General features: G+C 45.3%; 2 protein-coding genes across 2 annotated transcripts; both read right to left on the bottom strand.

The window, feature by feature from the left end:
- Positions 1 to 8,696: 8,696 nt before the first annotated feature.
- Positions 8,697 to 13,305, bottom strand: GINS4 (GINS complex subunit 4). The gene is made up of 7 exons (XM_030538569.1): positions 13,175 to 13,305; positions 12,903 to 12,989; positions 12,017 to 12,130; positions 11,397 to 11,494; positions 10,431 to 10,519; positions 9,811 to 9,901; positions 8,697 to 9,522 (listed from the first exon to the last, which is right to left on the bottom strand). The coding sequence occupies exons 1-7, from the start codon at positions 13,268 to 13,270 to the stop codon at positions 9,426 to 9,428; spliced, it is 672 nt and encodes a 223-aa protein (XP_030394429.1). The 5' UTR covers positions 13,271 to 13,305; the 3' UTR covers positions 8,697 to 9,425.
- Positions 13,306 to 16,663: 3,358 nt separating this feature from the next.
- GOLGA7 (golgin A7) lies at positions 16,664 to 32,853 on the bottom strand. Its single transcript, XM_030538085.1, has 6 exons — positions 32,768 to 32,853; positions 32,209 to 32,341; positions 28,929 to 29,081; positions 23,330 to 23,431; positions 22,012 to 22,075; positions 16,664 to 18,015 (listed from the first exon to the last, which is right to left on the bottom strand). Exons 2-5 carry the CDS (start codon positions 32,317 to 32,319, stop codon positions 22,028 to 22,030), a joined length of 414 nt encoding a protein of 137 aa, XP_030393945.1. The 5' UTR covers positions 32,320 to 32,341; positions 32,768 to 32,853; the 3' UTR covers positions 16,664 to 18,015; positions 22,012 to 22,027.
- Between the last annotated feature and the right edge of the window lie 35,730 nt (positions 32,854 to 68,583).

Raw genomic sequence — 68,583 nt, 5'->3', positions numbered from 1 at the left:
TTCCGGAACTCCGTTCGGGTTGATGGAGTTCCGGAATCGATGTAAGCGCGCTCGGGGATCGATACATCGCGTCCAGACTAGACGCGATATATCGATCCCCGAGCAATCGATTTTAACCCGCCGATGCCGCGGGTTAGTCTGGACGAGGGCTAAGAGAGGTTGGTCCAATAAAAGATGTTACCTTCCCCACTTTGTCTCTCTAATGTCCTGGGACCGACATGGCTACAACTGCACTGCTCTTCATGCTGAAGTATTGTGTCACTATTACGTTATGCTCCTCTTTTGTGGTATCCCCTTGTTTTTTTGATGTATACACCAGATGCAATCTCTTTGGGACTGTTACGGGTCTGTAGAGCACCCAGGACTGTGGGGCCTTGGTCCATGACTAAGGCTCCCTAGGTGCTACACTACAATACAAAATAATAACCTGGCAGCCACTTCTCTACACTAGCACACTGCTCCAGGTGATTCTCTACACCAGCACTCTGCTGCCAACTCAGGAGTTTAATCACTAGTCTTACACTACTTGGTGTTTCTTTAAAGCCCCAGCTGCTGGAGTCATGGGAGAATCTCAGTGGTGGTGGGGTGGCTGCATTGGTGGGGAAATTTTCCTTGAAGCCTGATTCTCCAGTGCCAGCACCTAGGACCATCATTTACGCCTGTGCAACATTTCACACCCATCTCACTCAGTGAGAATGACAATGCAATGGGGCCAGAGCTGGAGCATCAGGCCGTAAGTTAGGGGCTTTGGCAGTGGATCTAGCAAGAAGGCACCAACCTTCCTGCCCCTGTAGTGGCATGTAGTCAGGGAAGAAAGTAGGGCTCCTTGGTGTGGAGTACAGAGCATCAGAAGGTGCATACTCCTGGGGTCAGCAGGCAAGACGCCAGGTGAACACTGGTGGCTTTGCCAGCACAGTGACGTCAGGCACAAATTGCCAGCAACAGGTTACGGCACAGACCTGGCCTGTCATCCTGCTGCTCTGAGAAAGAAGCAATATGGACACAGCTACATGCACCTGACTCTTTTATACATGACTAAAAGCCACCAACAGGCAGCCTGGGCTGCAGGAGCTGGGATGGGCAGCACTGCCCTCTATGCACCCAGTCCAAGTTACACTCCACAAGGCCTCAAGGTGTGGGGAGCGGGGGGAGCGCAAGGCCCTGTAGTGAGGGTGGGGAAGGTATATGGGCAGGCACTAGTCATGCTGCTGTCCATTGCCAGCTGCAGAGGGAGAGAGTAATTGGGACATCACAGCTGCAGAGAATAGGGCAGCAGCCAGGGAAGAGTTGCTCTGCTGAGTACCTGGAGCTCTACGCCCTGCCAGCCACAGCCTCTGCAAACACCTGGGGTTTACTCATTAGACATTGCCTCCCAGGGGCTTGCAGAGTTCAGGGCTTTCCTGCAGCTGTGGGTAAACAAAGGAAAAGAGACTGATAAGGGGGGGTCAGGGCCAGTGGGCTAGGGAAGGAGCGCATGCTATGTGCTCCCCAATGATCACGCAGATCCCCGCACAGGGAGAAAGAGCTTGACAGTGTCCTTGACTGATAACAGGGATCCAGCTACACCTCTCCATGTGCTAGCAGCATGCCCAAAGCTGCTGATACAGGGCAGCGCCTGGCCTTTCCAAACGCTGTGCCCTGGCACTGTCCAAACACTTGGGCTGTTCCTTGCAGAGAATTGTTCTCCCTAACAGGCTGGTTCTCCATCAGCCTGAGCAGGCTGCTGGCACAGCAGGATCAGGGTGCCCAGCTAGCTGTGGCAGATGTGGATCCCAAAGCACAGGAACTCAGGCCCACTTTGGCGGTTGTACTTAGGGACTCTAACATTAGCAGCAATGCTTCCTCCTTCTGGGATCTTCTGATGCCAACCCCCACAAGGCCTCAGCAGCTGCTGGACGTGGCTGCTCTGCTTCCTGCAGCTAAGATTGGTGTATGAGTGAGGAGCCAGACACCCCCTGAAGAGGGAGCTGCAGCCCAAAGCCCCAAAGATGCAGCTGAGTCACAGCTCCTGGGAGTAGGACAGCAGGCTCCTTCTCAGAAGCCCAGAGGACTCTCTCTCTGACATTTTCCCCACACATCTCAGAGCACAAGGAAATAATTCAGGGCCCACCTCTGAGCAAAAATAACATGTCCAGGATACCCAGAGGATGATATGGAATGCAACACCTCACACAGGTGTAATGTTCCATGGGGGCTAGGGTGATGGGGAAGGAGCACTGGCCTCCAGCACATCCTGCCCTGCCCACAGGAGCTTACATGCTAGTCAGAGCAACAGCACTCGGGACATCTGGTCTGACTCAAGTGTGGAGCCCATCCCAGCCAAGAAGCCCGAGTTCACACCCTATCCAGAACTCCAGCGGTATGCAGCAGGGGTTGTGGCCGTCTGCAGCTGGGCTTCAGCAAGGGATGGCAGCAGAAAGACACTAGTGTAAGGTGAGACTCCGGTGGCAGGTTTCCCAAGCCATGCCTGCCTGTCATTCTGCTCCTGTGACTGGGAAGTGGCTCATGGGAGTAACTCCCTGGAGATATGTGGCCTGTCTAAAAGCTGTGCTGTGTTCGCGCACTGGACGGAGTACAGTGCTTGCACGTCTGCACACGTAGCTCCCACTCCACACACATCTGTTACTTTTTGGCAGTGACTAAGCCAATAGCTTGGGTCAGCAAACTTGCTTTCTCCGAATCACCCTTTCATCACATCCCCTGTGGCTGTCATTTCCTGCCCCTTGCTTTAGTGACAGGCAGATCACCACCATTGGGCATTTCCCCTCCCTCTGCGGCCCACTTCCTGCGGGGAAGGGATGTGGCTCAGACTGAAGGCTGCGGAAATCAATGCCCTACCGGTGTCCCATCTCACCCTCCTGCTCTGGATTACGAACTCATCACACAGACAAACCAGAGAGCTTGAGCCACCTTGAGCAGCAGGAGCAAGGTTTGAGAGCCCTAGCCCCCTGCATCACCGTACCTGGGATGCTCATTTCCAGGCCCTGCTTTCTCCTCCAGTGCTCAGCTTAACATAAGAACAGCCATACTGGCTCTGATCAAAAGTCCCGGTATCCTGTCTTCTGATAATGGCCAGTGCCAGGTGCCCCAGAGGGAATGAAAAGAACAAGGAATCATCCAGTGATCCATCCCATCGCCCGTTCCCAGCTTCTGGCACACAGAGGGTAGGGACACCATCCCTGCCAATCCTGGCTAATAGCCATTGATGGACCTATCCTCCATGAATTTATCTAGTTCTTTTTTGAACCCTGGCATAGTCTTGGCCTTCGCAACATCCTCTGGCAGAGTTCTACAGACTGTCTGTGCATTGTGTGATAAAATATTTCCTTTTGTTTTAAACCTGCTGCCTATTAATTTCATTGGGTGACCCCTAGTTCTTGCGTTATGAGTAAGTAATACTTCCTTATTTACTTTCTCCAAATCAGTCATGAGTTTATAGACCTCAATCATATCCCCTCTTAGTAATTTCTTTTCCAAGCTGAAAAGTCCCGGTCTTATTAATCTAGCCTCATATGGCAGCTGTCCTATACCCCTAAGCATTTCTGTTGCCCTTTTCTGAACCTTTTCCAATTCCAATACATCTTTTTTGAGATGGGGTGACCACATCTGCACGCAGTATTCAAGGTGTGGGCGTACCATGGATTTATATGGAGGCAATATATTTTCTATCCTATTGTCTATCCCTTTCTTAATGATTCCCAACATTCTCTTCGCTTTTTTGACTGTTGCTGCACATTGAGCGGATGTTACCATACTGTGGCCTGGGATTGGATGGGAAACTAAGGAGGCTCCCTGCTGGCCTCCAGTGCAAGGGCAGCAACAGAGCATTGACTAACTTGTCCCCTCTGAAAGCACTTGGCAAACATTCATTAATGGAAAAAACCGTTAACACCTCTTCTCTGTCCAGTGGGGAAACCGCAGCACAGAACAGGGTAGTGACTTGCCCAAGACCGCACACACTAAGTAAATCAGAGGCAGAGCAGGGCAAAGAGCTGCAGGGCCAGATTTGTAAATGTTTTTACACACCTAAAGTTACAAACAGGCAGCTGGTGGGATTTCAGAACTGCCTAAGTGCACTAGGCACCTGCCTTGTTCATCTCAGTGGGACTTAGGCAGGGCATGTGCCTAGGTCAGGGGGTAGGCAAACGTTTTGGCCCGAGGGCCACATCTGGGAACAGAAATCATATGGGGGGCCATGAATGCTCACAAAATTGGGGTTGAGGTGTGGGAAGGGGTGAGGGCTCTGGTTGGAGGTGCGGACTCCGGGCTAGGGCCAGAAATGAAGAGTAAAGGGTGCGGAAAGGGGCTCCAGACTGGCATGGTGGTGTGGGGTGCAGGGGGGTGTGGGCTCTGGGGTGGGGCTGGGGATAAGAGTTTGGGATGTAGGAGCGTGTTCTGGGCTGGAACTGAGGGGTTCAGAGGGGAATTGGGGCTGGGGCAGGAGTTGGGGAAGGGGTGCAGGCTCTGGGGTGCGGATGAGGTTCGAGGTGAAGGAGGGTGCTCTGGGCTGGGATTGAGGGGTTTGGAGGGCAGGAGGGGGATCAGGGCTGAGGCTGGGGCATAGGAGGAGGCTCAAGGGTGCTGGCTCCAGCTGGTGCTTACCTCAAGCAACTCCCAGAAGCAGCGGCATGTCCCTTTTCCGGCTCCTACGCGCAGGCACCACCCCTGCAGCTCCCATTGACCATGGTTCCCAGCCAATGGGAGCTGTGGGGGTGGTGCTTGGGGCAGGGGCAGAGTGCAGAGCGGAATGCCCTGGCTGCCCCTTTGCATAGGAGCTAGAGGGGGGCCATGCCACTGTTTCCGCGAGCCCCGATCCTGCTCCCTGGCTCGAGCATCAGAGGGGTGACATGCCACTGTTTCCGGAGCCGCATCGAGCGGCCCTCCAACCCCGCTCCCTGGCTGGAGCACCGGAGCGGAGCAAGCCCCGGAACCCACTCCCCAATGGGAGCTCGATGGCTGGATCTGGCCTGAGGGCCATAGTTTGCCTACCCCGGCCTAGTTCTTTTGAAAAAATCCCAGTAGGTGCCTCTCTGCATCTTCAAATCTGGCCCCATGTCCTGGCTCTTGGCACCCTGCTCCAACCACTCACTCACCATCCTCTGCCTGCAGCCCGGGGCAGTGCTGTCCTGTGGTTATCACGGAGCATTCGTGGGGAGGGACGGAGGGTGTTTCTATGACACACAGATGATGCCACAGGTGCTGCATTTCCAAAGGCAGAAAGGGCTGAGGGCAACGAGCTCCGGAATGCCACTGGTGGAAAGATCCAGCTTCTCTCTCCTACCTGGGACAGCAGGAGTGACTTCCCTCTGCTCTCTTCTCCCACCCTGCTCAGACTTTGCAGCTCTAAAGCAGCTGCCTGGACAACTACTTGATTAAACAGAATAAGGTGAAGGAGAAAGGGGTCTAGTGAAAACGTGCTACAGAGAAAAACCCCAGCAAGTCTCTCCCACAGTATCTATTTCTCCAGTGGAAACAACAGTGATTTGTCCGGGAGCTGAAGAGCCAATGGGAGGATTCTCATAGTGGTTGTCTGTGGGGGCAGGGCATAGACCAGACCCCCACCATGGGAACTGTAGCCATCAGCTTTTGGTGCCATTTCTTTAGGATCATCAGGAATAGTAACATACAAAAGCCAGTAGGAGAACACTTCAATCTCCCTGGACATTCTATAATGGATTTAAAACTAGCTATACTTGAAAAAACCTTCACAAACAGACTTCAAAGAGAAACTGCAGAACTAAAATTCATTTGCAAATTTAACGCCATTAATTTGGGCTTGAATAGGGACTGGGAGTGGCTGGCTGGCTGACTGACTACAAAAGCAACTTTCATCATCTACATCCACCCTGACTGAACTGGCCCTGTCAACACTGGTTCTCCATGTGTGCAGTAACTCCCTTCTCTTCACGTGTCAGTATAACAGTGCCTGCATCTGTAATCTTCACTCCATGCATCTGAAGAAGTGGGTTTTTACCCAGGAAAGCTTATGCCCAAATAAATCTGTTAGTCTTTAAGGACTCCTCACTTCTTTAGGATTAAACCCAGATTCCTCTTCACGTTTGTGTCTAATGAATCTTCTTTACATAAATGGATTCATTAGGGATGCTCTAAACCACAGCACACGTAGAGCTGCTCACCTTGCATTGTACGGCACACATGCCATCCCTATGCCTCCTGCTGCACAGGGGGGCTGAGCTGCTCCCTCACCTCCCAGAGAGCACGTGTAGGGGAGGCCAGGCCCTTTGATGATTGCAGGCCTGTGCCCTTGGATACACCCAATAGACCCATGGCCATGGCAGGGGGCAGAGAGCCCTGGACGTTACTCGGGTGGTTCCCACATACACAGAAGAGGCATGTGAAAACCAGCAAGGAAGGAGGAGCTTTTCTTCTCTATCCAACAGGGACAAAGAAATTAAATGCCTGACCCAATGATCCCTCCAGCCCAGTATCCCAACTCTGGCAATGGTCAGACAGAGGAAGACACAGAAATCCTGCCATGGGTTGGCGTGGCATAACATCTTCCTAGGAGAATTTCTTCCTAGCCCCGGCAGGTAGCTTGTGCGTCCTGAAGCATGTGGCTTTAGATTCCTTCCACATCACATTTGCTGTCGCTATTCTTATTTTTCACCTTATTAGAATCCCACTAAGCTCTAAGGGGAGAGCTGGAGAAAGGAGAACCAGGAAAGGGGATTTGGTCTCATTCCCTGGCAGGACTCTATTGCAAAGTTGTTCTGGGAAAGCCACTCCCTGTCCAGAGCACCAGTCACTGCAGGCAGAAAGCCCAGTTAACAGGAAGGCCACAGGGACTCCCTGGAGCCACTTAGAAATTTCTCCCAAAGCCCTCCTGACCTGCAGTCACCAGCTGATCAGGCAAGGCCCTCTCTGTGCACATACAAAGGGTGGCAGGGAGTGGGGAGATAATGTATTTGCATTAGAGTTCATTGGCTGAACCTGTTGGAGTGGCCTTGGGTTTGGAGGTTAGCTGTGCACCTCCCTCTCCTCTCCCTGAAGCAAATCAGTGCAGACAGAAGCTAAGAGAAGTGTGACCCCCACACTGGACACTACCAGAAGCAATGGCTCCAAAGCAAAGTCATACGGGATTTCAAGAGCTAGAATGCCAACCACCAACTCCTCTGCACAACTGTATTTGCTCTGGCAGTGGCACAGCACAGGGAGACAAAGCCTGGGGCAGCTGTGCCATAATCACCACCTGAGCCAGGCTCTCAGACACAACTGAAACCTGCAGACGTCACTGAGATTCTGGCACAAACACTCACTGTCATGGGGACCACACTTCCTGTCTGCAAAGCTAGCGTCTTTGCTGCAGCATCTGACCTGTAGAGAAGCCTGTAGCCACAGGAATTACTACACTGTAATTAAAAAACCGAGGAGTCCTTGTGGCACCTTAGAGACTAACAAATTTATTTGAGCAGAAGCTTTTGTGGGCTAGAACCCACTTCATCAGATGTATGAAGTAAAAGATACAGGAGCAGGTATAAATACATGAAAGGATGTGGGTTGCTTTACCAAGTGTTAAGTCAGTCTAACGAGATAAATCAATTAACAGAAGGATACCAAGGGAGGAGAAATAACGTTGGAAGTGGTAAGAGAGTGGCCCATTACAGATAGTTGACAAGGTGTGAGTAACAGTACGGAGAAATTAGTATTGGGGAAATTACGTTTAGATTTTTTAAGGACCCAACCACTTCCAGCCTTTATTCAGGCCTAAGCTGATGGTATCTAGTTTGCAAATGAATTCCAGTTCTGCAGCTTCACCTTGGAGTAATTGTGGCCACTCCACACTGTGAGCTGTGTATGCTGCTTTAGCAGATAGCCTGCCTGTCCCCACAGGAGGAGCTTCCCAGGGTGCTGTCTGCGCTGCAGGGAGCAATGTCCAGTCCAACACCCAGGCCATTCAGCACCCCATTCACCTAATGAGGTACTAACGTCAAAGCTTCCTTTCCCCATTAATACCATCAAGCTGGGAAACAAGCCAGCAGCCCTTTCACACTGTGCTGAGGTAACTTGGTATTTAGCACATTCTGAACATTAAGCTATTGTTCCTCAGCCCCCACACAGAAGGGTCTGCCCAGCACTCTCTCCACTCTCAGCTTTCAGTCACTCCCACTTCTACTATTTGCAATGCTCTGTGCTTTTTGGCTGAATGGATCATCTCATAAAATATCAGGGTTGGAAGGGACCTCAGGTGGTCATCTAGTCCAACCTCCTGCTCAAAGCAGGACCAATCCCCAGCTAAATCATCCCAGCCAGGGCTTTGTCAAGCCGGACCTTAAAAACCTCTAAGGAAGGAGATTCCACCACCTCTCTACACCTGGCAAAGGGCAGTGCTAAAGTGGAGGTGGGCAGGTCACAAGGGGGCACAGACCTGGCAACCAACATTTCATCAAGCCAGGATGCCAGTCTTACTAAGGTGCCGCTCCCAGAGTTTGACACAGACCACGGTAAGCACTGGTGCCCCTGTGCTTTACTCCCAAGAGGAGGTACTTGTACAGACCTGGAGACTGGAATGCTCGTCGGTGAAAAACTGAGCGGCCCATGGCCGGGCCATGCTGGACGCAGTCTGGAGCGCAGGCTGTCGGCTCTCAGGAAGAGCCACTGATTGTTTAATGGGTGCTACGAATACACCAAAGTGAATCAAAATTGCTGTCAGGGACGCAGATGATACCTCCTCCTCATTGAGAGCTAGAGCCAGAGATACGCCACTGGTTTATTTGTGCTCTTTCAGGCCGATCATTCTACTGGCCATCCATGGCCTGTAAGAGCTCCACAGCTCCTGCAGGTTCCAAACATGACCAGCCCCACCTCAGGCCATTCCGGGCTAGTACCTGCTGCAAACCCACACAAGCACTCATCCATTGTCTAATCCCCTCCCCACACAACATTTTAGCATCTCGCCTAACCTAGCTGCACAGGAGGCTTGTATAGGATCTTGGGCAGTGGGTAGCGGTGCCCTTTTATGCACACATGGAGAATTTGCAGTTGTCTTTATAATGTACCTCTCTCACACTGGCACATCCTCCTCCAACAGTCACTAACTCATTGCAATACCCAGAGCATAAGCATGGCAATGGTGCCACCTGCTGTCTCCACAACAGAGCAGCAGCTTTGTAGAGGCCACAGCTGGGTGGAAGATCTGGCTCAGCTTTCTGTGTCCTCGTTCCCCAGATAGGGGCACTTGCGGATGTCACCTTTCTCTGGCTGTTTGTCTTCCTGTCCTCAGGCTACAGAAAAACTGAGTTGCTGGGTCCCCGAGCTGGGGGCAGGATGGGTATTTACAACTGTCCACAACTGTTGTGCGTCCATGCGCTGACTGGCACAGCGACGCTCTCAGGTGGTCTTGTGCACAGCACTCGCCCCCCAGACTGCAGGGCCTCCTGCCTGGCCCCTTTAAGTCTTGTGGTGTCTTAAATTAGCTGAACTGCTCCCGAGGCCACCAGGGGGGCAATGGTTTTGTATCTGATCAGATGCTGTGAGCCCTCCTCCAGGTCAATCACGTATTCCCTGAAGGGGAAAGAGAGACAGGTTTAGATGGAAGAGCTCAGATTGAGAGGAGAGATGTGCTGCATTCTCCTGGGGCTCCTGCTTACTTTTCAGGGTTGTAGCAGCAACGTGACCAGATTAGGCAAGGAGGAGTGCTACTCCATCCAGCCCACCCATCCACCGCTGGACAGGCAACTCACAGAGACACCCCCTGCACTCTCCGCAGCGGGAAGTTGAGCAGAGTACAGTCAGGATGGCATTTCTAAGGCATGCATGTATCAGTGCACAGAAAAGCAATAGGCCACTTACCTCTGCTCATCGGTCTCTGGCTCCACCAATATGTTTTCCTGCCTCTCCTGCACCCTCAGGAATACAAAGGAGTCCAGGTTGGGTTTGGGAACTGCAAGGAAAGTGACACACTCAGAGCCCTGACCCTGGCTCAAGTGATTGAGCACAGGGCACTTTGTGCTGCACAAGCCACTCCTGTGAACAGTCTCTGCTCCTCTCCAGGACCTTCACGAAGAGCTGGAATGCTCATGAGGACACAGTGCAATGCTGGTCAATAGCACCAGCAACGGGGGCATCACAGGCGACTGGCCAACCCCAAATGCACCAGCCAATACATATTTGAGACGGTAGGAAAGTCTGAATACAGAGACCTGTGTGAATAGCTTGGTGACCCCCTTGTCTCTCCCCAGAGGGCGATTCTAGGAGAGGGCCATGTGAATATATCCAGACCACCTAAAGGGCCAGCAGCGTGGAAACAGCCGTGCTCGGACACCTGCTTCTTCTAAGCACTCACTGGAGCTCTAGCGCTTACACTACTTGCTCTCCAGGACTTCAGGTTACTCCAGGGCTCATCCAGGATGTGTCCCCAGGGAACCTATGCTAGAATTCTATTGCCTGTGCTGCAGTCGGGCTTCCCTTACCCAGTCTCAGGAGATCCACTTTCTGCAGGTTGGGAGGCATGTGTTTCAGGGCCACGTTTTTCAGGTAGGTTTCTGTGTTCGCCATGTACCTGAAACAAACAGCCCTTATTGTCTGTCAGATCATGGCAAAAGCTGCTGTGCCAGAACTGATTCCAGGTGCCAGCAAGACATGCTGAACCCACAAGCACAATGGGAACACAGCAGCAGCGGCTTGGTCTGGAGGAGCAGAAGCTGAAATTAAGGCTTCTCTGCTCCAGCAGAACAGCGCACGCAAATCCTTCAGTACCCAAGGGCACAGCCTATCTCCATGGGAAGGTGACACAAAAGGCAGTGAGGCTCTTCCCACCAGCAGGATTCGGGCAGCAGAGGGAACTTTTCTGTGATAAGCAGGAATGAGTCCTGTGGCACCTTATACACTAACAGACGTTTTGGAGCATGAGCTTTCGTGGGTGAATACCCACTTCGTTGGATGCATGTAGTGGCATAGTTTTCTGGCATAGTTTAGGATGGCTGAAGTGAGATCTCCTGGGCCAATGGCCTGCCACAAACTGCCAGCAGAGGGCCGCATAGAGACGGGAGAGGAAGCTGTGCAGCAGGAAAAGGCTCCTGTCATGAATCTGAAATGCACATGAAAGGAGGCAAGTAGCTAGACACCAAGACTGATGGAGGCTGAGCAGGGATCTTTTTTCAACCCCTTCCCAGACTGTTAGGAGCACTCAGGGCCAAGCCTCTAGTTTCACTGCAGACCCAACAGAGAGCGAGGGACTTGTCAGCTGGTCACTACGGGACAAGGTTTTCCAACCAAGATGCCACGGCCAAGTTTGCCAAGGGAAGATCTACACATGTGAAGCATAGGCTCAAAGGGAGAGCAGGAGTGCATACAACCCCAGTTCTCCAGGCCTTGATCTAGCCTGCAGAGTAGACCTGGCTCACTCCGCTGCCCAGCCTCCTTCCACACCTACTCACTCTTTAGCAAAGGCAAACTCCTCTGGAGAGAGGATGGAAGGCTCTCCTTCCGCTCGGGACTTCTCCTTCTCCAGGATATGGGGGAAAAATTTCTCAATCTGCCAGGGGAAGAAAAACCCCAAAGAAGTATCAGCAGGGATTGAAACAGAGAGCTCCATCATCATCAGCTCCTAGCATTCTCCCTCTCCAAATTCAGTCTTCTATAACCAGAGGGAATCTGTCACTGCGGATTGGTGAGGTGTAGAGGTGGCGCATCTGCTTTGGGATTAGTTCCTGACCCGCGCAGGGCTGTCTGTGCCTGAAAGGCGGGATGGCAATGGAGTTTCCAGGAGGAAGATGGCACTTTGCTGACCCTCCATAGGTAATTAACTTGCTCACCGCATCACTGTGACACCCCCACCCCGCAAGTCACTGTGATACCCAGAACAAGATGCTGTGCTTGACACCAATGAGGACTGGATTCCCCAGGTGAACCTTGGTCACTCTAACTAAATATGTCAAGGGACCGTAACTCAGAGCCCTGGGCCAAAGCAATATGCTTTCGGTGTGGCCAGAATGCTGTCCCTCCAGCCACTCTCCTGAGAGTCATGTTCCTATGGCACAGCACAGCAGAGTGTTACCTTCACAAGCCTGCAGCGCAAGTAGCTGCTGAGGACATAGCGGATCCTCTCAATCTCCATACGGTGGATGCTGACCTTCAGGTCTCCATGCTTGGCTCGTTTCAGATTTGACTCCTACAGAAGGGGCACATAGGGGAATATCAGACTGTTCAAACACTCAACACCTAAAGACACAGAGAGGCCAATGGCCACAGACACAGCCCCAGGAAAGAGCCAGACTGCAGCTGCCTCTTGCAGACAGAGCACCTGTACCACGAATGCAGGTTACCACTCCTTCCTGCCACGTGGGAACCAACACGTGGGACAGCTCCTTGGAGAAGGGAATCCAAGAACCAGGTGCCAGATTTTGCAGCATATATGATTTGGGCACGTAATGGTCAAGACTGCAGATGGTTGATTCTGTCATCCAGGCAACTGCGAGGGCTGTCTGGCCAGGAGATTTACACCACCTCTGTAGCAAACAACTGCATAAAGAACCAGGAACTGGCTAGCAGCACTGCCCCCAACACCAGCCCACATTAGCAAAAAAGCTGCATGCCAGGATGAACAGCAATCATGCTGAAGGCCCTATGGAATAGCAGATGGGCAACAACAGCTAATGCTTATATTAAACTCTGACTAACAGCAACATGCCAGGAGCATGGGAGCTCTTGCTGCTCTCAGCACATAAGCACGAACCATCACTGCTCGGGCAGAGCATGCAAGTTAATCATAAAGATGCTCAGAACTACATCCACCCCTGTGGGGGACACTGGAGAGGAGGACGGATAGGAGCACGAGCTGGAGCTTAGGCACAGGACTCCAGTGCATGGAGTTTAGCAATGACAGTATGAACCTGCCCAGCCATTCCCAAACCCTGACCCCACCTGTATCCCCAGACACGCACCATGTGGTCCAGCTGCTCCATGACACATTCCACGATTTCAGACTTGCTCTCCAGCAGTTCTGGGGCAAACTTCTCATTCAGCCAGGCCTGACAGCATAGTAAGACAGTGAGTCCTAAACCAGTGAGCCCCCCCGATCTGACCCACCAGGACCTGCTCCCCTCCTAGAATCAAACCCAGGAGTCCTGGCTCCCATCCCCTGCTGCTCTGCCCCACCAGCCCCCACTCCCTGCCCAGAGCCGGGGAGAGAACCCAGGAGTCCGGCCCCGCCCACCTGCTCCAGGCTGCGGAGGAGCTGGGCGGGGGTCAGCACCAGCTCCTCGCTGCTCCCATCCGAGTCCAGCTCGCGCACCTCCAGCCCCTCCGCCATCCCGGCCCGGATCTCCCGCCAACGGCGAGCGCGCGGTGACGTCAGCGCGCTCTGCCCGGCGGCCGGCGCTTCCCCGCCCCCTCCCCCGCGGCGGCTTAAAGGGGCCGCGAGCCTCGCGCAGGGCGGGGCGGCCCGTCGGATCCAGGGACCGGCCCAGGCAGGGATGGTGGGTGCCTTGCTCACGGGGATGGGTGGCTCCATGAGGGATGGAGCAGTTCCTGGACGGACGGACGGACCCTGGTCCTGACTGGCTTGTGCAGGCCCCTGCCAGAGGCACCCACCCAGGTCCCCCCCCCAACCCCAGGAGCATCCGCGCCCCCTCCTGCGGTGCAGCCCAGGCCCGCGCTAGCCGCCTCCTCCCCCCAGTGTGAGCATCATGGCGCTATGGCCTTGCGACCGCTTAGCAGTCCGGGGCCTCAGTGGGGAAACGACCCCATCCTGCGAGGCCCTGCACCCACACACAGGGTCCGGAGTATTGTGAGAGGGTGTGGGGCCCAGCCCCCCCGCGGGGGGTGGGTGACTGACACACACTCTCTCTCTCTCTCTCTCTCTGACTGAACTAGGGGGCTAGTCCGGGCCTCAGTTCAGACTACCACAATTTTCCTTCAGTTATACACAGCTCTGTAGAGTAACGTGACCAGCTAGCGTAAGCCTCAGCTCAGCACAAAGCATCAGTCCCAGTTTTATTAGGCCCCAGAGAACTGTAACAAGGGGGAATTTTTATTTTCATGCAAGGTTCTATGAAACACTTAAACACGACAAGGTAATGTAAGAGTGACAAACACTTAAACATGACAAGGTAATGTAAGAGTGAAAGGAGATCTAAGAATGTATTGAAAAATATTTTGTGATCAAAGGGGGAGGGATAGCGCAGTGGTTTGAGCATTGGTGTGCTAAACCCAGGGTTACAAGTTCAGTCCTTGAAGGGGTCATGTAGAGATCTGGGGCAAAATCTGTCTGGAGATTGGTCTTGCTTTGAGCAGGGGGTTGGCCTAGATGACCTTCTGAGGTCCCTTCCATCCCTGATATATATTCTATGATTTATTGATGCAATCAATGAGAAATAGGGGTAGCTACATTGTGCAATAAATGTGCAGAGCATTGTTCATTACTTTAAATTACAGCCTTAGCAGACACCCTGAAAGGGCTAGCCTCGCTGGAACACCACTCTGCCTGCAGAAGTCCCAGCTCCAGGGGTGCCAGGCATAGAGTGCAGAACTCAGCACCGATGAATCCACTCAGGGATCATTCCAAATGGAGCTGGACAGTCAGTACAGAGGAGGCCAAGACTCCTCTGGCTGGGATACAGCATCCACGGTCACTCCCCTCAGATCATCAGTCAATAGGAAGGGCCTCACGGACCATCAAGACTTTGGGTGTCTTCCTTCACATTGACTAGCATGGAGAAGCATCTCGTAAATCAGGAAGAGAAAGATAGAGGGAAAAAAGATACTGAACTGGGGTGATTTGGTACCACATGATATTGTGATTAAACTAGAATGGTATCAAATTAACATTGCACACATTAAATAGAATAAAAGATGGCTAACTGATAGGTCTCAATGTTATTGTAAATGGGGAATAGTCATTGAGGGGGTATGTTTCCAGTACAGTCCTGCAGTTTTTGGGCCTACACTATTTAACATTTTTATGAATGGCCTGGAAGAAAACATAAAATCATCCCTGCAGATGGCACAAATTGGGTGAGTGGTAAATAAGGAAGAAGACAGGTCACTGGTTCCGAGCAAGTTTGCTTGGTTGGGAAAATAATATGCATTTTAATCTGGCTAAATGTAAACATATCCATCTAGGCACAAAGAACGTGGACCGTACTTACAGGATGGTCCATTATATCTAGGGAAGCAGGGACTCTGAAAAAGATTTGGGAGTCATGGTGGATAATGAGCTGAACCTGAGCTGCCAGCGTGATGCTGTTAGCAAAAGAGCTAATGCTATCCTGGGATGCATAAACAGGGGAATCTCAAGAAATAGAGAGGTTATTTTTCTCTCTATTTGGCACTGGTGCAACCATTGCTGGAATACTGTGTCCAGTTCTAGAGTCCACAGTTCAAGAAGGGTGTTGATAAACTGGAGACAGTTCAGAGAAGAACCACAAGACTGATTAAAGATTAGAAAACATGCGTTGTAGTGATAGATTGAGCTCTTTGAGGCTATTGAGCTTTAGAAAGATAAGGTTAGGGGGTGACTAGATTACAGTTTAAGTAGCTACATGGAGAACAATTATTTAATAATTGGCTTTTCAATCTGGCAGGGTAAGGTTAACACCATCTAGTGACTGGAAGTTGAAGACAAATTCAAACTGGAAATAAGATGTACAATTTCAAGAGAGAGAGTAAATAACCATTGGAACAATTGACCAAGGGATTCTCCATCACTGACAATTTTTAAATCATAATTGAGAATAATATCCATAGATCTTCTCCAGGAATTATGATGGGGAAATTTTCTAACCTGTGTTATACAAGAAATCAAACTAGATGACCACAATGGTCCACTTTGGTCTTGCAATCTATTAATTTATTTACAGCCTGATTTACAAACTCATGATTTTCTGAAGGCGAGCCAGGACACTCCAGAACTAGTCAGTGGATACACAAGTTGAGCTGCCCTAGGAAATGCTGCATCCAGGATCAAGTCTCTCCAGGTTGGTTATGGGCAGGGGGTCATATCCTATTTCTTGATCATTACTGTATTCCTTACAGGGAGGTGCTCAGCTATCTTCTATAAACAACCTTTACTTAACCAAACCAAAAACTAAACTATTCAGAGAGAAACCTATTCATGTCCTCTTGACTGTTAAAAATCCAATTTATCGTTAATTCAGACAATTTTGTAATACAGATCCATTTTTCCATTTACTAAGCTCCCTTACTGTTCCCACTTTTGGAGAACAAACTTCACAAATTTTTGGCTGCTTATCTAGAAGTATGGAGTTGCATCCTACATTTGTAAATACTGTCTAATTGTAAACACTGTCTATAAGATATTGATGTGTGCAGCCTGAGCTACAGTGCGCTCAGACATAGAAACCTCTAGACTGAAACCAACATGGACTCAACATTAGATGTGATCACTAATGCTGCTGCTAACATTTTGTGTTTACACATGCAAAAATCTGATGCTTTAACAAAGTAGAAAGCAGGGCTTTGGAGCAGAACCTGGAGCAGCTCTGGAGCTGCAGGTTTTTGCCTGGAGCTGGAGCACAGCTTCAAAGCCCTGGTAGAAAGCCCACTCTCTTAATGTGTAACATTCATTAGATTAGTAAGATAGCAGTGTAAGTGTATACGTATTTTAGAATCTTGGTGAGCAGCCATCAGTTTTATTTAGGGAGTTATTATTGGATTCATGTCAGTACCATAAAGTATGACACAGTTTATTTAAGAAAAATTTATTAATCCATTAATATTTCTTCAAAATTATTGCAACAGGTCTGAAAAGGCCACACTGTTACAGCTTAGAAAAACAAGTATTTTGTACAGTTAAAATATTACACAAGCCTCCAGGAAAAAAAATCAGTGTATGAGAAATTAGATCTGGAAGCTTAGATCCAGTATTAGCACCTACAGTATCACAAAGCAGAATGCTCTCTCTGTTCTGGACAGTTGTCTTCTTTTGTAAATCCCTTCCACGGGAAAGGATGATAGCTCTCAAAACAGAGGGACTCTGCTAACTTAAGCCAAGGCTAGACAGAGAGTTCACTTTAATAAGGGAGAAGGAGACAACAGAAAAATATTACACCAACTTGATCTGTAGGAAGTTTTACTCAGAAGATGTCCAACGTATTTTAACAGATGTTGCTGAGGAATGTTTATGCATGGGAAATATGACATACTGCACAGCTCTACTCTTCAGCAGTTTGCCAGTGACTAGAGTTAAGAAATTATCTTACACACTATTTAGTACTTTGTCAAATCAAATTTTCCTATAAATTATATTTATAATAAAACCATAAAGAAAGTTTATTACACTTCACATATTAAACATTAAGGGATAGAGTAGGGATGATTACATTAATTGGTTCAGCATTCATTTTATTGTGCTTACATAGCTTAATGAAACAAGCAATACATTATCTCCTCCCTATAAATTTAGGACAATGCAGTAACAGTAGATTCTCAAGCAGTAGCAGAACACCCAGCAATAATGTTAGCTAATGGTTCTTAGGAATAATTAGAACATGAAAACAAAAAGCATTTGCATTATAATTCCCAGAGGACATCACCTCTGGAAACTTAAAATGCTCTATGCCTTGAGTCACTTGCTGCCAGGCAGAGGCACTCTGTGCAACGGACATATCTACCTACTTCCCGTTCCCCCTCCCCCCCCAAGGACTTATTCTGGAGTGAAGGTTTTGTTTTTGAAACACACGCATGCTCCCAAAGTCAGACTTGTTGCTTTCTGAAGTCTGTCTGCTGTATAGGAAAGCCTGAGTGGCTGTGGAGGAACAGTACTGCTTTCAGGTGGATGATCTGCCAGTTAATTTCAAGTGCAAACAGCTGAACTGCCTTTTCCTTGGAAATTAAGACGATCCTGTCACTTAAAGCTTGCCATAAGGACAGAAAATGGATGCTGACCAGCCAGAGGTTCACCCCATGTGGAGCAGAAGTCTAGGAAGTTAGTCCTTTAGTGGATGACACCATGGATCTGGCAACGGAGAGGAATGATGTTCTAGACAGGAGGTAGGTGAACTTTTTGGTACAGCAAGTCCACCACCTAGCTGGGTGCTAGAAAGCAAGACAGAACAAGTTTAACAACATTAGGGACACTGCATGAACTATGCATGGAACCTTTACACAGAGGAGATAGCATGTGTAATGGTTCACAATAAGGGCCTGGGAGCCAGCACTTAGTTATATTTCCAGCTGTGCCACTAACTTCACCTGTAGGTCCCCTTTTGCAAGACAGGGCATAATACATCTCCGTGGCTCCCCAGCATCCTCTGCCAATGAGGCCAGCATGCCTACTTCACTGCTTCTTCTACAGTTAGCCTTATGCATGGAACATCCTCCTCGTCTTAATACATAAAGCCATTCTCCTCTAAAGACCCGCTTCTGCTGTGGCATCTACAATCAGCCACCTAATGACGACTGGGCTGTAAGGCAGCCAGGAGAGTTTAATTTGTTTAAGGAACAAAAGATTAAAATGATATGGAACTATCACATAGTGAAACAGCTACCTCTGTGGCCACAAGACCACTACCATTACCATGTCATTTCTCCTATAAGCAGCTGGCTTCCTCAGGAGCCTTGCAAATTATCAGCCACACAAAGTGAGGCTTCACTCCTTGGTTCCGGGCTCTGTTTATTGTCCAAATGACCACAAATGATAACAAAGCTTCCAAGTAGGGCTTCCTATCCTGCCAAGTTTACCACCAGGAGTCTTCCTTCTTCAGGGACTACTGCAGGCCACCATCCCTTCCTGAAGCTTCCCCAGCCATCCACATTCAACAGAGACATTTGCCGGTTTTTACAGTTACCTACTCCCTTCCCAGGTGAGTCTGATAATTGACCAGGGCTGGCTGGCCCCAAGCCTCTGGCCCTTAAAGAAATACACCTCCCCATTTCACTGTAACCCCCTTTGGAGCAGGGGACTATGTCTGTCTATGTTTGTATGGTACCTGGCCCAATGGGTTCAATTTCTTCGGGAGCCTTTGGCTGCCACTGCAATACAAACGCCTGTGTCTCCAAGTGTAAGGAGTGGATGTGAAGTACTTTGGAAGCCAATAAGGATACTAATTATGTAATTCTAAAATTAATGCAAATTAATCCACTTTTCATAAGTGAGCACTGAATATTTTCAGCAGACTTGGTGAGGGACACCCAGATATTTTGGTTGTGCAGAGTGGGATGACCACATTCTGCTAGGGAAGATTACTGAGGCACAAAGAGCAGGTAGGCACTCAACTCCACTTCCCCTTTGTACCTCTGAAAATCTCCCCCAGGGACCTGCAAGAAGATTCAGACACACCAGTCAGAAGTCTCTCAGATCGTGGTCTTAACAGACAAAGTAATCAAAGTTAGAGTTAACTTACAGCTAAAGTATCCAGAGAGTTGGACTATTTAGTGTGTACTGGTAAGAGCTACTGGCAGTTTGCATCTCTGCTCCTAGCATGGGCATGTAAGATGCAAGTTGGTGGCAGTGACAAGCTGGAGGGACTGCACTAAGGCAATTTCTCGACATTGTTGAGTAAGCTCAGAGCCTGACTTCCCACCAAACAAATCCTCAATGGATCACTGAATCAGCAGGCCACATTCTGATATTAGTAATACTGGTGAAAGTTACTCTGAATTTACAGACATTGCTGAAATCAGAATCTGACTTAGAAAGTGCATCCTGTTTTCAGCTGTAGGCATGTTCCCTGCTGTTCGAGATTCTTTCACTGAACTGTACATGTAACTCACATGCACTATTCAGCAGTCAAACAGATTGTCTAGGACACTTTGCAGGCTGCAGGTTAGGGGTGCTGGTGGTTTAAGTTTGGGAAGACAGATACCTAATAAGACCCTTGTTCCATATTGGGCAAGCTCCTGATACATATGCAGCTTCAAAAACAAAGTTGTGCTGAACAAAAATATTTGCAATTCATGAAACTATCCAGAAGTTCCTAATGTAAATCTTTCCCCATTTTAGAAATTTCACAGTTGTTTGAACTTTGATAGAGTAGGCTCTTGTGTGTAATTGCTCAAAACCTATACCACCTAGGAAAAACACTGCTTAGCAATAATAGCTGTGAAATGAGTCATGACAAATGGATTGTGCCAAGTGGATACAGCTGCAACTGATAAAACAAACTTGCTCCCAATGGCAGAAAACAAAAACTACATAGTATATCAGGCTCCAGAGTGCTAATAACTAGAGCAATCAGTTTGGACATTCTAAATCAGAAGAGTCATCTCTAAGTAACACATTGTTACAAACTACTCTGATATCTCACAGCTTATTGTGCAGCTAAAAGAATATTCAGCCATTTACTCTAGGAAAGTTTCCCGTCATGGCTTGGTGAGCCTCTCAGGGCTTGTCTATATGTACAGCGCTGCAGCAGAACAGCTGCACTGATGCAGTTGTGCTGCTGTAGTGCTTAGTGAAGACACTACCTGAGCTGATGGGAAAGCTTCTCCTGTCAGCATAGATATCCCACCTCCCTGAAAGGCAGGAGCTATATCGATGGGAGAAGCCCTCCAGCAACATACCGCTGTCTACACCAAGAGTTTGGGCCATATAACTGCATCACTCAGGGATGCAGATTTTCTATACCCTGACATAGTTATATCGACATAAGTCTGTAGTGTAGACCAAGCCCCAGGGCTTGTCTCCATGGTGCTGGCAAAGCACATTACAAATCACATCCCTCTAGAGTGCTCTAACATGCTGTGCTCTAACTGCCCCATGTAGACCCTGATGGGGGGAACTAAAAAATACCCAGACGAAGTTAATGCAGGCTAAGTATCTTTTAGTTCACACCAGCAGGGTCTCCATGGAGCGATCAGAGCACAGCAGGTTACTCGCATGTGATTTGTAAAGCTCTCTAACATGATTTATGCACAGTGTAGACAAGCCTGTGGGAAAAAAATCCCATTTAGAAGAATTGTAGGCACAGGTTAATCAAGAGGCACCCAGCAAAACAAAGGAGGGAAAGCGTTGGGAGGAATTCAGCTGTACATGTTAGGTAGAATTTGGCTTCTGCTGTGTGATATTCCTACTCAGGCCAGCGGATAAAATACTTTGTACTGAGACTGAGATTCTTGGGTGGGAGGCACTAAGTGCTTTATGAACATGAAGAATCACAACCTTGGTTGTAATTAAGAGATAAATGGGGGATCACTTCAACCAGCATTGAAATGCAGTGACTTTACTAGTGCACAGGAAGTGAATACTTCATCTAGTTGAACCAAAAAGGTAATGCTGATGGGATAAGATAACTACACTCTGCTAGGGAACTGGAGTCAGGATACTGGGGTTAATATCTTGATTCCTATGAAAAGTGCAAGAGGAAGCTTTAAGCACAAGATGGCAGCTCCAGCAACAGAGTCCCTAACCTCAGGCTGTGGCATTGATTCAGTACGGACTATAGGGAGCAGGCGGCACCACAGCACCTACTAAATTGCCAACACTGCATCTTGCAGCTCCTGGATTTTTCTTAGATGTCTCCCACCCAAGTACTGACCTGGGTTGACCCTACTACTTAGCTTGAAAGAGCCGATAGCATTCACACACTAGTGTGAGTGCAGTGTTAGCATGTTAGACTGAATGGGAGTCCCATATCGCCTTATGCAATAAGTAGGAGTCACTCTGAAATCCAGAATAGCCATTTAAACAGTGATTAAATTCAATCATTACATTTTAAATATGATTTTTAAAGTTCTGCACTGATCAGCAGAATTGGGATCTACTAAACTTATAAGAATGATTTTTGATGCAGTACGGCAGAAATTAGATTTAGGTTTATGCATGTTTAATTAAAATCTAGTTTTCATCAAGGTTAAATTTGGTGTCATCTGAAGTACATCATCATTCAGCGGCATACTGCCAAGTATTGGTGTTTTTACAACTTCTGCTGGGATTTCAAAATCTAATCCACACATAAGATGTATTTAAAAAGCCTTATGATTACATGCAGTGGTTGGATAAACATTCAGTTTCAGCAGGGGAGAAGACCTGCATCTTCTGAATTTACAGAAGCAGGTTATTGACCTGATATCTAATGCAAAGTTAATATTTACCTTAGACTCCTTAGTTTTATCTTCCACTGCTCAGTCCTCTGTCTTCGTAAATGGTAATTTCAATCTGCACAGCATGGCTGTTAAGAAAACATGCTATATAGAAAAATCATGGAGATAAAACAGGCAAGTGAAACAAAAGCAAGGCAGTGAAGCACTTGATCTTTCAGCCTCACATCTGCCATCACAGAGAGGGAATTTTGCTAAATTTCTGAACTATAGTAAGCAAAAATTCTTCGTGGCTTTTGGCTTTGCATTCTGTCCTGTGCTACAACCTGCCTTTAGACAAAAATGTCCGTTTGGAGGCATAAAGAATTTGTAATATTGCAGTAAAGCGGTTAACGTTTTTATGAACAGACAGTTTGGTCATTAGGCAAGTTTTTGCTTTGCACTCTTCCACTGATCAATTATTAATCAAATTACCAAATTAAATCACTATTTACATGTCTGTTTACCAAATGCAAGTCACTTTTCTGTACTTACGGTTCCCCAAAAAATGCACAGCACATCAAGGGTAATGAAATTACACAATTGACAGCTGTAAGCTATTTGGGCCACTACTCAGATAAACTCAAGGAACTGCAATTAATTAGGATGACAACTCACCACACACTATGAACCTATGTATTTCAAAAGGGGCTTTGAGTTCAGAATTCTTGACAGATGAAATGTATTACTCATACTTCCTCTTTTGTTGCTACAAGATGCCCCCACAACCACCAAGAAAAATGATGACTAGAATGCTAAGCCATTTGCAGCGAGGTCCAAAGCCTAGAAAAGTTGTAGGGAGGACAACTGTAGCCAAGAGCCAAATCCAGGGGGACAGACCTCATCACTCAGGCAGATTGTGGAGGAGATTTTACCATAGGCACCAGTGGGAGCAACAATGCATTGTTTCTAAGCCAAGACCAACATTTAAAATAGTTCTACAGAGCATTTATATTCCATGTTTTATTTCTATTAGGAAGTCAGCTAGCCTTTCTAAATGGCTAAGTTGTATCTTCCAGAGGTAGCTGAGGTTGAAGGAAGATACTCTGCTTCTGAATAGTACCGAAGAATGCTCTAGGGAACAGATTTATCCAATTCATATTTTATTAAAGAGACTTTCTAAACGGATAGTATTTTTATCCTAATAAAGTTTGAGAGGAACCACCGAGTATATTACACACGAGACCTTATAAAACACATACTCCTTGGTGTTTATAACATCACAGAATCATGGGTGCCTGCAGCATGCAATGCAGCCTCTGTGAGGTAAGATGCACTATTATCGCTCTGAGGACAAAAATCAAAAGAGGATTAAGAAGCCATAAAAAGATACAACTCTTAGTCCTCGCTCGATGGGGTCCGTCAGGAGGAGGCCCTGGGGTGCGTAGATCTTCTCATTCTGTTCCTGAATGAATTTGGCAATTTTCTTAAGAACCTGGTGACAGAACACACAGACTTTACAGTTTTTCCGTTTGAGTTTTCACATCAGCCTTCCTTTAAAAGCCCCATCTACACTACAAATACAACCAGGTCAGGAAAGACCTAGCAACACAGCTCCACTAACACAGCTGGGACTGTAGCCCTGTGGCATAGCTAGGCTATTATTTTTTCTTTTTTGGCAGGAAGTGGGTGGGAAGGATACATGGGTACTGTCTTGTCTATACCAGCACTGAAACTATATTGCAAGGAGGTCAGGAGACAGCTGTATCGTAACAAGATTCTCTGACAGGGGGATATTTGTATAATAGTGTGTCTGTGCTACAGGAGGTTAATATAGGCTATAGCCTGGAAAAAAAGACCTATATAGTGCTATGAAAATATGCAGTTTAAATTACTCAAGCAATTTGCTTACTATATGTCATGGTGTGACTCTAAAAGAGAGAAGAGGCCCCTTTCCTTACATGTCAATTTCCCATTAATAATAGAATGCCAAATACAAAGTGCTGATCTTAGCTACTCCAAAAACAACTGTTTTCCCCCTACATGCCTCTCCACAGATTCAGAGTTCAAGGCCAGAAGGGGCAATTAAATCATCTAGGCAGACTGTCTGTATATCACAGGCCATTAAATTTCACCCAGTTACCCTTGTATTAAGCCAACAACTTATGTCTGGCTAAAGTATAACTTCCTGAAAGGCATATCGATTTGAAGACTTCAAGAGATGGAGACTCCACCACTTCCCATGGTAGTTTGTTCCAGTGGTTAATCATCCTCACTGCTAAGCCTTATTTCTAAATTGAATTTGTCTGGCTTCAGCTTCCAGCCAGTGGTTCTTGTTATGCCTTTCTTCACTAGATTAGAGAATCCTTTAGTACCTAGTATTTTCTCCCCAGGAAGATACTTAATACACTAATCAAGTCCCCTCTCAATCTTCTTTTTGACAAGATCAATAGATTAAGCTCTTCAAGTTTCTTACCGTAAGGAGTTCTCAACCCGCCAAATCATTTTTGTATCTGCTCTGATTTTTCACCATCCCTTTTAAAATGCTGACACTAGACTGGTATGTGGCATTCTAGTTTCAGTCTCACGAGGGCCACATACAAAGGTAAAAAGAAATGACCTCTGTGCTCCTATTCACTACACCCTTCATACAGCCAAGCATCACATTAGCCCTTTTTGCCAGAGCACTGTGCTGGGAGCTCATGTTTAGTTGCCTGTCCATTATGATCCCTAAATATTTTTTTCAAGTCACTTCTTTCCAGAATACAATCCCCACTGTGGGTAGGTATGGCCTGCATTCCTTATTCCTAGATGAATTTTTACTACCGTTTAAATGCAAAATTATACATTTTGTTTGAATGGGCCAAGGTTACCAAGCGATTCAGATCAGACTGCCCTGTACCCATTATTTACCACTCCACCAATCTGTGTGTCATCCACAAATTTTATAAGTAGTGTTTTTGCATTTACTTCTAGATCACTGATAAAAATATAGAAAAGCATGAGGCCTTCTTTGCACCATTTGTTCTACTGCTTTGACTCCTCTAGTCCAACAACCGTCTCTTTACTGGATAGCACTCTTCTCCCCACCCTTCAAAAACTCAGACGTGCTGTTGCTGTCTCCTAATCCAACAAGTCCTGATATATTACATGGTGCGGGGCGAGGGGGGGCAGTTTTGAAGAGGTTGAATTCTGCTGGTTGTTGGGTGAGGTGTAAAACTACTATTTTATATTTTGTTCTAATAACTTATGGCAGGAGTACCCAGTGTCTTGGGTGTAAGTCCAAATAAAACAAATGTGTCTGCTGATGAACAATGTAGCTACCGCTTTTCCCTGCATGAATGTCACCTTTGTGATGTACCAGTTGTCACCTGTCTAAGCAGCAGGAGTCCCCAGGCCAGCATTCCCTTTAAATGAATCCTTTTGCATGTTAGCACAGAGCACTGCCCTTATCAAAACAGTGCCTGGGGCAAGTGCTAACTTGCATTTCTGGTCTGTGCATAAGCCAAGGCAAACAGACTGCACTAGTTTTATATGGTATAATTTCCAAACGCTTTGATCCAAATAGTTCACACACTGATTGTTAAAGTCAAAACAGAAGAGCCATCCATACGCTTCTTGCTTCATACAGGTTCAGTCTACTTTGCCCCAGATAGGACCCTGATTAGTAGACTTAATGCAGACACAGGACAGGCTTTTAGACAGATGGTGTTGTTTTTGTCACTCCACTACAGAAATGTTTGGGAAACTGATAACTTCAAGTACAGAATTCACTGAAAGCTATTTGATTAAAAAAAAAAAAAATGAACAGAACCCTAAAGCAAGATCAAACCTGGCTTTTGCAGTTGGCTAAGCTCCAACATTACTAGTTCTACCAGTTTTATGGTATTTCCACAACTGCTGAGTCATGCATCTATTTAAATATTTAAGAGACATTAGAAAGAAAGGTGGGAAAATAAACTGAAAAGGGTTCTAGAACATAAAAATACCAGAGTGGGAACGCTTAGTCTGCATATATACTGGGCCAAGAAAAGTTAACATACTTTGAGATATTAGATCTAATAGTCACCAGCAGGGACCCTTAGATACTCTAGTCTGACTTCCTGTCTAACATAGGTTGTAGAATTTCACCCAGTTACCCTTGAACGGAGCCCAACAACTTGTGTTTGACTAAAGCATATCTTCCAGAAAGGCATCCAGATTAGGATCAAACCAAGAAAGTAATTTCAGCAAGGACACCTTCATATAAAGCTCTGCATAATGCAACTAACTTCTGGAAATTGAGATTATATGTATGTATAAAGCAAAGAGTATCTTGTTTTAAGAGAATAGACTACACACAGTAACAGCAGAAAACCAATACAATCTCTGAAACAGTCTTAGTTGAGTGACTTTTGTATTTTATTAGCAGTGTGAAGTTTCACTTTGGTCTCTCACACACACTGCTCTTTCAGCTTTATGGAAACCTCCCAACATTTCAGTTCAGAAAGCTTTTACTAGGCAGAGTTTTGTTTCTTATCTCTCAATGGGTATGTGTCAGCCTTCTTCAAACACATAATGGAAGCAAGCAAGCCATAAAGATATCCAGCTCAGATCTCTCAACTCACCCATTTCCTGCTCAGTCAAGCTGCAAGAAGTGGAAACTAGAGATGTCCTATCCATCTTCACAATCTATTACTACTTAAGTCTCTTACAAAATGACTGCATGACTGATTTCAAATAAAGAATTCCTGAAATGCATCCATCCATACTCTGCTAAGGGTTACTACTTAGGGACACACTCTAGCTCGGTTTAATCAAATGTAAGTTTTGATGGATGAGCTTTCTGCAATATTTTGTATTTAGAAAGCTATACTGATTAAAGAAAATGGCAAGATGATCACATTATGGAAATCAATCTTTTATTTTGAGGAAGTCAAAAAAGTTATTTGTAAAACCAACTAGATATTCAAACAAATTACACAATATAGTAGTAAGGAGCAACAGACACAAAGTTAGAGAGAGTTAGTCAAAAGAATTAACCATCTCTTTGCTCTGTTCTCATTACATGACCAGGAATGCTATTTTCTCTGATGAGATTTGAAAAGAAAAATTATCTGCCTTGCCATCCCTGTCCCAATCTATTTCTCAGTTGTAAAAAGACATTTCAGCTGGTGCAGCCTAAGGTTTAAAAAGTCACTCTTCTTACATCAGATAGGCTAAAGATATCTAGATAAATAAAATATCGCAAACAAGCACAATTTATCACCCAGCTCAGAAGGGATGACAAATGGCTTCTGTTCCTATATAACAGGGGTAGGCAACCTATGGCACGGGTGCTGAAGGCAGCACGTGAGCTGATTTTCAGTGGCACTTAAACTGCCCAGGCCCTGGTCACCGGTCTGGGGGGCTTGGCATTTTAATTTAACTTTAAATGAAGCTTCTTAAACATTTTAAAACCCTTATTTACTTTACATACAACAATAGTTTATAGACTTATAGAAAGAGACCTTCTGAAAACATAAAGACGTATTATCGGCATCTTAAATTAGAGTGAATAAATGAAGACTCGGCACAGCACTTCTGAAAGGTTGCCGACCCCTGATATATAATATGCAGCAGTAATCTTGAATAGAATGATTTGGAACATGTTTTTATTTTAAGTCAGCAATATTAAATTATCAGGCTTCTTTAAACTCTCCTTTCATTTAAGGAAGGGATACTGAATGTATTCAGATACTGACTTGCCCATCTACTCACTAGCTTTGTGAACTCAGACTGTATAAAAATAAAATAAAGAGGAACTGCCAATACCAAATTCAGACCACGTATGTAAGCATGGATGTATGTGGGTGTGAAAGTATGAATGTTCTTCTAGTTCCTCAAGGCAGTGTGTCAGGGTGTTTAAACAAGAATGAAAATCTTCATTTTTAAAAAGAAGTTATCAGACCACAACATTTTTATAATTTAGAATGATCTAGTCGTTCACCAAAGGACTGGAAGTCAGCAGTTCTGTACAGCACAAAGCAGGTCACTTAAAATCTCTACACTTGGTTTGACCTGTATAATGGGCATAATACTGATTTCACAAGAGGGGAATATGGACTAATCAAATGCTCAATGAAAAACTGGATTTTATTTGGAAATACTGTAATGAGTATTGGAGTGGGCCCTTAATGAATGTTTATCTGGAGCTTGGAGAATCTCAAATAGAGGGTGTTGTATAAGTGTATGAGAGAGGTAGATTTGGAGTAGTTATACCCCCATCATCATCTACCTTAACATCTCACTAAAATCCAAACACATAGGAAGACAAGTAATAAAACTTGTAGTGGAAGATAAATAGAGGAAGATTCTGAAAAGTAAGCTAACAGCAGTATAAACGCCAGAGGATTTGTGGTGGTGGACAAAAGCCAGTGACTAGAGTGTTTAGGGGGAATAAGGAGCCTTCCTTGGACTACAGAGCTGTGGAGCAACTCTCCCCTCATCAGTTATTTAATCCCGTAAGAAATTAACAAACATTCAGTGTAAAACTCTCTAGTTTAGTGTTTGTCTAATGGATTTTAAAGTTAAACATGATTGGGTTAGGAATGGTTCAACCAACTGGACACTGGGTGACTGATAGGTTGAAAATGTATCTTTGACTTTTCTCCTAAAACTGCACATTATCTTTGTCTGGTTATAGTTTATCCAAGCAGCAGGAACATGACATTTTATCTCTTTGCTACTCTCTAACCAGTGACTCAAGTTGGCATTTATTCCCTGCGTATATACTTGCACCTCTCTGATATAAGTGAAAGGAGAACAGACCAGGATTTTTCAGGAAGCTAGGCTAGCAGGTGAAAGCTTATTCTGTATTTGTACTACAGTGATGAACTATACTGTTATAAGAGAAAACCTTATGAACAAAGTTAAAAAGCAAAACACTTCTGTTGACAGATCATAACTTTCATACACAACATTGCGAGTTTCATTTGCTTTAAAATTTATTGCATAAAACGTAACAGGCTCACCTTTTCATAATGTGTCTCCATACACAAAAAGATAGTGTAGGCAGTCAGACAGGCCAGACATCCTTCCAGATAAGATTGGCCCCCAAGCTTCTCAGCTTCTGCATAAAGGTTATTTAGAGTTTGAACCGTCTCTTCAAACTGCTGCCTATCAATCTGAAAAAGAGACTGAATTTAACAAGACTGACCAGCAAATTTCTCATTCAGAACTCACTGATCCCCAATACAGAGATCTAGCTTCTATGCCAGAACAGTCCATTAACCAGCAATGTCACCTCCAGACAGTTTCAAACACAACATGGAGAGCAAAGGTTTTGTTTAGGTACTGAATGACTTCCATAAATTGTAGCATTTGGTTAAATAGCAGCTAAGTGATCTAAAGTTATTAGATCAAATGTGTATTTCCACATTATTTATTTATTTAGTTCGCGCATAGTCATCTAGCCAAGTGATGGCACCTTCAGTGGTGTGATGCAGGTCTTCTACGCCACCGTTGAACCTAGTCAGCAGGCATTCTTTGACAATGTGCTTCATCGTCCGTGTCTCATTTACAGCCCTTGTTTAAACTGCATTATGTGTAAGTTGTTAGGTTCAAACTACAACCTAGTTGAAAACTGCTGATCTAGAGGGGAAGGTCCTCTAGATTTAAAAAATAAATTCTTCACTGAAGGCCTTGACTATTTCGCATTGCTATGGTACAGTTGATCAACCAAGTTATTAATAAAATTAACACAGAAAAAACAAGGTGATTAGTGTTCCCAACAGGGCAGGAGAGAAGGAAACAGCACCTAAAGTGACATATATCAGCTATAGAAGACAAGAGCAATTGGCAAGGAGGGGTTATTTTGTAGCTTAATAAAACATTACAATTGACAGTAACAAAATGAAAGAAAGTACTTGAGAGGTTACCTGTGAGGCCACTGACATGCAGGCTCAGCAGAATAGCCTCACCTTGAGAGAGCTTTGTGATAGACATAACCGCACAACAATACATGCTTTCTTTTTCACTAGCATAACAGATGTAGTTTGTGTTATTGTTACAAGGGACGCCTTTCCTCAGGATTACGGAAAGCGTAAATATCAATGTTTCATAAATGATGTGAATGAGCATTTTAAGCATATTGCTATGTCTAGATTTTCACATCAAAATCAAATGTCTTCTAATAATGATCAATGAACAAAAAAAGAGCAGCTGACAAGAAATAAGAATGTATACAAATGAACCGAATTTCTACATCTTTATCAACAATAAAGATTATAGTCCACAGGAGAGTTGGGTGCACAAGGGATGTGGGATCTAACCCTTAGCTTGCATTAAGATAAATGCATGGGCTTTAATACACTCCTTCTTATTCAGTGTTTCAACCATTCCCGATATGCGCAAAGTCAGTATTTAAAATAAAGACTTTACAGTGTCTAGAGCAAGAGATTGAGACTCAGGTAGGTTTAGTTGCTTTAAATCAGACTTTATAGTGAAAGGACTCCTCCCACACTGAGATGACTCCAAGAACATTCACCTCTGATTCTAATTATGCATGTTTCAGAATGTTTGGTATGAACTATAGGTTTATTGACAATTCTGTATTTTAAAGACTGAACAAATGAAAGGTGGCAGAGTGATATCCAGATAAAGTCTCCATCCCTTTCATAGTATGATATTCAGAGTTGAAAGCAGACAAATGCAGACACAAACCACTTCTATATAAAGCAAGTTACGAAAGCTGGAAGGATCGATTTACTAATATTTAAAACATATTAGATTTTATACTAGAACTTCATGTATAAATATCTTCCCCATAGTCAGAGCTCCCACATTCACAACCACTCTTTAAGAACTTTATTGATTTACCTCCTAAAGGCTGCTAGTCTGGACAAGACTGTAGAGTTTTCACGTATTTTATCCAGCTTGTGAGGTGCCATTCTCACCCTTGCTACTATTCAGTTTCTTCTGTTAATGACCAGCTGCATTCTCAACACAAATCATGACACCAGAAGGCGTTCCTGAAAGGCACTGCTACAGATTGCTCCCTTATAGCCCTGTCCACACCCTTTTACTCAGTGACAAAGTATCACCTCACCGCCGCAATTACCTCATCAGCACAAGCCACTAGGCTAGCAAGAAATACATTTGTTACTATGTCTTCTGACAATTTTCTAATAATTAACACTGAATGCACCCAAGATGACATTGTGCGTTCCCATACAGTAAATTTAAAAAAAATTTAAAAGTCAGATTATTAATGTGGGTTGGAAGGCAGGCTCCATTTTCATCTGTGGTAAATCTGGTACTATTTAAACCATAGTCCTATTAACTGAAAATAAAAGACAGAATGCATCTTACAACTACTTTGATAATCTCATTTCCCATGGCTTCAAGTTTCTTCTAAGCAGAGGCCTTGGTTGAGGAAGTACTGGCAAAGTATAATCTCCAAGAGATAAAGCAGCACCATCCACTGAACAAAGGCAGTTTAAGATTAACTATTAAAATTCATTTTTAATATATGGTTTCCAATTTAATACTCCATTACTCTTTTAGAGTGCCTCATTCAAGGACCCTAAAATCTTTAGCAAAACAATTAAAGGGAGAATCCATTTTGCCTCTATTTAAAAAAAAAAAAATCTACTCTGATTACTTGAATCAAGCAAGGTCACTGAAATTGAGCAGAGCAAAAAAATATTTCCTTCTATTTTACCGGTTAGTTCACTTTAGAAAATGTTGTAAAACCACAAAAATTGGCAGAAGATCTCAGGTATGGTTTTATACTAGAGACTACGTTTAACTCTTATAAAATTGGTTAGATTTCAAGCTGGTAGTGTCCTTTAAGACTCAACCACTCCGAGTTAGGCAGGTACAGCTTTTACAGATTTAGGAACTGAGGCACAGAGAGTAAAGTGACTTGTCAAAGATTACACAGTAAACCAGTCACTGAGGTAGGAAAAATAATAATAAAAAATAATCAGTCTTGACTCCCTGTCATCTACTCTAACCACCATCCCACAGCTAACAACTCAGACTGATAAAAAAAATTGTGCACAGGATAGTTTGTATAAGCATGTAGGAAGTGGTCACCTTAATTACTGGGAAAACACCACATACATGGTTGGCTGTAAATAATAAAAGACTCATTCTGAGCACATCCGATCACATCCTCTTCTTCGGGCACAGGAAGCAGGAAGGAATGTATAGCACATATGCTTTCTGGTCACCCATGTGCAGCTAGCTCAGGCCTTTCTTGATCCCGTCCTTAACACAACCCCATATAAGTTAAAACAAAACGTTTACCCTGTTCTCCAGCTCCAGGGGGAACTTGGTCTGGAACTGGCACCTGGTACCACTACTGTAGTCTCGCTGGACAAAGACTTTACCAGAAACAGGTGCCTGCTGCGGCCGCATCGCACAGCTGGAACTGCCTGTTCTGTGAGAAGAAACAAAGGTTCCAACACATTACATGATCACCACCAGCGTCACCCTAAAATTCAGCAGTACACCAAGCTGCCCCCCGGACCTACAGCCCCTCCACAGGGATGAGTTTCCAGACAGACTTTGTCCTACCCCTCAGCGGAGCTGCTGTTTTATTGTCACTTTCAATGAGAGTGTTGAAATCTCCCTCATTCAAACTGTCAGCTTGAAACTGACCGGAAACTCACCCCCTGCCCTGCCCCGCCCCTTTATCCCATCCCCGCAGCCCGCCCGAGAAACCCACCTCCCTTCCACTCTGGAACAAGAGCCGCCAGGAACCTATTTCCTCTGCAGGTCCCCTGCCCACTCACACTCCCCCCAAACTCCAGCCCCACCAAGGACACTGCCCCCCGAACTCCGGCCCAGGGCCCCCCACCCTTACAGACAAAGCCAGGCCTCCTGCTCCCTCCAGGCCGACTCCAGCGGCTGTCGCGCGCACTCACTTACGACTGCCGTAAAAATCTCGCTGAGAGCCGTATGTCGGGAGCCCTAGGAAGAGCCCTGCGCATGCGCCGTTCCCACCGGGTGTACAGTTGGGCTGTTGTACGCATGTACCAGCCCCTGCGCCGGGAATGAGATTCTGCGCATGCGTCACTCTTCTGTTCAGAAGCTTGTAACCTGTCGTGGGCCTGTCGACTTCTTGCGGCGCCTCAGGCTCCACCCCGCCGTGGCACAGTCCAAGGTACCGTCCCCGCTCCCCATGGCACGGTCTGTGGTACAGTCCACATGCACTATCCCCCCTCCCCATGGCACAGTCTGTGGCATGGCCCCTCCCACCTGTGGCACCTCTCAATGGCAGTCCCCTGTGGCCCAGCCCTTTCTCCCCATGGCACTGGCACGGTGTGTGTGGTGGCAAAGCCCCATAACCTCTTGGTGTGGCCCCTCACCTGAGAGACACGTTTGACAGATGAATGCAGGCTGATAATATGATTGTTTAGCTGGGTTACTCCACTCTCTCCCTCCCTCTGATTTTGATCAATTTCCATGTTTGCACTGGAAGGAAATGTAATACACTTAATATTTAAGCATTAAGAAAGCTAATCATTTTTCAAAGTGCAATGGGAATAGAGGCTGCAATTCACAATAGTGTCAGAAATAATCATTTGATTGTAATAATGTTTAATAAGTTCTTATTGTTATATTTCTAATGTGACATCGGATTTTAAAAAAGGCTTCAGAGCCGCTACTGGCTATTACAGGCCAGTAAGCCTAACCTCAGCATGCAGAAAATTGGTTGAAACTATAGTAAAGAGCAGAATTATCTCACACCTAGGTGAATACGATTTGTTGGGGAAGAGTCAACATGGCTTTTGTAAAGGGAAATAATGTCTCACCTCTCTATTAAAATTCCTTGAGGGGCCTATGTCATAACATTTCCTCCCAGATCTGGACCTTAGCGTCCAAAATATGGGTGTTAGCATGAAAACCTCCAAGCTTAGTTACCAGCTTGGACCTGGTACGGCTGCCACCAGCTAGGAATTATACAGTGCCTAGCTCACTATGGTCTCCCCAAAACCTTCCCTGGGGGGCCCCAAGACTCAGATGACTTGAGTCTTACAACAAAGGGAAATAACCCCCTCCCCTTGTTTCCTTGTTACTTCCTCCCAGGCTCCCCTCCCTGGACGACCCTAGGAGATTCCCTGCTTCTAGTCCTTGAAACACAAGTACCGAGAGATCTAACCTCTCTCCCCCCTCACCCAGAGGGTATGCAAAGTCAGGCTTAGTAAATCTAACACAAAGAGATTTTTCCCCTGACTTCTTCCTCCCACCAATTTTCCCTGGTGAGCTGCAGACTCAGTTCCCTGGAGTCCCCACTAAAGAAAAACTCCAACAGGTCTTAAAAAGAAAGCTTTATATAAAAAGAAAGAAAAAGGACATAAAATGGTCTCTGTATTAAGGTGACAATATACAGGGTCAATTGCTTAAAGGAAAAAATGAATAAACAGCCTTATCCAAAAAGAATACAATTTAACACATTCCAGCAACTACACACATGTAAATACAAAAAAACAATATAAACCTATTGTCTTACTATCCTTGCACTTACAACTTGGAAACAGAAGATTAGAAAGCCAGGAGATAGAAAAATCACTCTCAGAGCCAAGAGAAAGAACAGACCAAGAACAAAGGACTCACATCCAAAACTTCCCTCCACCCAGATTTGAAAAAGTCTTGTTTCCTGATTGGTCCTCTGGTCAGGTGTTTGGTTACTGTTGTTACCCCTTTACAGGTAAAAGAACATTAACCCTTAGCTATCTGTTTATGACAGTCTACAAACAGGGACAAGTGTGAACCAGTCGATATAGTGCACTTAGACTCTCAGAAAGCTATTGAAGCTAAGAATGGTGTGGAGAAAATGAGTAGGGAAGTGTTATTTACCTCTTCATATAACAGAAGGGGTCACCTGATGAAGTTAATAGGCAGCAGGTTTAAAACAAAAGGAAGTACTTCACACAATGCACAGCCAATCTATGGAACTCGTTGCCAGGGGATGTTGTGAAGGCCAAAAGTTTAACTGGGTTCAAAAAGAATTTGCTAAATTCCTGGAGGATAGCTCCATCAGTGGATATTAGCCAACTTGGTCAGGGATGGAATTCCATACTCTGGGTATTCTTAAGCCTCTGATTGCCAGAAGCTGGGACTGGATGATAAAGGATAGATCACTTGATAATTGCCCTGTTCTGTTCATTCCCTCTAATGTAGCTGGCACCGACCTCTGTCAGAAGACAGGATACTGAGCTAGATGGACTATTGGTCTGGCCCAGTGTGGCCATTCTTATGTTCTTATCAAGCATGCTATGACACTGACTATTTTGCTAGAACCATAGGGAACATTCACAGACACAGGGATGCCATACCATGCATTACGGGCCATGTGGAAGAAGGCATGGAAGCAGTTATTTTAAAAGCTGACAAATGGAAAGTTCAGTCAAAGCAATGTGGATGGGGTGGGAATGGTGTGAAGCTGAACAAGGGAAGCTAAGCAGGGAGAGGCAAAGTTATATAGGGCAATGTTTCTCACTCAATGGCCTTTCTGTGGACTGGCACCAGTCCACGAGATCTCCCTGACGCAGTTAAGGAAGGCAGCAAGCCAGTCTCTGATATCAGAAAGGTTGAGAAATGCTGATATACAGTATGGAAGGTGATCACAAGCAGTTTGAATCTGAAGCGACAGTAGATGAGCAGCCTGTGGAGGGATTTGAGTAGGGGAGAGATATGATCAAAATGGCAATCAGGGAAGGTGACATTAATGACTATATTCAGTCTTGCCAACCCCCAGCATTCAAAATCATGAGTCAGGCCCCATAAATCATGAGATTATTTTTGGGTTTTTTTATTTGTCTTTTGCTTTTTGAGTCTTTAGGGTTAAGTTTTTCCTGCTTTTCTCTGCAACCACAAGATCTGGAAACTTTTTTTTCAGTGAAAGTGGAGACTCTCCCATAATTACATAACTCTAGGAGCTGGGGCTTTAAATCACCAAATGGTGTGAGACTTGTAATAAAATCACAAGAGCTTCAAGTGCTGTGTTTTTGATATGGACTAAAGGGGCTGGGAGCCAATAACTGTACAGAGGAAACCACAGAGGAGGTTTTGGCCATGGTTGAAGTAGGATACAGTGAGGGCCTCAATGATTGATTTGGCTGAGAAAATAAAAGGATGAGTTTTAGAGAGACTGAGTAGGAAGGAATAGCAGGATTTGGACATGGCCTGGATGCAGACACATTCTCTCTTTCTCCATAGGACCAGGACATATTTGCATTTTTTAAAGACATTTTCCCTATCTGTAAAATCAGATTATTGACTGCTATTGATATTTTCATCTATTAAAACTGATAGCTTTCAAGTCCATCATACATGTGTTATACCAATTATATTAGACCAGTAAAAACCAGCAGGATCTAATTAAAGGGGACAAGACAAAGATGCCATATTTATTATAACAATTTCATTTATGACTAATAACTAATATCTTAATTCTTATACGCACACATTATACCTAACACACACACACACACACACACACACACACACACACACACACACCAGATGTTCTGCAGCTGCGGCATAGTTACCAGTTCTGAAGATAGCTTAAGTTCATAGCTTGATTTTGTAGCTTGGGTTCGTAGCTTGTGGCAGCTAACTGGCCAGGAAAGCCAGGCACAAGGACAAGCTGGATCTCTGTTGGGCAGGCACTGATGTCCTTCCATGTTGGCAGCAGAATGTTACCCAGAGTCTCTCATCTCACCCTTCTTTTTTATAGGCTTTTAGTTTGGATTCAAAGTCTGTAGGTCTTGCTGTGTCACACTGCCTCTGGGTTTAGATTGATCACCCATCAATTGTAGGCGTGACTTTCAGCCTTGAACCTGGCTTTGATCTTCCTTCTGTTGTCCTTTTCTTTTTAGGGTGGATGCTTCTTACTTTGTTTAGGGCTGTTGTCTAGGTCTTCAGCCATTGGTATTTGAACTTTATCTCATCAGGACAGGCTGGGGCTGGAGGCTGATTCCGTCATTCATACACACATCTAAACTAAACTAATAAGATTACAGCAGGGTTTGCAAAAATGAAGGTTGGAGGAAGCTTTTACAAAATGGAGTGAGTGTTTTAAAATGGGGTTTGAATTACAATATGGAACAGAAGTTACAGTGTAGGCAAGTGTAGTGAATGGTGAACAGAAGTTACATTAAAAAAGTGAACAATTAAAAACAATTTCATTTATCAGTTCTACACATGGGCACCTTTGCTTGTTTGGTTCCTTCATTTCCAGTTTGTAGCAGCGTACTGATCTACACTGTAAATATCATCATCCCTATTGATTATGATATTCATATCTTGCTCTAAATCAACCCTTGCTTCAGACACTCTTGAAGTGTCCTCCTTGCAGTGAAAACATCATTAACATACCTGATATTACAACATCTGTGTCATAAACAGATAGTTAAGGGTTAATGTCTCTTTTACCTGTAAAGGGTTACAAGCAGTGAACCTGGACCACCTGACCAGAGGACCAATCAGAAAACAAAATACTTTCAAATCTCGGTGGAGGGAAGTCTTTGTTTTGTGTTGTTTGTTTGTCTGTTGTTCTCTCTGGGTTCTGAGAGTGACCAGACATACCTACAGGCTCTCTAATTTTCTATTCAAATAGTAGGTACCGGTAGAAGGCGGTTTAGTCTTTTTGATTTGTTTTCTTTATTTGCAAATGTGTATTTTGCTGGAAGGATTTTAATTTGTATTTGTGCTGAGGGGAAGGCTTCTCTCTAGTGTCTATAAGCTGAAAGACCCTGTAACATTTACCATCTAAATTACAGAGACAACTTTTACTTTTTTCTTTCTTTTATTAAAAACTTTTCTTTTTTAAGACCTGATTGATTTTTTCCCCCTTGTTGAGGCTCAAGGGAATTGAGTCTGTACTCACCAGGGAGTTGGTGGGAGACAGGGAGAGAGAAAGGAGGGGGAAAGGTGGAATTTCCTCTGTTTTAGATTCACGGAGCTTGAATCTATATTACCTCTTGGGGAGGGGAAAAGAGGAGGGGGGAAGGTGCATTTCCCTTTGTTTTAAGATTCAAGGAGTTGAATCACAGTGATCTTCCAGGGTACCCCAGGGAGGGAAAACCTGGGAGAGGCAACGGTGGCGGAAAGGGTTTACTTTCCTTGTGTTAAGATCCAGAGACTCTGGGTCTTAGGGTCCCCAGGGAAGGTTTTGGGGGGGACCAGATTGTACCAGGCACTCCAAGTCCTGATGAGTGGCAGCACTACAAGATCTAAGCTGGTAATTAAGCTTAGAGAAATTCATGCTGGTAACCCATCTTTTGGACTCTAAGGTTCAGAGTGGGGATTTATACCAAGACACTGTTCTCTCCCATTAACACACTCTGTTCGAAACACTACACATTTCCATTTCAGCATAAAGATGGAATAGATGTCATGGCAGAACAGAGCTTGACTCTTGGCCTACTTTCCTGATACTTAACTGCTTTCTTGTGCGTTTTTAATTCTGAATTATGACCTTTTGGTTATGGCACAGACAAATTGGCCAACTGCAACAAAATCCTGTTTTGTGAAAGCAAGTGCTTCTGTTGCATAGACTCATGCTTCCTTTAACCAAATGTTTGCAAAGAATACTCCTTGTACTAAATGTTATTAGAAATACACCCAGGAACATGGATATCTGGATTGTTATAGCCCCTCTTCTGCTTGTTTTTGACACATATTCAGTTGTATGGTGTTCTACTCAACAACTTCTACTAAAACACATTTCTTTACTTGTTCTGTGTACAATGTGTTGTGTGCCTAGATGTCATGGTGGTACGTGTAATAAATAATAAATGTGCATCCTGTGGATTGTGGACTGCAATGATTTCTGAGGATGAAAGATATGAGAAATTCAGATCCTTTAATAATTAGCACAGTGTGAAGAGTATACGTTTAGCTGTGATAGCAGTGGAGGACAGGAATGGATGGTCTGCAAAAAAAATTGTCTTAAGTTCCCAACTCTTTTAAAAAAACTATTCTGATTGGCCATAGGCTAAGAAACACTGTCTTGCAACAGAAATACACATCCTGCATTCCCTTAAACCTTCTCACGTTGCTTCTGAAGTAAGAAGCAAACACAGGAAATCTTGATGTTTGAAGTGTCAGTGGAATTCAGATGAAAGTGAGCCATAAATGTCCTCTGGACTTTCTTTATATTTGATATATTGAACTCCATCTAGCTTTCTGTGGACATTTTTTCTAGGAAAGTTGATAGAGATTAGCCATCGTGTCTCTTGCCCATCTCCACATTGCTGTGCAACATCTTGTGTGCCATTTGCGTCCTGGCTGTCACCTTTTTACCCAGAGGGGCTGCATTTCTGGGGTGATACAATGTAGATATCAATAGAGAGAGAATTGAGGAAGTGCTTGGGGCTCATTGGATGGAATGTGATGTATAAATGTAAAATATTACTGTATTAGATGTTACAACAAAGGGTCAGATCTCAGAGAGATGTTCGTCTAATTACTGACTCATTGACTCATACTGATCCGTCTGTATAAGTGTGATCACTATTCAGGAAACAGGAGTAAGAACTGATTTAAATTTCATGTTGGTAATTGAACATATTTTGCTGCATATATGTACTACAAGATCACCATATTCATCACCTGCAAAGGAATGCTCAAGAAAGAGCAGTCTTTTATGAAGGATAGTGCAGCCCCAATCAACCTTTGCCAAGGGCTACCAATGAGTTTTCTTCGAACTTCTCATATGAGTGGAGCTCTCACGCTGGCTAGTTGATGTACCATACTAGTTGCCACTCAGCATGTAGTCCCACACAGGAGGTTTCTTAACTCAACCTGGACCTTCATAAGGAACATTATGGGATGTACACATGTTCTGAAAGGAAAATGGGCACACTGCCCCTATGGAATGAGCTAAATCCTGCTGTGCAGAATATCTAGATATGTGAGCAGAATTTGGGCTCTTAATTTTGCAGGGGGAATGATAGCAGAAAATGAGCATGTTGCTGAGTTGCAGGCAGCCATGAAGTCCTCTTAGAGTCCAAGCATTATATAGGTTTATGGGCCAGATTCTGGCCCCTCTGCTCCCTGACTCACTGACCAGTCCCCTGTTACCACCAAGGAAATGATCACTGTCCTCTTTAATTATTTACATTTTCAAGGGACATTTCATCACTACCCTTTTCTCTCAACCTTGTTTTTTCTGCTCTGCCCTTGAAACTTCAGGACCCTTTACGGGCACTGCTTTGTTCTTCTCTGCACAGTTGGTTTGTACAGATGCGCCCCTACCCAAAGATGCTTCATTTCAGGTGCTGTGTGTATTCCTGAATGGTTTTTCTGGTGTTTGTAGACATATTTAGCATGAGGCTGTTTATACCTAATACCGCCACCCTACCCCAGCAGACTGGTTTAGAGACGCATACAGATTCCACAGCCTCTAATAGGTCAGGAAGAAAACATTTTGTTTTGCAGAAACAATCCCTCCAACTTTAGCAAGTGAGTTCAAGAAACTCACCATATGACCAGAGAGCCCAGACCTGTCACAGTGGTGACTGAAACCCACAGACAAATTGTGTCTCAGCTATATTTTGTATTTGTTTTACAAGACCTCCTGTGTCAGATGCTTTCTAATGCCAAATATTGTCTTCCTGGGCTCAGAGGAGCTGCTGTATTTGGAGAGTAAAGAGAGGCCAAGACCTCAGCAAGCTTCAAGCAGGGTTTGGACATTTCTATGGAGAACACCCATTGTCATAGTATAATTCCCAAATCTGGACCTTAGCGTCCAAAATATGGGTACTAGCATGAATTCTCCTAAGCTTAATTACCAGCCTAGATCTGATAGGCTGCCACCAATCAGGACTTATGTAGAGCACCTGATAGACTCTGGTCTCCCCAAACCCTTCCCTGGGGACCCCCAGACTCAGATTCCTTGAGTCTCACAACAATGGGAAATAAACCATTCCTTCCCCCCCTCTTTACCTCCTCCCAGATCTTTCCCGCCCTGGGTACACTAGGAGCTTACCCTGCTTCAACTCCTTGAAACACAACACAGAGGGATCTGGTTTCTCCCCCCTTTCTCCCAGAGGCAATACAGATTCAGTTCCTTGAATCTAACACAAAGAGGAAATTTACCTTTCCCTCCCTGCTCTCTTTCCCTTCTCCCCACCACTTCCCTGGTGTTTAACTAGGAGAAAAAAAAATCAAACAGGTCTTAAAGCAAAGCTTTTAATAAAAAAAGAAAGAAAAAAGTAAAAGGTTTATCTCTGCAATTTAGATGGTAAACAGTTACAGGGTCTTTTAGCTTATAGAAAACGGATAAACAGCCTTATCCAGCAAAAATACAATTTAAACTATTTCCAGCAGACTACACATTTGCAAATACAGAAAAACAATGTAAAAGCCTATATTGTCTTTCTACCGTTGTACTTACAAATTGGAAATAGAAGATTAGAGAGCTTGGAGATTCATGTGGTCACTCTCAGAGCCCAGAGAGAGAACAGAAAAAAAACAAAGGACCTACACCCAAACTTCCCTCCACCCAGATTTGAAAGTATCTTGTTTCCTGACTGGTCCTCTGGTCAGGTGTTGTTTGTTAACCCTTTCCAGGTGAAAGAGACATTAACCCTTAGCTATCTGTTTATGACACCCCGATCCAGAGTTAAATAGTTAATGCTAAAAAGACTTTTAAGGCATTAAAAACCTCATGCTTCAGGGCTAAAGCCAACCTCTAACTACAAGGCCTTAGGAGGAGATCTGCCCATAACTGCCCTAAATGTATCTATTAGTTCTGATCCAGTCTGCCAATTCCTAGCTTCTAAGGTAAGGAGTTTTCCTCGTTCATTATCCCATCCCAAGAGCACTCTACCCAGCTCACTCTTCCCACACTCCTCCAATAAAAAGGAGAACTCACTTCCCCTTTTGCTGAGTTATAGTTTCTATTTAGGGAGTGAATAAGGCACTGCTGATGTAATGCTGGGTTCTGAGCCTCATCTTTAAAACTTCCAAAGTCCTTTTCAAGATAGATCTCCTCCCCCCTCGCACTTCATCCTATTTAATTGGCTCTGCAGTTTGCAGATAGCCATGCGACTGGCCATATGGATTCAATAAGCCTGTTTTCAGTATCTCCTATGTTGTCTCTTAGATGATATAGAAAGATGTGTCAAACACATTTAATTAGAAACAGATGGATCCTCTTGGAAATGAATCCTTATCAATTAACTGCCCAGCGCTATCTGGGCAACTTTTAATCATGTAGGTAATTATTAAAATCCCAAAGCTGTTTGGGTTCAGATTCAGACCCACATTAGTATGTTGATGTCCCAGTGACTTGGTCTCCCAATGTGACACCAAGTGTTGCCTGCTCCACTTACAGTGTCTGATATTCTGCCTTTGGTGTTAAAGGGAGTTTTGCCATTAACTTCATGGGAACAGGCTTGGGACCCAAGTTTCTTTCTCAGGGTTAGAAAGCAGCAAATAAACAGCTCCCATTGTGTCACTGGGCTGCTCAGAATGTCAGCAACTGACATGCAAATAAGTAGTCCACATGAAAGTCCACCACAGAGCCTCGCAGGCTTGTTAAAATATTCACTCTACAGGCTGTTACTGCCCAGAGTGTTAATTTCATTGTGTTTTCTTAGGAAGCTGAGCTGGTGGGAACAGATTGGCATTTGCTCCAACATTATTCCAAGTTTATTTTGCTGATAAACATATGATAATTTCCAGGCCCATTAACCTTTGACCTTCAAACTCCTGCTTTTGTTAGATGCAAGCAGGGTCAAAGATTATTTAGTTTGAGGAAACCTTGAAAACTAGTTATGAGAGCTGGGCAATCAGCAAGAAAAATCATTAACCTCTCTGTGAGTTTTAGACTAGAATTTTGCATCCATTGTATTCACACCCATTTTTATTCACTTTATATTAACATTAATCAAAACAAATGGTTGTGCAAAGTGCATTTCAGGCTAGTAGCTGAAATTACAAATTCATGGTGAAGCAAAATTTGGGGCAGAGATAGTTTATGAAGGTTAGATTATACACTCACGAAACAAATAATGCCACATGACTTAGTGTGACACAACTCAAATAGTGAACCCACTAGGTCTTTAGAAAGCTTATTATATTATGGGAACGTTTCTGTTCATTAAGGGCCTGATCCAAAACCCACTGAAAGACTGACATGGTTTCAGTAACAGCTGGATCACACTGTGACTGTTAGTGCTCATTTCAAACTCTCTTGTCTTAACAGTAATACAGTATTCTCAAGAAGCTCTGTACATCTAAACCTGGAACAAATTTTAGCCATTTTAGGTAGTTTTAGTTGGTGTTCGCCAGAACACTGTACCATTTGCAGCTCTCTGTCACCTTGATTTGCAGCACTTTAAAAGCACTTTTTACAAGACAAAATATAATAAAAATGATAACATGAAGCAGTTGGGAAAGCTCAAGGTCTCACAGAGGAAAGATACTGCACTTCCTACATAGCTCCTGCATACCCCTCCCAGAGGCAAGGTAATTATTGAAAGAGCTTTCTCTGATATTCCACACTCTCTGCCATGTGCCCATAGCACTATCCACTGCTGTTCGTACCCTAACGCTCATCTGCATGTATAGTAAATACATACATAAAGAATAACTCATCTTATGCAGTGCCGCTGGTAGGCATGGAGCTTTGTAGGTAATTTAAAAGCAACAGGTCCTTGCCCCAGGGACACTGTAGTCTAAATTAGCCTAAACACAGTGAGCAATGAGTAAATAAAAGGCAGTGCATAGGAAGATGAAGGATGCAGCAGTGACTGAACCTGAGATATGCTTATTGTTACATACAAGTCTCATTAGTTCATGTTTTTAATGTATTAAAATTCGGCTTCCCTGGATAGTCAGTAGGTGGCACTCTTCCCCTCTAAGTGAGTAATGATCTGATGCCCCACATGGTGCTAGGGGGCACGTTGCTGCTGGATGGGCAGGCTTTGAGAGGGGATGCAAAACTGGACTACTGACCCATGGGACTTTTGCAAGAGCAGGCATGTTAACCCCAATGTCCAGGCCAAATTCCACTTTGGGTAGTTACATGCTGCCTTTGTAAATTCTCCCTGGAGTTTCATATGATTCAGTATTCTTCTTCACTCCCTCTTGGAAATGCAAGAGTCTTTGAAGCTAGCTAGGAGACCCTAGAAGTGTCAATCGGAGGAGAATGAAGATGTTCCCTATCCGTATGGAACTTCTGAGGGTCCTGTAGGATATTTTCTCTTTGTATGTACAGGTGTCACATTACCAAGCTGATTCAGAGCTGAAAAGACAGGGTTGAAAGAGCAAGAGTACATTTTCCAGAACCACTGGGAGCCCAGCATGGATATGTTCTGGGTAACAGGAAATTACATTTGCCCAGAGATAGTTTAGTTTGAAAGCTGTTTATATAGTGGGAAAATCCATATGCTACAGCTAAATGGAATCTGGATTTAATGACATTATTTAGAAACATTTTAACTAAACAAAAATGTAAGACAAGAGTGAGTGAGTCTTCCCGGGAGGTGGAATGCTTCTGTTTAGTATAACAAGTGTAAATGTGGCCTCCACAAAACCTCGGAGAGAGGGCAGTGCACTCTCAGCAAATTAAAAGACCAGGAGAACAGGAGAATGAGGGAAAGAGTTGAAAATTTTAGAGCTTTCTCTGTTAAGTGGGGGATGTGGGGTTAAAACAAGGCAGCACCTCAGAGTACCGCATGCCCGAAGCCCCACTTATCAACAAGCAGAGTTTAAGTCACACAGGAGAGATAATGGGATGGAACATTTTTGCAAGACTTGTTGGTCACTTATTTAATGCACGTGCATGTTAATTAACCAAGTATTTACAAAGAATCCCTGTAGAACCTTGTGCTAGTAGAGACACACAGCTTCCTCCCCCAACCTCCACAGCAGGGAGTAGTTCTGTAATTTTTTCTTTTCATTTCATTTATTGAATGCTTGAAGTATGAGGTGGTGACACATTCGGTTGCCTCTTCAGATGTGGACTCAGAAATAGCTGTGATAGGACTTGACCTTTCTGGCTCCCAGTCTGATTTAGGCAGAGAATGTCACAGATGGAATGCACTGTGCCCCCGAGGAAGAAAGCTGACCACCCTATGCACTAAGACGGGTTACCATCCAGACAAAGGGCCACAGGACTCACAGTGTTAATGAATCCTGGCACCTGCTTTACTAATTTGAGGAAAGCAGATCAGATAGTAACAATTAGCGGAAATCTGGAAAGAAAAAAATAAAGTGAAAGATATGGAAGGTGCTCATGGGCCAAGTAGTTTAGGTTGTTAATTATTCAGTATTATTCCTAAACACTAATCCGGAGCTAATAGGGGGTTTCACCCTGAAACTGTGGGTAATTTTGGTCCTTCTGAAAGTAAAACACTGATTGCATAAGCATCTATAGAGATTTAACTCCCATGCCCAGCCTCCCTGAGCTGTGACTGCCAAGAGTGAATGTTTGTCTGATGATAGAGAAAGAAGCCTTGCATGGATTAAGCAGAGGTCATTACATTCATTTCACTGGTGACCTAATGTGGACATGACCTTCCTGTCCAGGTGTTAGGCTAACTCACTGTGTCCCCTAGGCATCTATCGGCACTAATATTGGCCAGAAATAACTCGGTCCGTTCTACTCATGTTCATAGTGACACAACAGCTCACAACCAGCGATGGTTACTACTTTGTTCTAACATGTAGCTTTATCGTCGCCATCTATAAAGCATTTTCCATGGTATCATTGACACAAGAGCTGGGCTCTCTTGTCCACTTCTCATTGGAGCTGGATTTCTTTGCTCATCTAACTTCCTCCATCACATAAGGGGAATTCAGCTCTTTTGTAAAGTTTTCTTCCATTAAGAAGTATTACTCAAGCATCACAGAAATTAGAGATGGCAAATCAAAAGCTACTGGGAAACCACAAGGCTGGGTCACTAGAGGCCACCAAACAACGTCCAGGCTCTTGGACTGACGTCTTCTTCCTCTTGGAAGGAGGGGGAGGTCTAGCTTGAGCCATAATTGAGTGTTTTTGGCTAAGCCCTGCCTGTATAATCTGCAGTCTTAGTTCCATGGTTCATTAGTCAGACCCCAGATGGCCTTTTGTCTTTGCTTTTTCTGGGGTTCTTTTTCTCCCTTGGAAGTTGTGAAATCACAAAGCATCTGAAGATATTACTCTGAGGCTAGGAAATTAGCTAATCAGTGAAATGCTTATTAAGAAAATTATTGGAAATCATTATTTAGTGCAAGAATCATGGGTGGTTACGTTTTATTATTATTGTTTTCCTCTCCTTCCCCAATGCAGTTACACCTCCCTGTTTGTCATCCCTGCATAATTGCTGCAGTGCGTTTGTCCAGTTGCTGGCAACGCTCAGACCAAAATGGCTGCTCAGCAGGATGAGTTGGTGGCTGTTCAAACTTCCGGTAATGTGCAGGATAGATGGTAAAGTTTTCCCAGGCTGCACCGTGGGCAAAGAGTTAGAGCAGCCACATTTCAGGAGAGTGTTCGGAAGTCCGGGCCCAGGCCTGTGTGCTGTCGTAAAGATGCCAGAGCCCCAGGTTTGAAACTCGGCTATAACAGCCTTAACCTAGGGTCAAAAATCAGCATAGAGGCGAAATCCCTGGTTTCTATAACCCAGCATCTGCTGACTCAAGTCCCATTAATCCTAGGCTTACGTTGTAGTGTAGGCATTCCTTTATAGTCTATCAGAGGGGCTGGTTGGGCTCTTGAAAAGTTTGATGTCCCTATACATTTTGTATCTGTTACCGCTATACCCCTTTACTAACTAACTTTTATCCCTCTTCTTGCTACCCTGTGTAGGAGATTGTATTGTTGTTAAAAATAATAGGAATAAAGTTAGAAAAAGCGGGAAAATGCCTTTATCATAGGGAATCATTGTACTTTTCTCTTGACGCCCACTTGCTCCAGCTCTGAGGCTTTAATAAAAGAGCAATTTATTACAACCCATTATAAACAGCAAGTCATGTTGGGACTTAGAGACATTCCTTTCAGATTCATGTTTCAGTGCCTCTGTCTGGAGCTCTACTGAACAATTGATAACCTAGAAGCCCCTGCTTAATTACAGGTGTCCATTTCCATGCCCACTGCCTCTTTCCTCCTCAGCATCAGAAGGCTCAATGCAGAACGAGGTACTGTATCAATTACATGAAGGCTTCTCATGCAGCTTTTGTATTAAATACATCCAAATGAAGAAAGCTAGCTAGCTGTCTGGCTGGCTACACAGCCACTAACAGGGCCATTCTGGGATTACTCTGGACTTCTAGGCCAGTCGAAGCAAAACATTTTGGGCTGGTCAGTTGCATTATTTGTTTAACTCTGACATGATGTACAATGCTGTTCAGGACATGAATTGAAGAGACTCCTTGAGCCAAAGAGTTTACAATCTAAAAGATGATGTATAGCAAACAGGTCACAGGATTAACTCAAACCCAAACTTCTCCACCATGCATGGTCTTTGGATCTGGTGTTGGAGGTTCAAGTCCCATCTCTGATTTTTTTTGAGGAGCACCCCCTGGTGGGATGATGGCAGCATAATGCTTTGTGCAGCTTGGACAGTCCTGTATCTATGCCAAAACTCACAGAACTGAACAGAACACCAGCCCAGCTGGTCTCAAAGAGAAATAGTTTGGATGTCTGTCTAAAAGATATGTTCTAGGTCCACCAGAAGTCACTCAATAGTGCTTGATGTAGTGTTCACTTGTATTACAGGTAAGAATAACTCCCTGCTTTGCTGGAATCACTGGAAGACATTTTATGGGCTGTGTTATGCAGCAGGTTGGACTAGACAGTCTAATGATCCCTTCTGGCCTTAAACTCTATGAATCAAGTTTGTGTGGAATAGTCATTAATACGTCCAAAAGGAGAGGCATCATAGCTTATACTGTATAGAACTTCACACAGTACCAATCCAGGCACGAGGAGATCAGAAGGATAGAGACAGGGCCGGTGTTTCCATTTAGGCGACCTAGGCAGTCGCCTAGGGCACCAGGATTTGGGAGGGCGGCATTTTGCAGCCCTCCGCGGCAATTCAGCGGCGGGGGGTCCCTCCGCACTCCAGGTCTTCAGCGGCAATTCAACGGCAGGGGGTCCTTCCGTGCTCCGGGTCTCCAGTGGCAATTCGGCGGCGGGTCCTTCACTCGCTCCAGGACCCGCCGCTGAAGAGCCTCGAAGACCAGGAGCGCAGAAGGACCCCCCCGCCGCAGAATTGCCGCCAATGACTGGGGCGCAGAAGGACCCCCGCCTAGGGCGCCAAAAACTCTGGCACCGCTCCTGGATAGAGATGCACAAGTCTGTTTAGATCACCATCAACAAATGACAGAAATGTGGGGCAGCTTTGCTTCCTGGTCAGCAGACAATGCTGCAGACCTCCCAAGAGCTTTTCAGAAACTCTCCTGGAGAAGTTAGCTCCATGAAGGCCCTTAGCTCCATGAAGGTGAACCTCTTTGGCTCCTTGACAGCTCTTATCTGAAAACTGTCTCAGCTTCAGATCAGAACTGGACTGACCAAATATTAATGGAAATGAAGGTCCTCTGATCATTTGGAATTATAGTTATGGAGTGCGGGGAGGATATGATGATATATTTATCTGCTTAAGACCGAGGAAAGAAGCTCATCCTAAGTCACTTCACTGGCCAGGAATTCACCCAGGATTCTAGATTGAAATTTGCTGGTGGAAACACTTTTGTTTCATATTTTGTTGAAGTTGAATGTTGCACAGTTTGGAGAACATGTTTTTTTTTTTTCCTCCTGAAACTTTGTTCTGTTGCAAGCAGATGGATGGATGGACAATCCTGAAATGATTAACCCTGGGTGGGTACAGATAGCCTGCAAACCTTGTAGGCAGCTCTAGCCTACTGGCTGACTCACTCCTGCTCACATGTGGCTTGGGCCCACTGGTCTGAGCATCCTGCAAAGAAGAAGAGGAGTACAGAGATCCAGTTAATGTTCATGAACCAGCAAGCACATCATCATCATCATCATCAGAGATCAGGGCCCCATTGTGCTGTGTGATTTGCATGGTACGAGATGGCCCAGTCTCCAAAGAGCTTTAAATCCGAATCGACAAGGTAGACAAAACCTGAGAGAAAGGAATTATTCTTTTAATAGTTAATACAATATAAGTATTGCCTTCAACAATGTTACTGTCCAAATTAATTTGGAACTGTTTGGCAAATCTCTAGTTACCATGGCAACAAAACTACACATTTGAATGTATTAAAAATCAGACAGTAAATAACATCACGTAAAATTTCAGAAGTTGCATGTCAATAACTTTGGGTGCATGTATGTGAGAGGGAGAGCAATGTCCACAGACAGCTCAGCCTGTGTAGCTCCCATATCTGAACAGGCCTAGATTAAAGAAGTGTGGAGTACTCTGTGCAGTTCTGAGTGGATTTAAGACCAGGTTTCTTAACAAATTGTTGGTGCTCTTGAATGGCATATCTGCAAATGTAAATGACCAAGCCTAAGTGCCAGAAAATGCAAAAGTGACTCAGCCTATCTTTTCATTAAGGAAATTCTCTTTTTCTGTTAGTTCTTGACATCATTTTGTTAAAACATTTTATTTTTTCCCCAACATCTTTTTCATTGTTGCTGAGAAAAGGAATATGAAATTTTACAGTGCAGTAATAAACCATTATTATTTATTAAATAAGAGGGCCCTTTAAAAATAGAAGGCAAATTCAATCCAGATGCTATCTATTTCAAGGGCATTTGAATTCCAGATGTTGGTAGTAAAATGTGGTGTCTAATTCATGTTGTTGGACAGAAAATGCTCCTGGCTGGGTAACCTGCCCTTACTTATTGAGATTGTGTATTGTTTCCTAGCCCCGCCCACCTCAGGTATGTTAGAAAAAGAGACAGTATCTAACTGTGGGATTAGACTTTATTCCTCTGCTGAACATACTTTTCTGCATTTTTATGGCCTAAGGTGAGATTGTAAGCACATCCAATCGACTTAGTACTTGCTTTATGAAGGTCATAAACCAACAGTTCATAGAACGCCGCAGCCATGTTTGTACAAATGATCTGAGAGGATCAGAGCCATGTTGGACACAAACAGTTATGCACAAATCACTAGCAAGTGTTAGGATAAAAAAAGATCAGAGTGTGTTACCTCATTCACCTGCACTACTTGTTATTTGTCTCCCTTGAGAGAATGCAAGCGTGCCCTTTTCACACTGAGGCAGTGGGTTCCACTCCACATTTCATATTATCACTTACCCATGTTCTGAAGGGATCCTGGGCAAGGGAAAGGAGTTGGATTGGTAGCCCTGGAGAGCAGTGTATTCTGCTTAGCCCTAGGCCAGGTACAGCATCAACAGTGGTAGTGCAGCATTGCCTCCCCAAGCCCCAGGCCTCCCATCAATGTGCAGCATCACTGCTGTGAAGGGACAATAATTTGACCCGCATGCTCGCTTAATACGTATACGCTGTCTGCTCTGAGAATGTCTGTAGGGCACTATCCAGCCCAAATATTTGCTCTGTGCCATAACCACAGTCTGTTCTGAGGGGAAATTTCCCTAGAGAGCCACTTCTGCCTTTCATGGCTGCCCAGCCTCCTAGGGCAGAAGTTTCAGACTCTACCTAGCCTGTTACGGAGATTAGACTCCATGGAAATATGTGTCTGTGCCCAGCCAACTACGACCCCTGGGTATGTGGCCCAAAGGCCTGTGCCTGCCTGGGCTCTGTTACGGGCTGAGCAGACACAAGAGTGATGGACATACCAAGGGGAACCATGTAGCAAATGACATACAGCATAATAGATAAACATCTCAAACACACCACGTCATCTGCTAAGGATGCTGAAAGCAGATAGCTCTTCACAGTTTGGATGCAGTGATTGGGTACTGTAGGCAGCCATGCGGTAAAAATGGGTACTTAGTTACCACCATTGTGGGGGCATTAGAAATAGCTGGATAGATACATCCAGAGTCATTTTAGTAACAAAGGGAAATTGAATTGGTCCCTGAAGATACTGTAAGGAGTCAAAAGGCCAGTATAGAGGTTTGCTGGGGGAGCCCTTAAAGGTACACCAGATCCTTAGAGATCTTACTTCCATGAGGACTTTACCAGAGGAAAAGCCTTGGCCTTGAACCCTTAGATCATTGAAGAATGGACCCTGGATGTTGCAGTGTAAGGAGTCAGCAAGTCTGTCCAATTGATCAATCACACTCCGTTAGTGCCTCCCTCCCAGGATGTGGTACCCAACCAGGCACTGATATGCAGGCATCCATCTCACCACTGATGACACTGGTGATCATATTGGTCCCTTCTGACCTATGAGTCTATGATACAGGTTTCAGAGTAGCAGCCATGTTAGTCTGTATCCGCAAAAAGAGCAGGAGTACTTGTGGCACCTTAGAGACTAGCAAATTTATTTGGGCATAAGCTTTCATGGGCTACAGCCCACTTCTTTGGATGCATAGAATGGAACACACAGACAGAAGATATTTATACATACAGAGAACATGGAAAGGTGGAAGTAGCCATACCAATTGTAAGAGGCCAATCAATTGAGATGAGCTATCGTCAGCAGGGGAAAAAAAACAGAAGGCCTGGAACCTCCACCTAAACCTTCCTCTACTTGGTTGCATTATATAGAACCATAGAATATTAGGGTTGGAAGAGACCTCAGGAGGTCATCTAGTCCAATCCCCTGCTCAAAGCAGGACCAACACCAACTAAATCTTCTAGATGATGCTTACATATAACTGTCCCACTGTTCCCACACTGGGCAAAGTCTATGGAGGCTCCGTTGGTAATGATGGTAGGAGAATCTTTCTCCACTGCTGTCTGCCTCTTGTGATGCTCCATCAAGAGGAGAAGGCAAAGAAACAGATGAAGAGAAACAGCTGTTTATGCCTCTGAAGTGCCTGATATGTAACAAATTCAGTTAATGGGTCTCCTCCCATTAACATAAATGTTTTCCCACGGACTGCAAAGGGAGCAGCACTGGACTGTCAAAGAGAAACTACAAAGGACAGAAAACAAGTTTTATAAAAAGATAGCGGGTCTTAAATTTGAGCAAGCTCCCACTGGGGGATTTCCCTGAGAAGCAGAGCTTCCTTTTGTTGCTTTCATCTGCTGTTTCTGTCAATATCTGCTCAAGGTTGAGGAGCTATTTTAATGAGGATAGGTTTGGCAAGGCTGCTGTTTATTTTCATTGTAACTGTAAAGTAGATAGATTGATAGCTGCACCCTTCCATTGATTTCAGTGGCACTCCATGCATCACCACCAGCAGAGGATTTCTTCCTGTATATCTGAGAACTTCCACTATTAAATGTGTTCTGTGAAAACTTTCTAGTCCCTCTTTGCCTCTTCCTGCTTGAGTGCCTTGGAGACTCTGTTCTAAGGCGTCATCCCCATCTGTGTCACATTTACAGTTTGGTGAAGATATTGCTTTTATATGGGTAGTTTTTGGTCAGTTCACTCCAGCTGTGGGGCATTGCCAGCATCCTGAGAGGGAGATGGCAGATTCTAACAGTGTCACTAAACACTCTGACTTTCGAGGACTTCTCCTTTTTGATGATGGATTGAGCAATAACAGAAGTACACCAGGAGCTGGTAAATAAAATAAAAATCAGACATTAATGCTGGAAATTCCAAAGGATCTTGGCACCTACGTGCTCGGGAGTTGGGTGCCTTAGAGCTGCACAGTTAGAAAGGTGTGGATTAGCCTGCTACAGGGAATTTTCCTGGGAGGTCCCAGGACTTGAAGACCCTCCCCCCCCGATTACATCTCTCAAAGCAGAGGAAGATTGAGCACAGACTGATTGATGTGTGGATCCAAGTTCTGGCTGGCTGCAACATAGGCCAAGATAAAGTCATTCCCTTCCTGTTAGCCAGCCAGTCCTGTGAGGTGCATGGGGTACCACACAAAGGAGGTGGGATTTTAGGGCAAAGTTCTAACTGCAACAGACCTTTCTGTACAGTAATTATAAAATGCTAATATGCAATGACAAGCTCTCCGGGGAATCCTCCTTCAAAGCCCTCATGTGGCTGTGGCAGGGGAGTCTTGGAGAAGTTACAGCTTCAGATCAGAATCACCAGCCTAAAGATCACACAGAGTGGCTTTTAAGTGGAAATCACTGTTTTTTTCACAATTAGATGGAGTGGGAATAATCAAACGGGGCCAGAGCAATAATTATTGTTTATCTAATTGCCAAACATAGTTTGGTATGACAGCTAGTTGTTGCATTGTTCCACTATTTTTCCACCTCTCTGCGCTATAAAGCTGGTTATGTCTGCACACCACAAACAAACATTTTTTATTGAGAGCTTTGATAACACCCAAAAGTGAGCTAAGTGTTTTACAGGCAAATAAATCACCTAGGCTGCTTATAATCTAGTCAGTTTACAGGTATCCAACATGGCATCCGTGAATGTGTGTGCATACACATGCATGTGGAAAGGAGGAAGCACAAGATAATTTTGAAAAGGCCTTTTCCTCTTCATGTTTAACCCTGTCTTATTAGTCCGTTGTGTTCTTGGAGCTGAGACTCCTCTTACTTACCTGGGAGACTAGGCAAACCTGCAACACAGTGAGGAGTGAAGTCACCTTCTCTCATCCTTGTGCTGAATGGTGCTTGAGTGGGATGGAGAACCAGCCTTTGGGTTTCTCATGCGGACATGAATCATAGGTCCTGCAGTAGCAGCATTTCTTTTGCATGTTGCATATGTATTACTGCGGGGCTGGTTATTCCTGGCAAGCTGTGTCCTGCTGCATCAGCTAATTCATGGGGTTATTTGGTGCCCAGTTACAAGGACAGCAACCTTGGAGTGATAGAAGTAGGGCATTAGGGTCCCAAGGCTTCAAAAGGCACATGAGTTATTAAAAAAAACCACACAGAAAAGAGAGTTCCTGCCTGAGAGAGAGTCTGTGTTATTGCTATTGCAATACACATTTATCAGGGGTGAACTGTTGTGGTATCTGGGTGGGAGCACGTGAGGACAGCATGGCAACACTTTACTGTAGGGGTAGCTGACTAGGATATGCTAATCAGAGGTTTGTTGGCATTCCCATCAGATACCCAAGGATTTCTAGCAGGGCAGTTAGATTCATATCACATTGAAACTCGATGCAGAATTGTCCTTCTGCCACAAGGGGACCTTTTGTGGCTGAGATGAATGTAGTGTTCATGAAAAAGCTGGAGATCAAATTGCTCTGCTCAGCCAGACCAGGTACAGCATGGCCTGCAGCAGGGCAAGCTTCCCACGGGTCCTGCCCACCAAAATGACTCAATCCTGACCCAGAGGGACCAGGGGCGGGGGGAAGTTTAGTCTCCACAGCCCGGTCAGTCCTGGGTCACTCTGCTGCCCTGGGTAACAGAAAGTTCTCTGAGTTCCAAATAACCCCTCAGTGTCCACATGCAGCGGGACCACCATTTGCCGCATTGCAGCAGAACCTGCAGAAGGAGCACAAGTCACCTAGCAAACTCCATCCCCTGAGTGGACCCGCCACCGCTGACATCATGAATGAGACTGGTGCACAAACACAGGAATAACAAAGGGCCTGGGACCAAGTCAGCCTGTTGGTTTCAGCACCACTGAAAGCAGCAGAACAGCAGGACTTCCCACATGGAAACAGCACCAACTGGCTGGGGGACTCTGCTCCTTCCCAGCTGCTGCCTGGGCACTGCAAAGAGGGAGACTATCAAGAAGAGGCTAAATACCAATCTTGGTAAAAGCAGACAGAGAAGTCCCTGTGGAGCTGCCTCTCCTGCCATCTCACGCTAGGCCTTTCACTTTGGGTTTCATGTTTGTGAGTCTGAGAATAACCATCCCAAAGATTCCGCTAGGCCCCAGGAATTGCCATTCCTACTCATACCCATGACATCCACAGCCCAGGCTCCAGCAGGGGCCAGGACCAGCTGGTTCAGAGCATGATGCAGAACACCCTGAGGGGGACAATTATGGATTCCAGTCTCTTTAAATGAAAGAAAAATACAGACACATTGCCCTGGTAAATCAGTGTTGAGGTATTTTATTTCCTTTGACTAGTGTCACAGGCTCATCTTTTAACGTTTAACTGGGGACTGGGAAAAACCCGAATGCTGTTGTACCTGATTAAAAATACATGGCAGGGCAGCCTGCAGGCATCAGTATATTATTTATTGATTTGGCATCCATGAGGCCACAGGAGACCCTTTCCCATGGTCTCTATGTGTCTACAAGGGGAGAAGATTTTGGATGATAGATGACTGTTTAATGTAGCAGAAAATGGCAGAATAAAATCCAGTGTCTGGAAGCTGAAGCTAGACAAATTCTGACTAGAAATAATCTGCAACTTTTGTACCATGAGGGTTATTATTTATTTATATTATTGTAGTGCCTACGAGCTGTAGTGATGGACCAGGATCCCAGGGTGCTAGGTGCTGTACAGACATAGAGCAAAAGGATGGCCCCTGCCCCAGACAGCTTATACTCGAAATATGAGACAATAGATGACTACAGGCTGCCCAGCGGGAGTACAAGGAAACAATGAGACAATATTGGTGAGCATGACTGGCAGTAGTCTTATTGGAGCAGCTTGCTTGGGAATGTGGGGGATGTCCTTGCATCAAGACTGGCTGTCTGGCTGAAAGGCCTTTCGCGCTGCCAGAAGTTGTGAGCTTGATGCAGGCATTCTGGTGCAATTCAGTGATCATATAATGGTCTCTTCCGGCCTTAAATCTGTGGCTCAGCCACTGCCACCCATAAACTGAAGCATAATGCAGCAGTGAAGGGGTTAATATGAGACATATTGATTTACTTATCTATATACAGAATATAGTAAAAGATCTTCCACCCAATGCCCTAGGCACTGCAGGCAACGTTTGAAACAATTTAAAATACACAGACCTGTCACTCCCCTTGGATCAGTGTTGACACATAGCAACAACAGCACTATAACCAGAATTCATTGGCCTCCCGTTCCACACAACCCCCCTGGCATCCCACCTCTAGTCCTATTTCCTCATGATGAGCCTTGGAGAGAAGATGGACCTTGCAGCATGTTGGCATGGCCGACAAAGCTGGTCTGTTGCAGAGCTGGAGAGAGTTCCAAAGGCCCGAGACCATGATAGAGAACACCCTGCTACTGCCCCCCACCTTTATATCCAAGGGGCTATAGCTCAGAAGGAGACACTTCTTTTCCACAGGCAGGTCCCAGACCATATAGGTCTTTGTAGGTCAAAACCAGCATCTGACTGTTGGCAAATGTTCATCTTCCAAGGCCGCCAGGTGACCCCTGGTTGGCTGCCTGTTTATTGATTCGTTCTGGTGGGAGGCGGGAGCATGTGGGAGAGCTGCGGGCGTGTTTATCCTTTCAGTGCACTAGCACTGTGGTGTGGAAGCTATTTCCCAATGCAGCCCTGTTCAGAACCTGTGCGCACCCTCCGGCCCCTCTCCCACATACCCTCTCTTTGGGCTAAGCAGTTGGTAAATGTGATAATGACAGTTCTAATTTGCTTAGCTAAAGATAAAACAAAAAAGCGGACTAAGCAGTGGGGTTGCCCTGGGAACCTGAATATCAGCTGTGCCTACTATTGCTTCCTCCTCCACCCCTCTGCAGGAACAGCCTGAACTAATTAGCCCTCTAGCACTCCATAATGAAGGCTAATAAACACCTAATGGGTTTGCTTGAACAAACAAGCCCTTTACAGACTATAGGAAACCTAAAGTCACATGGAGAGGCTGGGGGAAGACTGAGGTTGAGGGCTTGTGTTACCATTGCCTCTTACCAACTATTGCATATTGTGCACCTGAGGCTGAGGGACTGCCTTACCCTGCTGTCCACAGTTAGGTCAGTCGCCAGAGCAAACAATTGTGGATCCTGCCAAGGATGAAATATCACAGTGAGAAAAGAAAAGAATTCTCACTGTGCAGGTGACAAGCCTCAACAATGGCTACTTGGTCTGCAAAACACTGGCTCATTTTATTGTTAGCTCGTCTTCCTGACCCTAACCTCTGTCACTAGCCTCTATTGTCAGCTCTTTGGGGGCAGGAACTACTTGTTTGTTCCTCAGTTGTGAAGAGTGCCATTCAGTAGGGCTCTGGGCCTTGGCAAGGTCCCCAGGGCACCAGAGTAATACCATAATAAATTCAAATAATAATTTCTGTTAGTAATGACATTAATGTCTCAGCTTGTGTTACCCAAGAAATCCATCTTAGCCCGGCACATACATACCTGACTATTCAGATCCCGGAGGAAATGTGCTCAGAAAATAATCTGTTTAAAATACTGTACCAGATGGACTGCATTTTCCTAACCTTTAACTGGTTCCAATGTGCAAACAGTTAAGATCGTAATGTTAACATTTTCTCAGATGTTTTATGCGCATATAAAATATTCTCAAAGAATGTGCTTTTGAATGCAAAGTTTAATCCAATTATAATTTTACTAGAGTTTATAAAAACATAAAAAGTATGTTTTCAGGGTGTCTAAGATCCTGTTGGATTTTGTAGTAAACTCTGAGGCTCTTGCAGTGGAGTATAATTGCCACTACATAGAAGATGACTCTGTCAAGTTACAATTATGTAAATATGCCAGCATTTCAGTCCAATATCCTGTCGGCTCTCAGGATGAATGAGATAATGAACAGAATTAAAAACAAATATGTTCCTTCTTTTTACCAAACTGGAAGCATTTTCTTTTTTTTTTGGTTTTGTTTTCTGTCGGGCTAATGGCAAGACTTCTATTGACTCCAGTGGGCTCTGGATAAGACACTAAAAGCACAAGTTAAAAAAGAAAACACCAGCCCTAACTTGACCAGTTTGAGTTAATCATGCTGCCTAGTTTATCCCCAGGCAGGTCCAAGCCTAGAACTCTCAGTCAGAGGTGGAGACAGCAGTGTTTTGAAATGCAGAACTCACAGAGCTAACATGTTAGAATATGTTTTTCCATGGCTCAGTCCCAACCCTGATTAAGTCAAAAAAGGAGGCAAGTGGCCCTTACTGGATGTTCCTTTTGATACACTTGCTATTACATTGTTGGAATATAAAAGACAACAAACATGTTAACTGCTGGGAATCTTCCTGGTTTGCTGTGTTTTTTTACACGGAGGCTTTGTTTCACTGCATGGAAAAGTAAACACCATAATAGGTCTCTTTCTGAAGACCTACTTATTGCATTATAGCATTTGATGATTCAATGCATAAGTAGTTCATAATTTTTACAGGCTTATTCCTATGCAGAGATGGTGAATAGGAACAAGTCTGTTAAAATTATATAGCATGTGTGCGTGGAATTGTAATGAAGGGCAATAAATTACCCTGTTAAAGATACTGAGCTGCGATTCCATTCTGTGCACCAAGCCAGCCAGCATCCCTCTAGGATGCAGCCCACTGCTCGGTAACAGACATGACCTCACAGGAGCCTGACAGCCCTGCATGGTTGCTCAACGTTCTCAGCAAAAAACACTGCATTTCCTTACGGCTGTAATTTTAAAAAGACAGAAGGAGAGCCAGAGTCCCTGGTGCAGATCCCATGTGGAAGCAGAAAGGAATGGACATTCCTGTCTAGTGCAGGGAAACTCACATACAGCAGAGAGATATTTTAAACTGGTAAATATTTTGTTAAATTATACACTGTTGTATTGAGGGGAATATTACATAATGACCCATTAGTTTGTTGTAATGACTTTTTTTTATGGCTGCTCATGTACGTCTAAGGAAATACACGATGGATTAATACAAACAATTGTTTCAATATTAGGAATGAATGAAGAGGGAACAGACTCTGCATTAGTGTCTGCCATGCAAATAGCGCAGCATCCCTGTAGATTCCACCGTTCTGCTTGCTCATGATACTGGCAATGACAGGCACAATAATTTGCCATGTGTCAGGTACAACTCCACCGGGCAGGGCCGTGAAGCCAAAGGAAGAACCAGGATAATAAGTTGTTTTGAAGAAGTTTTTCACAGCTGTGTGAGCTTCAGGTGGGGCTCAGAGTATGGCTGGGAAGAACTAGCTCACATGTGGTTGTTTAGCTGAACGGCTCTCCCTGCAGGGATTTGAGAGCAAGGTGAGATCTTCCCCTCTCTCTGGTGAGCTCCTACATCCCCTCCCCCTTTCTTGTAGTGAATTTCTGTGGCATTCTGCCTCCCCAGCCCTCTGTAACTGCCCCCTGGTCCTGGACTGAAGAGGTAATTTGAACCTGCCCCAGTGGGTATCCCGCTCAGTGTTTACAGAGAAAAGACAAGCGCAAGGAACAGGATTGTATTTGTTATTTGTAAGTCAAACCAGCTGGGATCTAAAGGCTGCAGATCCTGTCTTTGAGAAATACCAAATGTCACTGCTGCTTGCAGCCACTTTTTTTTTCCACAGAGGGTTGTTTTTTCTTTGCTTTAACCCCCAGGTGTCAATTTCCTGGGCAAAGCCTAATCGGCTTCAGAGGAACTCCAAAGAGAGCATTGTCTGGGGAAACACTAGATGAGGCCTACCTGTCAATGGAGAGACACCAGTATCTGCATGGGAAAGAGGCTTGGGGGAAGACGACAACATGGGCAAACTTTCCAAAGATGCTTTGAAATCAAGCTGTGAAGCATAAAACTGCCCCAAAAGCACCATGCTGGAGCGTCAGAGCCAGCTCAACTGCCTCCATTACCAAACCTGCCCCCAAAGGCAACGATCATTCGGCAGGGCATTGTTCAACCAGTGGCATGAACCAGCCTCTCCCAGAGCTGCCACGGTGAATGGTGTTGGTTTGCATCACAGGGGTTTGTGGGGCTGTTTTAATTGACTTTGATCCATGCAGCGATTTGGGTTCAGCCTGGGTTTGCTCATAACTGGGTCCTTGGTCACCTGAGATGGGAGGGGGCCTCACGGTAAATCAGGTCTGAGTTTGAATGTGTAACAAACTCGGCACCAGGAAAGTTTCCCCCTGAATCTGGGTTGTGTTGTGAGCATTTCAAGAAGTTCTGCTCTCATCACTTTATTCTGTAAGTCTTGCACTTGCCCCTTTGAATCCTATCCCAAGAACTACAAGAGGCCTCACAGAGCCCAAGACTGACCCTACTCCTACTTTCAATTTTAATGTCTTCTGAGTTCTACCCCAGGGTTGGCTTGGCATCATTTACATGAACAGACAGAAGTGTAGGTGTCCACATAGCATGTGTTTATTTTATCCCTTTTCCTGGGCGGAATTCTTCATAGCTTTTTGAAGTACCTTAGGGGAGCTTCAGTAAACTAGTCAGTTTCCCTCAATATCCTCAGGCAATGGCGTAACCCATGTTCAGTGGTATTCTGTGTCCCACACAATGTCTGAGCCATAAAGGATAAGGTGCCCTTACAGTGACTAGTTGAGGGACTTGCTTCTTCAGCTCAAGCTGCATAGCCTTTGCTCTTAGCTCTAGAGGCACTGGGGTTCATTCCTTGGTAATGATCAAGACTGGTCATTTTGCTCTTTCCCAGGAGCTGCTGATCTGCACAGATTCCCTGGATGTAGTGATTCAGGACAGTGAGGAGCCGGGGTGGGCACAGCCAGCATTAAATCTTCCTTGCCTGTTTGGAAATATCTAAGTATTCCCGAATGTTCCTACAGTCTCTCGCATCCACATTGTATTTACACCCAAAGGCTGTTCCTTTAAGTTGCTGGAGATGGGGTGGCCTCACAGCAGGGGAGTTCCACACATTTTGGCTTTGGGTCCTGCTGAGACTTGCAACCATAAGCCAAGCTGCTGGAGCTCCACCAAACTCTGGATGTCAGCATAGCTGAGAGTTTCCTAGTTCAACACAGCCAACTGCAGATACACTGGTCTAATGGAAAAGATGGAGGAACTTTAGAACAAAGACACATTCATGCCACCTAACACAGCACAGATCCAAGAGGACAAATTAACTTTACAGGCATAGCTTAGATTGTGAGATATGCTTGCAAAGCCAATTTGTTTCATCTTATAAGCTTGAAAGAGTCAAGTCAGGGTTCCTTCTATGGTTTGAATTACATTTGGATAGTGGTGCTCAGGAAAACTAGATATGGAGATATTGTCTCTCAGTCAGTTTGTAGCAGAGCAGGGGCCATCTAGTACTACTTCAATGGTTTAAAACCAAATAATCAATTTCTTGGGGGGAAAAACAAACAAACTAGAGGTTTCTAAAGAGTTTGGAAAATGGTGCACACCTGAAAATGAAGGTATCCATCAGACCTCCACTTTTCTGGAATCTGCTTCCACAGAGACATCAGCAGAGAAAGTAGAGATCTCTGCTTGTTACTTTTACTGGGAGGAAGCTCTAAATAGCACCAAAAAAGAGACATTTTTAACTTGTAAGTCATTTTGTATTAGTCTGTGTTATTGGCAAAACTAACACAGCTGCTACACTAATACTTGTGTTTTGCTTGTTCAGTAGTGTGCAAAATACTATACATATCACCAGTCGCATACATACAAGTGCAAGAGAGCCAAACTTTCACTGGCAGCGTCTCGGCTGGTGTGCATTCGGTGATGTTCACCAGCTGAGGATCTGGCCCCAAGTCACTGTGGAAAGAACAGTGACTTTATTAGACAGCTTCCAAGGAGCAATGTTTTGGGTGCTTCTGTCTGTCAGGTGCAGTTCTTCCTCTGAGAATGAGGCTTTGTACGCTGGCTCAGCTCCCAAAAATAGGGAGTGACACCACCACACACAACAAGCTTGCCCCTAACATTGCTCTGGTGTATATGGAAATGCTTCCTCACAGGATGCCATGCATTGATTCAATAGCTGCTTATGGTTTTGATCTGCTGCTGCTAGTATGGAGCAGACATAGCTGCTCTTTAGACAGCTGCCCCTTGCCATTTGTTCGCTTATGACGTGTTTTGATCTTTGGAGAGCATATTCCTTTTATTCCTGTGCACTGTAATATCTGTTACATTGGTCATGTCAGTCACCTCTGCCTCCAGCAGATACAGTGCAGCCATGTGGAAAATTAACTAGTATTACATAACAACAGCAATAATGGTAATCATAATAATACCATTCAGCACTTACAGAGGGTTTCCCATCGCGGGAGCTCTTCTCAACCATCAGCTAACCCTCCCCACGCCTCTGGGAGGTAGGGTGAGAAGTGTAATTTGCAGTTCACACTGCAGCCTGAAATGCAGCTAACAGAGTTTAACAGCCCTCTTAAGAAGGATTCACTCCTTGGGACCTGGAGCCTTGTCTGCACTGGGAATTTGCTGGGATTCCAGCAAGCAGCAGCCAGCCACTGATGTACCTGCACTGATTCAAACCCCCAGGCTAGATAAGGCAAGCTGCAATTTATACCAGCTTCAAGCAAGAGTAAGGTACATTGGTGCAAATAGCGACTTGCCTTAGCTAGCCTGGGGAGTTGCACTGCTGCAGATACATCAATGGCTGGCTGCTCTTGGAGCGCACTGTAGCGAAATGACAGTACAAGCCTTCCAGCTCACAATAAAGCACTGGTCTATGTTTCTATGGTCTAGGTAGGTGTCTCTGCTCCCCCTCTGCATGGTAACCCAGCCAGGCAGGCTGTAAAGAGATATGAAGACTGGAGACATAACGAAGAGGGAAGTTTCAGGGAGCTGGTCCCTTGCTCAGCGCAGCAGCAACTGATGCCAGGTGCACCCTGGGCACAGGAAAAGAGGAAACTGTGGGTCATTCCTGTTGTGACATGAATATTGTCTGGGCTATGAGAGCCAAGCCATGCACTTGGCTGTGCTGGTGATGTTGGTGAGGCAGCAATCTGTATTTCTCTCTAACAGACAAAGAACGTCTTCTCTGACTGTAGCTCATGCCTGGGAAGCTGTTTAGAGATGAAGGGCTAGGTGCTATTACTGTCACCCTGTGAGCTCTTGGCTTGCTAGCTGATGACCATAGTGAGCCTTTCTGAAACCACCATGGCATTACCTCACACTGAAATCAGTGGGAAAACCAGTGACATTCTATGGGAGAGTGAAGCAGGACTTCAGGAACTGTCATGACGTGCCAATGTCTGCATCCTTAGCCCATCGGAGCAGAGCCCATTAATAGCCTATGGCTCATCTGTCATTCCACAATAGCATTTTTCTTTGGCACTGAGAAATTAGGGAGACCTATCATGTACCAGCTGAGTCAGTGACTCCTGTCTCTCACCCCTCTCTGCCCAGGAGCACACAAGCATGGAGGAGACTGTTCTGCCATTGAGGCGTGACCATCCTTGCCCAGAAGCCAGCCATCTACTTGAACAGGCGTGGGAGCTTTCCTCCTCTTTGTTCTCTTGAAGGAACCAGCTTGCAGGGCTGGATCTCTGTTACCAGCCAGCCCGTCCCCGCCACTTTACATCTCGCTGTCTCAGTCACTGGATTGGCAGCATGGTGGGGTTCAGGAGCAAAACTCTTGTGCGCTCACTTGCTCCCCAGCCGCACTGTTTTGTAATGATCAATGATGGTGAAGTGCGGTGCTCTGCCTTGTGTGAAAGGCACCAGGGTGGAAAAGCAGATTGTATGTAATAGGGCCAACTCCCAGCTATGCCCTGGGAAGCATTCTCTGCAGTAATCCTGCCTTCTGGCACCTCCTGTGAATGTGGGAGGTCAGCAGGTCAAGCTGATTTCTGTTCCTGGAGCTGAAACAGAAGCTGGGTTTTATTTTCCTTGCCTGTTGATTCCCTCTGGAGGGGATGTCAGGGCCTTGGTGGAGTGTTATTTTTCTAACCTTCTGTCCCCCCAGAAGGATGAGTCTGAGGGTTTGATGTCATAGTTTGAATCAAGCTGCCAGATCCCCCCCTCGTGAAGCCGTTTCCCCGAGCACTGAGTTACATGCTAACACCAAAGCGATATCTCCCTCAGGGCTTGTCTACATCACAAAGTTGCAGCGCTGGTGAGGGGGTTACAGCGCTGCAACTTAGGAGGTGTACACATCTGCAGGGCATCACCAGCGCTGCAACTCCCTGTTTGCAGCGCTGGCCGTACTCCCGTTTTGTCTCGGGTGTAGAGGATCCAGCGCTGGTAATCAAGTGTAGACACTTACCAGCGCTTTTCTTGACCTCCGTGGAATAAGCAGGTATCCCAGCATGCCTGAGGAAGCCTCTGGTAATCAAGCAGGTCTCCTTCCCCGGTTTGCTCTCGCGTTCCCCGAACCCCCGAGCAAGCAGGTCTCCTTCCCTGCGGTTTGCTCTCGCGTTCCCCAAATCCCCGAGCAAGCAGGTCTCCTTCCCTGCGGTTTGCAGGGGGGTTCGGGGAACGCGAGAGCAAACCGCGGCGAAGATGGTCTCCTTCCCCGGTTTGCTCTCGCGTTCCCCGAACCCCCGTGCAAGCAGGTCTCCTTCCCTGCGGTTTGCAGGGGGGTTCGGGGAACGTGAGAGCAAACCGCGGCGAAGCTGGTCTCCTTCCCCGGTTTGCTCTCGTGTTCCCCGAACCCCCGTGCAAGCAGGTCTCCTTCCCTGCGGTTTGCAGGGGGGTTCGGGGAACGCGAGAGCAAACCGCGGCGAAGCTGGTCTCCTTCCCCGGTTTGCTCTCGCGTTCCCCGAACCCCCGTGCAAGCAGGTCTCCTTCCCTGCGGTTTGCAGGGGGGTTCGGGGAACGCGAGAGCAAACCGCGGCGAAGCTGGTCTCCTTCCCCGGTTTGCTCTCGCGTTCCCCGAATCCCCGAGCAAGCAGGTCTCCTTCCCCGGTTTGCTCTCGCGTTCCCCGAACCCCCCTTGAAGCCGCCCAACAGCGCTGCAGTGTGGCCACATCTAACACCACTTGCAGCGCTGGTTGCTGTAAGTGTGGCCACTCTGCAGCGCTGGCCCTATACAGCTGTACTAATACAGCTGTAACAACCAGCGCTGCAAAATTGTAGATGTAGACATACCCTTACATTTAGGCTTTCCCAGGAAAGCTTAGCTGGTAATGCACCCTGGTCTCCAACTTGGAGGCTGTGAACTGCAGGAAGGACCCACAGAGTGGCTTTGCCAAACAGACACCCCAGAAACCTTTCCGGTGGGAATCGCTTCTGCACCAATAAACCAGTCTGTGGTAGCCAAGGGAGTGAGCTTGTTTGGGTCTTTAAAGCTGCACGTTTTGACCTCATGTCCTCCAGACTCTGTCACTGAAACGAAGTGGCAGGAACAACTCGGGTTCCCGAAGGAGTTTTCTCAACATTGTATTTTAATGTCAGTGGCCTCCCTGTTTGCCTGCAAACATGGGAATGTGATTATTGTGTGCACTGCCCCCTCCCACCCCAGGCCACACTGGCTATATATTGTTTGGTAGCTGACCTCTCTCCGGAATTCCACAGTGCAGAAACTGAGCCCTCTTTGGTCTCCTATTCCCTCTTGTGGCAGAAGGAAAGCTGATCCTGGAGCAATTCATGCAGACTGCCTGGCTGATGCCCCCGAAGCCTCACTGCCCAGGCCCCTTGGCTTTGTGTGTCAGGAGATTTGGAAGCCACAAACACAGCCCCTTCCAATCAGCTGAAGAAGAGGGGCCCCCTGAAAAGGGCAGACCTGGCTTTGCAGCCGAAAGATGAGCAGTAGCTGACTGCTTTCTTCCTCTAATCGTGCATTAACAGGAGTGTTGGAAAAAGGAAAGTGGCTGCCTGGTCTCGGACTCACCCTCTCGCTGTGTGAAATGTTTTCCACATGCTGCGCACAAGCAGCTACTCAGCACAAGTCCTTCTGGCCGGCCAGACTAGCCTGGACCCATTCAGCGGCGTTTCACCCACTTCTCTTCAGTGGTGCAGAGGTCAGCAGGGTCACCGTTTTCCCCAGGAGGTAACAGTGGAGGTTATGTCAGCGAGAAGCAGGCAGTTCTGGGGACTGGTTTCTGGCCTGGGGCTGGGGATTTGGCTACTTGCTGTGCTCAGCATGACTGATTTTACACAGTAATCTCTAATCTCTTCGCCACCAACTTTGAGGCCTTCTGGCTTTAGGAAGTTGTCATGGAGTGTGGAGGAGTCAGGGCCCTGCACCCCTCTTCCTGGTATTTACTGTGACTCTCAGCCAGCCAGTAAGACAGAAGGTTTATTAGATGACAGGAACACAGTCCCAAGCAGAGCGTATAGGTACAACCAGAACCCCTCAATCAAGTCCTTCTGGGGGGTTTAGGGAGCTTAAACTCCAGCTTGGGGTTCCCTGCGTTGCACCACCCAGCCCAATACTGAAAACAAAACCTCCCCCAGCTCCTCCTCTCCTTTTTTCAGTTTTCTGGCCAGAAGATGTTACTTCTCCCAACCCCCCTCCTGGCTCAGGTTACAGCTTAGGTAGCTTCCTTCAAGGGAAGTCCCCCATCCCCAGTGTAACTCCCTTGCAACATTCCCAAGTCAAATCCGCCCCGCTGCTTCCTCCGTCACACAAATAACATAGGTTTTGCCATCTCTCTTGGCCCATGCTAAGGTAGCCTGATTCAATACAGGTGACTCTCTATGGGAAGCCATTTATACTCCCTTGCCCGTTTGGTGAGTGTGTTGAGTTTACAGGAGCTTGTATTAACAAGGAGATTGCACCTTGAGGTGGGCTGCATTTAGGGCCAGATCTTCAACTCCCAGAAGCACCCTGTGTTCTCAGTTGGGGAGGGGAAGGGTATGAATGGGATATTCTTCGTGGGGGAGCGGAAAGGGGCTTCTCAAAGGGAGCTGTTGGGTGCTGGGCACTTTTGAAAACCTGGGGTTGTCATAACATTTTTCCCAGATCTGGACCTTAGCGTCCAAAATATGGGTGTTAGCATGAAAACCTCCAAGCTTAGTTACCAGCTTGGACCTGGTAAAGCTGCCACCAGCCAGGAATCTATACAGTGCCTGGCGCACTGTAGTCTCCCCAAAACCTTCCCTGGGGGACCCCCAGACTCAGATTCCTTGAGTCTCACAATAAAGGGGAATAAACCATTTCCCTTCCCCTGTCCGGGTGTTCCCTCCCTGGGTTCCTGGAGAGATATACCATGCAGTTGCTGGTGGCTGTTCATGCAGGGAGAAGTCCAGTGATTTCCTTACACCCCCCCGAATTTCCCCAACACCCCCCCCCCGCCCAGTTTTGTGAGCTAGTTACATACCAATTCAGTGACTGTTTGGAAATCTGAATTTAAACTGAAACATTAATACACACTTTAGAAGCTTATATAGTGTATGATAAAATATGTGTATCTGAAAAAGTATAATAGATTTGAAAAGTATGAACATAGACTAGCTTCCTTTTACAGCTGTTTTTTATGATGTCAGTGCATTCATTTCGGTGATGTTGGCCTACCTAATAATTTCAAATGATGATTTGTAAGCAAAGTCTAAATGAGCTCTCCCTGACAGCTAGTGATGAGCTGGGGCTGTGGGGAAAGGCTTCAAGGCCAGATTATATTTACATTCACACTTAATCTACCTAGGTATCCAGCAAACAGATCTGTGTTGTCCAAGTGATAGATTTTGGCTGGGGTTGGGTTACAAACCACTTGAATGTGGGGGAGAATAGGGGATGAAATGTTGTTCTTATTGTATGAGTAAAGGGCAGTAGAACTGTAGCCTGTGATGATTTGAAGGCATCAAGAGAGAGGGTGGGGACCTGTCCTGCTCCACTGTTTAAAGACAGAGCTGATTAGGCTCCATAGAGAGTCTTTTCTTCTGTTAAGTGACCTCTGCAGCTGAAATCAGTGACAATCAGGTCTAAGTGCTTAGTCCTGTTGTGGGGACAGTGTTCCTGTGGGTACAGTGTTTTTGTGTAAGAGACAGCCCAGACTGCACTAGCAGCGAGCAAGGTTCCCACACTGAGAGCTCAGCAGAAATCACTGAGAGCTGGTGGAACCTCAAGAGACCAACTCGCAGAGGTCACAGTGGCAGGTGGTAGCCGAAGGTGACTGTGCAGGGCCATTGGCAACAGAGTGGTGGAATGAACGGTGGCACAATGAACAGACGTGGCCAGAGCGAACAGTGAGCAGCTGGAGGAATAAGCAAGGTGCCTTCATGTCCCTCCATCTGGAAGGTGTACTCACGTGAAAGCACCTCTGAACTCTGAGTCTCCACTGACCAAAGACAACACCAGTGAGTGGAGTGCGGTGGAGGGAAAAGTGAGGGGCATGTTACATAAACACGTGTTTGTTGGACTATATTTTAGTCACTTTGCTCCAGAATGCTAGATTTGTGACTGGGAATGGAAACTTATATAAATATGTTTCCTAGTAGGCCAAGATTTTTAAAATGCATTATTTGCCAAGGTTGTTATCTCACATTGTTGCTATCTTGGGAGCTCATTCTGTTGGGGAGACTCTGTACTAAACATTTTTATAATTATAATTAACTTTTACATAAGAATGGTCATACTGGGTCAAACCAATGGTCCATATAGCCCAGTACCCTGTCTTACAACAGTGGTCAAGGCCAGGTGCTTCAGAGGGAATGAACAGAACAGGTAATCATCAAGTGACCATCCCCTGTTGCCCATTCCCAGCCTCTGGCAAACAGGCTAGGGACATTCAGAGCATGGTATTGCATCCCTGCCCATCCTGGCTAATAGCCACAGATGGACCTGTTCTCCAGAAATTTATCTAGTTCTTTTTATAATCCTGTTATAGTTTTGGTCTTCATAGCATCCCCTGGCAAAGAGTTCCCTGGGTTGACTTTATATTGTGTGAAGAAGTGCTTCCTTTTCTTTTTTTAAAACCTTCTGCCTATTAATTTAATAGAATGACTGCTAGTTCTTGTGTTATGTGAAGGATTAAATAAAATTTCCTTATTCACTTTCTTCGCACCAGTCAAGATTTTGTAGACCTCTATCATATCCCCATTAGTCATCTCTTTTCTAAGCTGAAAATTC

Source organism: Gopherus evgoodei, chromosome 19, assembly GCF_007399415.2.
Source record: "Gopherus evgoodei ecotype Sinaloan lineage chromosome 19, rGopEvg1_v1.p, whole genome shotgun sequence".
Taxonomy (NCBI): domain Eukaryota; kingdom Metazoa; phylum Chordata; order Testudines; family Testudinidae; genus Gopherus; species Gopherus evgoodei.
Note: the sequence above shows the minus strand (reverse complement) of the source record. Positions and strands in the feature narration are given on the sequence as shown.

Excerpts from the sequence above, each read along its gene's own strand:
- GINS4 (XM_030538569.1), bottom strand. The coding sequence starts at position 13,270 with ATGGCGGAGGGGCTGGAGGTGCGCGAGCTGGACTCGGATGGGAGCAGC. Across the intron at positions 12,990-13,174 it reads TCCTCCGCAGCCTGGAGCAG|GCCTGGCTGAATGAGAAGTT; the intron begins GTGGGCGGGGCC and ends CTATGCTGTCAG. Across the intron at positions 12,131-12,902 it reads TGGAGCAGCTGGACCACATG|GAGTCAAATCTGAAACGAGC; the intron begins GTGCGTGTCTGG and ends CCCCTTCTGTAG.
- GOLGA7 (XM_030538085.1), bottom strand. The coding sequence starts at position 32,319 with ATGCGGCCGCAGCAGGCACCTGTTTCTGGTAAAGTCTTTGTCCAGCGA. Across the intron at positions 29,082-32,208 it reads CCCTGGAGCTGGAGAACAGG|ATTGATAGGCAGCAGTTTGA; the intron begins GTAAACGTTTTG and ends TCTCTTTTTCAG. Across the intron at positions 23,432-28,928 it reads TGGAGACACATTATGAAAAG|GTTCTTAAGAAAATTGCCAA; the intron begins GTGAGCCTGTTA and ends TTCTGTCACCAG.